The 72,089-nt window shown below is 37.8% G+C and overlaps 1 protein-coding gene and 1 long non-coding RNA gene across 3 annotated transcripts; both read right to left on the bottom strand.

The window, feature by feature from the left end:
- Positions 1–15,515: 15,515 nt before the first annotated feature.
- Positions 15,516–45,929, bottom strand: MFSD14B (major facilitator superfamily domain containing 14B). 2 transcript variants are annotated; one of them, XM_059873206.1, is made up of 12 exons: positions 45,649–45,929; positions 33,839–33,934; positions 30,651–30,713; positions 28,292–28,419; positions 27,313–27,427; positions 26,116–26,334; positions 24,973–25,086; positions 24,343–24,414; positions 21,561–21,673; positions 20,596–20,693; positions 18,646–18,803; positions 15,516–17,133 (listed from the first exon to the last, which is right to left on the bottom strand). In XM_059873206.1, exons 1-12 carry the CDS (start codon positions 45,859–45,861, stop codon positions 16,924–16,926), a joined length of 1,599 nt encoding a protein of 532 aa, XP_059729189.1. In that variant the 5' UTR covers positions 45,862–45,929; the 3' UTR covers positions 15,516–16,923. The 2 variants fall into 2 exon arrangements, with proteins under 2 accessions (XP_059729189.1, XP_059729190.1); XM_059873207.1 differs by lacking the exon at positions 45,649–45,929 and adding an exon at positions 45,311–45,451.
- Positions 45,930–64,847: 18,918 nt separating this feature from the next.
- On the bottom strand, positions 64,848–67,771 carry LOC132341774 (uncharacterized). The gene is made up of 2 exons (XR_009490304.1): positions 67,540–67,771; positions 64,848–66,954 (listed from the first exon to the last, which is right to left on the bottom strand). It is a non-coding gene; the product is annotated as an uncharacterized LOC132341774 (long non-coding RNA).
- Between the last annotated feature and the right edge of the window lie 4,318 nt (positions 67,772–72,089).

The raw sequence follows: 72,089 nt of genomic DNA, 5'->3' as shown, positions 1-72,089 counted from the left end.
GAAAATTTATCCAGCACAGAAAGACATGTACTGACTTAACAGTTTCCTCATTTCCTTATTCCTAAACATTTCATTAACCTTTCTAAAGGGAACAGTTTCTCCTCAGAGAGAAGGCATGTTTCAGATGAAAGATAAAATGACAGAGGGAGTCCGTGATTGAAGAAAGAGTTTTCATATTAAAGACTGGTTAGCAGTATCAATAGCATGAAAACCCAAGAAATATAGAAGTAATTAAATACCAAAACCTCAGCCTTCTTGCTAGCATCCCAATTGTAGCCAAACCCCACTAGGCAAATCACTGGCTAAAAGTCACTTTTTATTTTCAGACAAAAGCTTGCTACGTCTAATGTACAGTTGTACTTTTCACATATCTATTCCCTCTAAAGTTAGCAATTTTCTCAAAGCAGGGGAATATTTCTGTGTAGAGGAGTTGTTTAGTAGCTGACTTCAGTACTGTGGACCAGATTTCCCCTCTATTAAGAGGGTGCTGGGCCACCACTTTGGACTAGCAAAGAATTGCACTCTATGAACTGATTGGCTCTTTATGCTGAACTTATTCCATGCTGAAGCTGTCTTCAAGACATCCTTCTTTTGCACTTCTGCCTTCTAAATGCCTCTGTTTAAATGATTCTCTTTTTTTTTTCCTTTTAACAGTTTTGTCTTCACCAGGGCCTTGTTCCTTACTTATTTCTGAAGTTACCAAATGGCAGCATTGACTAGAGTAAGAAAAGCAAATACAAGGCCTGCACAAGACTATTTGCTAATTGAACAAATGGCACACAATATGTTTCCAAAAATCTTACAGATATAAAAATCTCAAAACTCTTCACGCAATAAATGTACATGAAATAATTTCTGACATGAGCATGATTTCTCTTCCGTAATCTTCTCAGAATTGAAAGCAGGGATTTATGTCACCTTTCTGTTCCCCAGTCTGGCTTTTTCTAGGATAAAATATATGACTTTACAGCACAAAATACTAAGACCATTTTTGTTTGTTTGTTTGTAAATTCATTTGTCTAAGTGCTTCATTCACTTACATTTTTTTCATATTAGGAAATATTAGATTCTGACCACTGTGTTTCATACACGTGTGAGACCCCACCTACTTGCAAGAAAGAGATCAGGCAGCAATAAAAGAGTACGGTAAATAATGACAGTGCGTATATCTGGTGCGTGAGCATAGAAATGTAGTCAGCTTGTCCTGCCCTTGGTAGCCATCCTCAGCACCCTAAATTTTTGAGTTGTTTTTCTCCCTTGATTAATAGTCAAAGGAGACATGAAATTATGCCTTAGGAAGCAAAGGATAGTGGATAGGCAGGAAATAATACAGTTTTAAGACATTTGAATGCGAAGGAAAGGCACTTGAAATAAGTGCAATGAAGGACACTACACTGGAGTTTCAAAGAGCTGACAGCACTGTCCAGGATATTTGCAGATCATTATATAAGCTTCATTTTCAACACCCTGGATGGTCTGAGGTAAGTGAAAGACGTTTAAAATCAAAATTAAAACTAAAAACACTGAATCAGAGAAACAAAAGAAATCCTATAACCAAAGGTTATTCCTTTAGAAACTATTTCTGTCCACTGCCCTTCCTATTTTCTTGCTAATCTGCACTGGAGCCTGAGCGGTGAAATATTCAGAAGTGCCCAGTCCCACAGAAATCCAATTTCTTTTTCTATTTTTAAAATTAAAGGTCTTGAGTCAAACCATGATGTATTATGCAATGAATCTGTAACAGGAAAAGCTGTATAACATTGCCAGCTAGTGGTCACTTGACTTCAGAGCACAATAACTCAATTCTAGCACAGTTTAAATATTTTTGAAATGTAATAAAGCCTTTTAGAGTTGTAGCTTAAGGAGATGACAAATAAATTGCAAACATATTTCAGTACCTTATCCATCAGGCCATAAAATTCTGCATGAAGGTAACATTTAGTTCATGAATATGCTAGTTCTTCATTTATGTTTGTTTTCTAGTAGAAAATTAGATGAAAATTTTAAGTTCATACCAGCACTGATTCCAATGGTGCAGGAAAATATATCATATTTTCATTAATGTAGTTTAACTTTACAATGTCATCTCTGAGCTGTATCTTCTAACACCTGGATAATAATACGGTTTTGGGGTTTTTTTACAATTGTTGCTGCTAAAGACTGTTTATTCATTAGAAGTGAACTCTCAGAAAGGCACAGACATCAGCAAAACAAACATGTAATGGATGCAAAAGAGACTAAGAAAATTCAGAACCCTGCATTTATAACAAGGCATGCATTTATAATAATTATACTTAAAATATTAATGATACATTTTTCTGAATTATCTGTGTAATCTAAGGTTTATATTCAAACAAGCTGGCTTTATGAAGATATAAAGGTACATGAATACCAAGTAATGTATAGTACACAGCAAGAGAGAAAAGGAGGAAAGAACTGATCCTAATATAAATGTTATGTCCTGCAAAACATATAAGCTGAAATGTTTCTATAGATAGCTTCACTAGCCACAGTACATTTGCAAAAATTAAGTCAGTTGACATTTGTGTGTCAGTATATAAAGGTCATAGAGCAGAATATACATTCTGGAAGCCGACATTTCCTTCAGACTAACATAAGAACAAATGGAAATTTTCGGGAATTGTAAAAGAAATTAAAGTCAAGTCTATGATGGTGTAAACAGTTATCACCAAAGAGTTCTTATTAAGCCATTGTTGGTCCTAATGTGTTAAAGGTTTTATCTATGTCATCATTTGCAGCTAGTTCTAAAATTGCACTGTTCATACTTGGATCAGAATTGGAAGCAATCATCCCCTTGCAACAAATTTGTGTTAATTCATCCTGCCCTGCAGAGAGATCTATTGTGTGGATTTCATTTCAGAGCTGGCTGTGGTTATGGGACCCACACAGTTCAGAGTGAGAACACATCATGCTCATATTGGCAGTATGCACCAGCAGGACCAATCTGGTTTTACCTGTAAAGGACTGGGCAAACATATCCTAAAATCAATCTATTTAAGGACCTTCCAGCCTCAGGACATCATTCTGCGAAGATTTACATGCCCATTTAATTTTATTCTGACTTCAGCAAGACTAGTCATAGATAAGTACAAGCATAGCAGGCAGCTTTGCAAATGACTCTGAGAGTCAGGATAATTCTGAGGTGTGACCTGAGATACTGAGTCTGAGGGCCAAGTCCTCAGTAGTCTGAAAAATTGTACTGCCATTAAAATTCATGTGAGGACTATCCCTAGAGGAACAGATCTGTCCACAAAGGCAGAGGGCTACCAAAGAGGCCTTACTCAGAATCCTTTAAAATTATCCAGTACTTATGATGGAAGACCTAATTTAGAAGATGTTTTTAAAAAGAGGAGAGAAGGCAAATTTCACCTTTAATCTGAAAGAGGGGTTTAAAAAGGCAAAAGAAAATTTGTTCCCTTTAGGCTAAATCCACACCAGTTATTTCAGAGCAGTTTTGAAGCCCTTCCCTTAACTCACTCTACAGAACATTTTACTTACACAGGATGGTTTTCCTGTACACTGGACAAATGCCTTGGGCATTGTAATTAGTCTCTCTTTCACAACAAAGTCTAGTCAGCCTTTAAACATTTCATCTTTACCTATCTCCAAACTACCTGTGTGGTGGAGACTTTTGGCATAGGGGATCAAGCTAGACGTAACTCAGAGTAAATCCCCTGAACAATAAGTGTAAATAAAAACAGAATTCCAGAACAAGCTTCCGAATACCAATCCCTTTCTGATGGGCCCTATGATCTCCTAATGAAGATATAAAAATAGGTATTGGGTAAACAAAACCAAGGTCTTGTTACGTTGTTAGTCACAATTAACAGAATGTAGGTCTTCAAACACACAGGCATAATTTGTTAACAAATTATTTAATCAGCCTCAGGAGTGCCAGATACTGCACATCCCAAGTTTCTGACTGCACAAGCAGACTTCCTGTCCAAGCACTGAAGTTAATAACTCTAGATGGGCTATAGTCATCCCCACAAGGGTAGAGGGATTACTTAGACTTTCCTAGCCATCACAGTGCACTGCAGAGCTCATCTCATTTGAGTTCTTAGATTCTCCTTCAATACTTGCAAAAGTACCAACCTGCTGGGAAATACCTATTTCCACATTATATTTTTAGGCTCATGTATCAGTGACTGACTCATATTGTCCTCCAGCCAAAGGATGCTCTGCAGTTCCAGCTTCCCATGAGTCAGACTTGCCAACCTTGGTCTTGCTGTGATCTAGCTCTATACATCATGTTTTCTTCCCCCATTTCCATTGCAAGGAAGTTTGGTTGGTTTTTTTCCTTGGTGAAAAGCTATTGGCAACACTTTTCCAACTAGCTTGATAGTTACTAACTTGTGCAGCTACAAGCAGCTTGTGTGAGAGGGCTTCAAGGCTGACAGTCTTACAGTTCCAATGCTGTCCGTGACTGCAGAAGCACATTTGTCACCTCTTGGATCATTCCATGCTGTGCCACCACTAGGCAGTTTTTACAATATTTTATATAATCCCCTCCACAGCCTCCAATTCTTTACATTACAAAAACTTTCACTAGCCAAAGGTTCATTGATCTTAATTTCCCCTTTTCACACTCTGTCCCACATTAACCACTACCTGATCAGGTACTCATTCTCCTCCTTCCAGAAATTACTACCATCAATACACATACATATGCTTTATTATTTTTTTAATATATACTTAGAAATTTATTGATGTATGCTTCACTTTTGTACAGAAAGCAGCATTCCTGAATCTTCCGTAATGCAGTTGCACAGCTAGATCATCTGCCTGAGATAAAGGGAGGACACTAAACCCAAACTGTATCAGAACTAGCATTGCCAGCAATGCAAGAAATGATCCTCTGACAGACTTCCTTCTTGGTAGCACCACTTGCCTTTGACAACACAAAGCAAAGTGCTCTGTGATCATCCACTCTGCTAAAATGCCAACAGTCATGGCAAGGCTCTTAACTAACTCCTATATTTGTGGGAAGTTAGTGTAGCAAAACTCAATGTTACAGAAGAGGGAGGTGATTTCATTAAAGAAAATTATCTCAAATACACTGTGCATGCAGTTGCACTCTGCGAAGTACCAAGGTATGGTTTCTCTTTTTCTTTTACAGGCTGGAGGATGAACAGATGGAGAGCAGCCTGCCCTGAAGGACTTGGGGGTGCTGCTGGGTGAGAGGCTGGACATGACCCAGCCATGGGCACTCCCAGCCCAGAAAGCCAAACGTGTCCTGGGCTGCACCCAGAGCAGCGTGGGCAGCAGGGCCAGGGAGGGGATTCTGCCCCTCTGCTCTGCTCTGGTCAGAGCCTACCTGGAACCCTGCATCCAGCTCTGGGGTCCCACAGGAGAGGACAGGTCTCACAGGAAGGACACGGACCTATTGGAGTAAGTTCTGCAGCTCTACGACACCTAAGCAGCCTGGCGAGAATCCCTTGGGCTCACCATGGAGGACCAACACTGCTGTCTGTGCAACCTTCATTCATCTTGATTTCTTTTGGATTTACTCCAGCATACTGACTGGGGCATGTACTAAACATAATCCTTTAATGTAGACAATGCTGGAGCAAATGCCCAAGACTTGTGGTTCTTTTCATTTCCTCTAGGAACATTTTGTGGCACCAGATCTCTCAATTTGTCAGCAATAATATTACAAGTTTTCCCTTGCTTAACTTGTTGGGTTTGTATGGCCTGCTTTTTTGGTAGCAGGGGGGGCCACAGAGGTGGCTTCTTTGAGAAGCTGCTGGAATGTCCAACAAAGCCAGTCCCTGGTGGCTCCAAAGATGGGTATGCTTTTGGCCACGGCTGAGCCAGTTGTAAATGGTAGTAAGGCCTCTGTGATAACATATTTAAGAAGAAACCAAAACAAAACTGGTGGCCCATTTTTAGTTCCAGCCAAAGAAGAGCAGAGTGAGAACATATGAGAGGAACAACTCTACAGACACTGAGGTCAGTGAAGAAGGAGCAGGAGGTGCTCCAGGCACAGAGCTGGGATTCCCCTGCAGCCCCTGCTGCAGCCCAGTGAAGCAGCTGTGCCCCTGCAGCCCATGGAGGTCCATGGGGATGCTGAGATCCACCCACAGCCTGCAGAGGAGCTCCACACTATGGGAGGGGGATGCCTGAAGGGAGGCTGTGGCTCTGTCAGAGATCTGTGGAGCCTCCTTGAAGGACTGCACGCCATGGAAGCGTGATCACGCTGCAGCAGTTTTGGGAGGACTGTGTGTCCATGGGAGGGACTCACACTGCAGCAGGTCACAGAGAGCTGCTGTTCCTGAGAGGGACTCACATCAGAGAAGTTAATGGAGAACTGTCTCCCATGGGAGGGACCCCACGGTGCAGCTGGGGAATGACTCCTCCCCTGAGCAGGATAAACCATGGCTGATGGTTTATCATTCCCATTCCCTGTCCACTTGCACCACTGGGGCAGGGAGGTAGAGCTTGGGAAGGAGGAAGCAGTGAGGGGAAGGTGTTTTCAAGAGCTTTTTTTACTTCTCATTATTCTGCTCTGACTGCGTTAGTAATAAATTCACTTTATGTCTAATTTGAGCCTGTTCTGCCCTGATGATATTTGATGAGTGATTTCTCCTGGTTCTTATGTCAATTCATGAACCCTTTTTTACATTTCTCTCCACTGTTCAGCCACAGAGGGGAGTGAGCAAGCAACTTTTGTGGGTGCCTGGCATCCAGCCAATGCCAACACATGACACTATCAAGGAATATGAATGAAAAAAACCTATATACAGCATTCTGTAGCAATTAACACATACCATACCCTTGCTTGGCTGTTTCTAAGGCTTTAATACACTCTTCTGATAACACTTCAGTTACACCAGTCATAATACTTTTGGTATAAACATCTATACATTCTCCAAGTTAATTATCTTTGTTCCTATTTATTTTTCAATAATTTAGCCATCTAACCTCACAGAGGCATGACTCCTCCTGTCTGACTACTTTCAATTGCAAGTATATTTAACACAACAGCTGACTCTTGCCAAAGGAATTCTGGTATTTACAACATTTAATTATAAAACAGAAGTGCGTTCTACTTGCCATCACCTGTTTCAGCAAACACATTTCTACTGCACAGAGGGTGATTACTTTTGGAAATTATTTAATAAAATTTTTTTCCAAGTTAATGAAACCCAGGTTAATCTGTACACAAATGGAAGACAACTGTTCAAGCTTACTAGAATTTTTGCAAGACTTGAATAACAAAGACTATACAAGATTGTGCATTAATAGGTGAGGAGGTTTTAGTCTATCCACAGGATGCATTAATGAAACTGATCTGAGATTTCACAACTGGTACTTTCAAAGAGACAAAAAGGACTTTTCACTTCTTCAGCATATCTGTCCTGGGGGTTGTCTTACTTAGCATTAGAACCAGTTTGCTTCCAGTTGGTAAAGCTTTTTGTGGTCCTTGGAGTTTAAGGGTGATGACAGATATAATTTTATCAGATAGTTCAGTAGCTTTTTGATATAACACTGGTGTATCGTCTAAAAGAGCTGACAAGGTCTCAGACTAACATCGAAGAAGCATGTATGATGTTTTACCCAAGTATTTGAAGCTAAGTGCCTTAAGGCACTTTCTAACTCCAATACCACTCTGGGGTTTGTGGATGGATGTACTACTTCCTCAGCTAAGATTTTCTTCTATGACTAATTTCTCTTAGGAATAAAGTGGTACTATCTTTTTACAATGACACCTGCACCTTACAGTACTGTTGAGACCATGACAGTGAAAGAAGACACTGTGAAAACAAAAGCCAAGTTTTATTGGCTTTTGGTATATTTTTCTGCTAACAGTAGGCTTTCTAGACGTCTGCAACTAGCAGTGACAGACACTTTCAGTCCCTTCTGCCAATGGGATTATCACCACAACCTTAGGCAGTAAAGAGACAATGCAGTCAAGTTTTAAGTGATCAGCACATTCAACGCTCTAAATAGGACTGCTTTGTCAGCCCTCCCTCAGACTTTTTGGTCTTTTTTTATGCAGGACAAAAGCTACACAAGACATCATCAAACCAACACTCCTTTGATAACAAACAAGCATGTGAACACTCCAATTAAAGCATGGGTATTTGCTGCTGAATACCCATTTACGCTGTCATGTACCAAATGCTACAAACCTCAAAAGTTGTATGGGCAGAAAATAGTCATCTAAGGGTGAAAATAATATTGCATCATGAACAAATAAATAAAAGACATTTTTGAAACACTGTAGTTAAGAACTGTATCCTACTGGAATCAGTTGCAAAATGGACACCTGAGACTTGCTGCAGTTGGAGCCTTCCATCTTAAAGAACAAGTTATCTGAAGGTGTAAGTTTTTCTCTGTTTCCTGTAAGTTTGTGGCACACAGGGTACTAGAGGAAAATAGATATGTGAGATGGGGTTTAATTCTCTTTGAAGGCCATTTCTCAGTTTTCAGAGATCAAGTTTGCTGTGCAGATTTTCTTATTAGGTTTTGATTCATAGGTTTAAATTCACAAATCCAGGTATATTTCAGATATAACCTTCACCAAAACCATTGATCAGTGTCATGTCAAAAATATTTCCATTCAAAGCTAGGTCTGCAAGGAAAACACCTTTTATCAAAATGATATTAACAAAATTTTCTGCAACCAATGTTAATCTTTCATGTAACTTTATACAGATAAACCTTGCTTACCTCATGAGGTTTTTTATCAGGATTGAAAATTCAGTTGCTTAGAAAGTCATGCAGTCTTCTTTCCTTCTCTTTCTTCAGTAACACCATGCTTTCTCAAACGCACTTTTAATACACTAAATTACCCTATCAGCACTCTGCTCTAGGTAGCTCGGCATTTCTGGTAATCATGCAAAAAATACAGTAACATAAACTGAAACTCTTACGTTGAGTCTGGAGCCTTTGCAATTAGAGAAAAAATTTAAAACAGAATTTAAAAAATTGACCTCTAAAGGTACACATCTTCACTGTTCTGTTTTTATTGCTCTTTCTCCAAATATGACTATGTTTAACATTGAACAAAACCAAATAAATTCAAATATATTTACCATGGGGTTCTTCCATAAACTTAGAGATAAGCTTTTACTTCTGTGATTTTGTAATAAAGTAAAAGACCTCAACCAACTGCTGGAGGCAACTGTGCAGAACTTTTTAATATGATTGCTACATGGTAGCTTGATGTATTTTTCCCCCTAGAGATGGAAGAAATAGGGCAAATGAGTTGTTTTTACTACCTTCAGTTATTACCTGGAGTCATGAGTTGTTTTTTCTTTTGACAGACGCTGTAATGTCAAGGTGGAACCAGCCCACCCTTGGCGAGGCTCTATCCTAGGAAAGTGTTTCACTCATAATAGGCTGCCTGACAGTCTGACCTTTATCACATTTTTCTTTCCTGTCACCTTCAGGAAGGGCAGCTGTGGTGCTGTTGATTTATTTCATACACAAACCAATAATTTCAGAATTATTCTAAAACACTAAAAATTAAGTTCTTCTCTTGATCTTGCAATCTTCTGGTTTTTGCAATTTGTACTAAAAATAAAAAGAAAAAGCCTGAATTTATTTTTGATTACTTGGTTACAGGATCATTAAGAGTTTCTCGTGCTCTGAATTTCCCAAGGTACTTTCCCAAACATGCCTTCATGTCTGAAAAATGAAAGCTAACTCATTGGTAGGGAGAGCTTACTTCTTGAGGAAAAATGGAAATCTATGGTCCGAGAAGATTAAATCCTTAACCACTCAGTTAAAGTCACAAATTATCAGCTCTGCAAACAGCTTTTTCCTCTAAGGAAAAAGGCCTGCAACATCTCTCCAAGGTCAAAATGTGCGCCTGACAAGTATATGCAGAATGCAATTTGCTTTAAGTGACATAGTCTAGTCAATATTTATATTTCTCAAGCTTCCTCTTCTGTTTTATTTTTCTTTCAGTGTTAAAAAAATATACCATGTACACCTTTTGAATGTATCTTTAAATATTGTACTTAAAATACACTACTATTCTTCTTAAATACATATTTCAAACTTTCTGGAACCACTAGATGCACTGAATTAACACTCCCAATGCATTTAAGCATGAGCACAAAGCATACTAGGACTAGGAAGCTGGGCAAGATTGATGTTTCAGCTATTTATAAGCCAGTTACAGATGATGCCAATGATGAAAAAACACATTTTGTTTATTATGCAGGCATAAAGAAGTGAGACAGAAAGAAAAAGCTACTTTTGGGCTTTAAGCAACAAGGAAGGATGCTTAGACCTGCATGTTTAACTTTTTTCTTCAGAGCTTAACACTTCAGTCTGTTACTAAAACAATTTTGTCATGTTTTGGTTTTTTCCCCCTTCACTGCTTTTCAGAGGATGTTTGAACCACTACACTGAGAAACAACATTAAGCTATCAAAAATGGTACCTGTATATGATAAAGCAGGCACCCCCATATATGATTAAGTTTCTCTTAAAGAGAACTCATCAGGACTTTCAGAAAAGACTGCAGCAAAAGACTACACTTTGACTTGCTACAAAGTGTAAAATATGCTTTAAAATACTCTTCATCAAAAATAGGAGGAGGAGAAAGGAAAAAAATAATTGCCTATAAAACTTCCTTCAAAACAGATTTTCTGGACAAAACAATACAACCACTGCAAAGCTTTCAAGACCAACACTTTCCACATGTTTAGAAAAGTAATTTGTCATGAATAATGTTACCTGCTTGTTATTCACCAATAGTTTTTTCTTGCATCATCATCAAATAAGGTCCTGATGAGCACATTTTTGCCTACATTCAGATGAGCAGAGTTAGCAGAGCTAGCAGCACAGTTTTCTTTACAGCCTGTTTCTTACACAATTATATTGACATATAAGCATTAAGGTGTACATCAGGCATCAGTTAAGGGACACTTCAGATACAAGCAATTTTCTGAGATCCATAAGCCTAAGCTCTCACTGGTGTATGCAATCAGAAGTGGCCATTTTTTCACGTCAACAGAATGAAGGACTATAAAAAATATTGACTTCCAAACTGCTAGCACGCAATGCAGTCAATTGCACTTAACACAACTCTGTACTTCTCAGAGATTCAGCTGGTGATGCAGCATTTACTTTCAAATTAAGGAAGGATTTTAACACACTTGCTTTAAGGTGCTAGTGCTGAAAATGCAATATATAAAGGCACTTTTACAGCAACAGAAAATTGACTGCAAGGGTAGCAGAGTAGCAATGCTAGGCCTGTACCCTAGGACTGTACCCTGAACCATGCCCAACATCTTCTATAGTCTTATTGCAATGTACAGAGCAAGACGACTCTCTTTAGACAATGGGAGAAGGCAAACAGCACCTTCTTTTCTGTTCAACTTGTTCAAGAAAAGTTGTCTAGGAAATAAAAAACTGATTTAATTTAGTTCTTTGCACATGCTGCATTCAAGATTTTACTCTTTGATCAATCTCACACTAAGCTCCTGAAATGGAACCCATGAGACAGCAGGCCACTAAACAGAGGACTAGAAATCATGCTCAGTTTCCTCAGTCACATAAAAAATAGGCTGTTCTGCAGATCTACTCATCCTGGTTCACCGACTTTTTCAGGTTGACCAGGAAGTGTCTCAGGTTAGCCAACGGAGCTTGGAAGAACCTTTGAGTGAAGGCTTTTGGACCACAACAGAAAAGTATCACCAAAAAATTTAAACTATTTTAAAAATCTCCTTTGTGTTAGGAGACATAATGATGCTAGTATATATATAACAGATTGCTTAACATGCCTGTTAAAACAATCTAAGTAATAAGTTATCACAAGTTTTATTATGATCTTCTAGTATATTATAATCAAAATACAGTAGCATCATATTTTCACAATAAATGCATGTACACAACAGAGCAAAATCTCTGAGGATAGAGGAAAAGGAAAGAAGTGTAGTTTTCCAGATCTTTGTACTATTAATTCATAATGTCATTCCCTGCTTTTTTGTTTTTGTTTTTCTTTTTCTTTTTTTTGGGGGAGGGTGGGAACTATATTTGATTTCTTCTGGAAAAAAAAAATTAAAAAAAAGAAAAAAGAAGAAAACAAGAAAGCTAAATTTTATCAGAACAACTAGAACTTTGTTTCTCTGGATCAGAAGCACAGCTCTACACAGAGCATACAGAGATCAGCAGCTGCCCCAAAGAAACACGCCCATTACACACACTGAGGAAGTGAAGCACTGTCTTACTCTTACTCCATGTTGTTATATTGCAATAAAACATGCTCTGGAGCAATGGTCTCCTACATGGAGGTTAAGCACACTTCAGGGGTACAAGGAAGAAAGCTTTAGTTATTGTTAATCCTAAAATAAAAGTATTTTATTTGCCACCTAAAAGTATTAAGAAAGAATTACAACTTTACTAATACATAACATGTCTCGACACTGCACTTTCATCTGGTGTGTATGCCAGACAGTCACACTTCAGGTAGCCAGAACACAAGGATCCCTTGAAAAAGGCTGGGTGCTTCATAATGCAGAAGGGAGTTGACAGTGATTCCCTCACTCCTTTCATTTTCAGCGTATTGACATTTACATGTGCCTATTTAAGCACATCTGTGGACTGTATTACCTGTTTGCAACTAAACTAACCCTCACAAAATGACACAGTCTCTCAAAAACAGTCTGGAAAAAAACCCAATGCAGATCGAAGGTAGCACAAATGATACAAGCACAAACAGACAAGTTCCAGAGGTGATACTTCTGCTCCTAGAGCAAGTCCTTCATCAACCACTTCGCATGGTAATATCACTGACAATGTAGTCGATTTGAGAAAAAGTTGGCCAAAAAATCAAAGTAAGTATTTGAAATACAAATTTACTATTGTTATTTCTAACAATGAACCACTATTTGAGTGTATATTGTACCTTTAGGCATCAGCTAACAATCATATGGAGCCACAAGGATTAACAGGGCATTTATAAATTAGCCATCCAGGACATGAAGAACAACCTTTGTAAGCTTTTCCAGCAATGTTTGAAGTCCTGTGATATTCAATCCACTATTTCAGGAATTTCACAGAAAACACTCTAAAGTTTGAAGAAGAATGCTGAAGGCTTGAAGAAACAAATATTAGAACAAGTTATGGGTTGTGGGAGATTGAAACTACAAGTGTTCCTAACCTGTCTCAGTTTAAGGTATTTGCTAGATTTTTTTACATGATTAAATACATAAAGAACAACTCTTTAGTCAATCCCTGATAAAAAGTTGTAATAGAAACAGCAGATGCTCAACAGTAAATCATTCCTTTATTTACAGTTCTGTTTTGTGAAAAAACTGTACAACTGTAACTGCTGATGAAGTGGCTTCTTTGAATAGAATCCCTTAGAAAAAAGGGATCTAAGGATAAGGTTACAGCAAGAGTGAAATTTATTCACTGGATTTACTCATGGCAAGCTAGTGTGGCAAATAACCTGGAGACAAAAGCACACAAAGTCCTACACTGTCATCAATATGGTAATTGTATAAAAATAAGACCTTTCAATATTAGAATCTTTACAATACTTTGGAAACAGATGGGGAGTTACCATGAAAGGCATTTATACTACAGGGGTTCACTGGTTATCCCCTGTCAAACTTACATTTTTCTTCACTGAAAGAAAAGCAGCTGTTCCACATCTCCTGACCTTTCCTGTGACAAAAAGGGCCTGCCAGTACTATGACAATATTTTTGAAAAATAAAAACATTCAATCTGTCTCTTCAAGATAAAGATGTTGTTCTAGAAATAAGCAAGTAAAATTTCCTTTTTAAAATAAAGTTATTTTATGGAAGGAGCATTTTGAAAATAGAATCTTGAAAATGTTTCCATCATCATGCAATTTCATTGCAAAAAGAAGTGCAGAAGTCTCAGCCATAAAAACCTTTACTATCTGTACACTTCCACAGGGAAGGAACTTTCTAACCCATTTAAAAAATCTTCCAGAGGGAAGTTTTTTAATCAATTTGTTAACAACACAAAAATTCAAGACCCCTCAATTAATTTGCAAATCCATCTGACTGACATTAGGGAAAAGAGAAACCTCCTAGTTGAGTATTAACCTGAATAATAATATACATTTGCATAAGTAGTGGGCAGGACTGAAAAACAAGGATCATGATTTAGTAAGTACAGCCTTCAATACACTTTCCATTTGGAGCAGTATCTTTGTGAGGTATCTTTTTCAGTAATGACAGATACTAGAAACAGATATTAAATATATATTGAAGTTTAAAATCAAGATAAATTGAACTTAGATCCAAATCTTAGAATCTCTATACCACTGTGTTGAACAAAAATTCCTAAAAATAAGGAGGCATCAGGTATTTCTGAGCATCATTTACTAATTTTCTCCTGGGAACAGAAAAATACTTTACACTACTTATAAAAATATTGGAAAACTGTTTATCTAATCTATAGCTTACCTTTTTACAATTTTATTGTGTACTTAATTAGCAGAGTAGTACATATAATAATTTATATTGAGTAAGGATGTATACTTAAAATATTTTTTTTGCATCCAGCTCTGGATTCCCCAGCACAGGAGACCATAGACCTGTTGGAGTGAGGAGGCCACAAACATGACTGAAGGACTGGAGCACCTCTCCTGCAAAGACATGCTGAGAGCTGGGGTTGTTCAGGCAGCAGAAAAGAAGGATCTGGGGTGAGACCTTCAATATATAAAAAAAGAGTTTTAGGATAGGAGATGGCATTTCACCAAAGTACGTAGTGACAGGACAAAGAGTAAGAGTCTTAAAATGAAAAGAGTAAAGTTTAGGTTGAACAAGGGAAGAAAACCTCTACAATAAGGGTGGTGAAGCACTGTCACAGGTTGCCCACAGAAGCTGTGGATTACCCATCCCTGGAAGTCCTGGATATGTTCAAGGTCAGGTTGGACAGGGTGGCTCTGAGTAATGTGCTCTAGCGAAAGATGTCACTGTCCCATGACATTTAAAGATTCCTTCCAACCATTCTGTGATTTTGAGATTCAACTTAAAAAATGTTATCCATTGCTGGGATACTATAAGCAGTAATAAATTTGACAACTGCTACTTTTAACACTAATATATCTGTATTTTATTCCATATATCAAGTTTAAGACATTCTAAGCTGGGATCACACCAAACCTACCCAACTGCAGTCTGGCCTGCAGCAAAAAAAGGTTATCCAGCATAAAAGCCCAGAGTTGAATTACAAGAAATTCAAAGAAAAAGAGCTATGCAAGCCTCCTCAGAAAAATCATATTAATTCTGCAGTAGTGTTCAGATCAAAAATTATTATCGGGGTTTTTTGGTACTTTCATTCTCCACTTCTCCACCCCAGTGGATAACATGTCAGACACCCAAGGAATTTCTAAGCAAAGCATACTTTTCACCACTCTTGATAAGAACAGGAATCCTGTTCCGTTCTCTTAACAGAACAGGAATTCAGGTACTGTCATCCAACACTAGGATAAACCCAGTTCTGCTCTGAAGCAGCAAAGGCACAACAGTGAACTTGGAAAAACAGACAAAACCTAGAAAGCTTGACATTTATATTTATTATGCATTAGGAAGCCTATTAACGTAAAAACCAACCTGCATAGTACAAAAGGTTTTTTATCTGTGCTCAATGTAGAACAAGTTTCAAAATATGTATTTTTAAAATTTGTTCAGTCAATACATAATCCTTTTAAAAAAGTGTATAACTGTCTGTACCCTCATTACATTTATAAATACATGATTTACACAGCACCCCATCTGGAAAAATTAAAACTCCTTACAAATATCTACATATATTGTATACATATAAAACATTCATAGGAGTACTTCACCAAAGTTGGGTTTAACAGTCCATTTACACTGCAGCAAAATACATATAAATCTCTGTCTTCTTCATAAAATGTCTCTGAAAATTAGCACATTTGTTATAATTCATAACTCCTTTGAAGCATCTTTAAAAAAAAAAAAAGATATTAATATATCCATGATATTCAGCAGGTAAGACAGTGATATGAAGGCTGAATATGATTAATAACTGAACACTAAGAAGCAGTTAAGGCAGAGGTGAAAGGAATTAATAGGAAAAATTAGTTTATATGGCAGATAAAGTGACAAAATGTAGCACATACATTTATATTTTGATGCAAAGTACTCTGGCACCCACTCAGAATTGTCTATTTCTGACACTGCTCATTTTAATATTAAAATTTTATTTTTTATAAGCAAAACATTAATGGGACCTGGCTCTTAGGTGCCATCTGGATTGCTTTAACTGCACACAACTGATTATTCCAGAATGTGGGTTTAGGGTTTCTGTACGACCTTCATTTATGGATAAGTACTATCCTGTGTGATCACACACATTCACAATTCTGCCATCTCAGTTTCATCACTGCTTTCTCGTAACTATTTGATTTATTGCTAGTAAATCATACTTGAGAATTTCATTGATAACCACTATTTCAGGTACCAAAACCATACAGAGATCAGTGCCTCACATACTATGAAGACTACATGTGGCATAGATGAAGACAAAAAGGCATAAAAAATGTAAAACAACCTACTATAGTGATGGTCGAAATTGTTCTGACTCAAACCTGTTTATTTCACATTAACTTGAAATTTTGGGAACTAAACAGTCAAACTTAAAAAAAAAAAAAACCTGTTGCTGTATTCAGGTTTCTACCCAATATCAGAACTTGACACAGCACTTGCAGTCCAATACTGGCTGGAATCACAGCCAGTGATTTAGAACAGCTTGTGATCCGCTGTTCTAAAAAACCACTCCTGCATGCATGACATCAACCTCAAGTAGCATACAGCAAGTGACCTCCTGTCACAGCTGCCCCTACTCAAAGGCAAGATACTCTGTACCTCCCACCAAGCTTCCAGAGCCACAATTCAGTGCATGAATTTGTTCCATCGGCTCCTCAGATTTTGGCCTTCACACACTGCTATCTTGCAGCAATGGTTCAACATCCTCTTCATTACTTTGGTCTAGGTTGGTACTCAGACTACTGCTGATGCTGCTGCTGTGTTTTTTGGTTCTACTATTGCTGGCTTTTCTGTTCTCAGGAATAAATAAGGCGACTAGAAAAGCCAGAAGAACAATGCACGCTCCAACCAGGAAGGCAGGACCAGGAACGATCGCTCTCTACAGGAAAAGAAACATAATAAAGAATTCATGTTTCAGACATTGACTTCTGCATTATGAACTACACCACTAAGACAGGAGATTATAAGAGACATATTTATGGGGACTATAAACAGGTTCATAAGTGCACTGTAAAGTGAATTTTCTACATCTAAAATCTCCACAAATTCCTCACTTGATCTCCACACTGATGTAAAAACTAAAAACACATAAAATTTTCAATTCAAAGTATGACTGCCTAGATAATGAAACAGATGCTGACTTGATGCTTTTTTTGTAATTTTTTCGCTTTAGGCAACATGCCTGTTAAATCAACAAGACTCCTCTGAACACTAACAGAATAAGATTTCAACATCCAGAAGCGCAAGTACTCAATAACCTTAGCTTCACTTTTCCATGGCTGAGATATCTAGAATCAAGTTAGCCAAATAAAAAAGCATCCCAAAAAAAAATCAATATATGGGTGAGCAAAACAGTGAGACCATTCTCGTTGCAGAGACATGTTATTCATGTATGATAACTTAGCATTTGGAGTTATTGTCTCTGGCTTCTAAGCAGTTTATTTTAAAATTCAAAAACAAAACTTACCCACATTTCACAGCCCCAACTAAAAACAAACACCAGAAAGGTTTTAAGATAAATTTTAAATCAGTCAGGTTTGATGGCAAACCTCTACAAAAGAATAATGTCAGCAATCCAGCTTTTTTTTAATCTTTAACAACTTTTCTGTATCTGTGTAAACTAAAACTAGATAAAACAGAAGGTGAAACTTGTCAATCCAGTGTACTTTTATTCTAGCAAATGAAATGTAGGGAAGTTATTCTCAAATAAAGTAGGAAAATACCTGAACATAAGTATACAGCAACCAGCTATATCTCTTGCCTCAATTCTTATTACAATCAGAGGCCTAAATTTTCAGCTGATGATCTGTACATATAAAGAATATAAACATATCAAAAATATATTTTGATGATATTAAACCTTCAAGAGGTGCTATATACAAATACTCAAAGAAGAAATTAACTTCCACAAATTAATACACTCTCATTTGCAGTATAACAGCTAATTCATCTGAGCAGTTTTTGAGTATTAACTACATAATTGTGGTTTCACTGAGAGGAGTAAAAATCTTTCAGAAGCTGCCCTTTATCATTCTATTGCCAAGTGTTATTATTACTCTCCAACACAGCCTACAACTTCTCTGTTTGCTGTAAGAGTTTCCTGTGGATAATCATAATCATGCAACCTCACTTAAACTTTAGTTACAGTAAATTTACATCTAAAGAAGTTACCTGGTACTGTTACAATACTGAAACCAATGCTGCTACTACTGTAAATCTAAGTATTTACTATTCCATTAAATTATCAGCTATCCTAATTATTTAATAAAACCGAAAAGCAAGAATTAAGTCGTTAAAGAACAAGATATGATGATTTTAAATCAACCAAAAAGACAGATTTCTGGCACTATGAGTTCTACACAGCAAATTCCACATCAAATTTTGAACTAACCTTATAACTGGGATTCTGCTTTGTTTTTATTTCAGAAGTGTTACCAGGAAGAAATTCACTGAGTTCCACGTGGAAGAGAAAGAAAATAAAGCCATACAGTGCTGGTCCCAGGCCATTGCACAGTCCTCTTACTCCAGTTATTATTCCTTGGACAACACCTAATGAGGAAAAAAAAAGTAGGATTTTATTTTTAAGCAAGGATGAAATGCTCAGAGCCAAGAGCTCTGAGTTTATTCTAATACTTGTTCCAAAACAGAGCACATCATAATTGTTTCTACATTTTAAGATGTAAGAAGTATATTGAAGACAAATCTGTTGGATTAAAATAATACTCTGCACACCATAGTTCTGTCAGTATACTTGCAGATTACTGGAAGAATTATTATTTGTATTATTGGATAATATTTCATTATTATGATAAAGAAATTTATGAGCAGATTTAATTTTTAATATTAGAGTTCTTCCACTCTCACCCAAAGCCTGCAATGAAGATAGCAAAGATAGCAGAGTTTAAATGTGGTTTCCATTCAATTTATTTTCAAGCAAAATTTAGAGTAATGCACCTAAGTGTTAAGAACTGTGATTGGGAAAATATGCACAAACTGTGACCAGTATTTATTTAAATACCAAGTAATTTACTCAGGGCAGTAAATTAAGTATACAGCAGTAAATTCACAATACTTGACTGACTGCAGTTTTACAATGGATTCTTTTTAAAGCTTGATTAATCAAGCTATAGGTATATGTTATAGGTATATTTCTGTTTTGACATCATTAAGTAATTGTAACAACAGTGCAAAAAGTGTTTTGATGATATTAACTTCACATAATAAGAGACTAAAAATACTACTTTACAATACTAATAATCTGCTTCATTCTTAAGGCAGTAACTTGTAAATTGGGAGGAAAAGAAAACATGCAAAAAAAGTTTTTACTTCATAGGTTGAGGATATGAAAGTTAAAAATCTTCATGCCACTAGGTGGCAAAACCTCAGTCTTGAAAGCCTTAGCTATTAACACCAGTTTCCTCTATGTAAAATCAAAGTTCAGTGGCTTCTGTCAGCTTAACTAAACTAGTTATTTCCTGATGTAAACAGAAAACAAGTCTTTAAAAATCTTTAAGATGTCTTGAAAAAAAATGGGGGAGACAGGATTAATTACAAAAACCTATGTAAAATACTATCTTATGCGTCTTTCAACAGAAATCCACCTCCTGGAACAGCATCTCCTTGATACTTCTCAGATTATCTGCATTTACCTAACTTCATGTTGTACAATGCTGAAGTATAACTGACACTTAAAATTCATATGTACAGCATTTTTTTAAAGAGAATACTGAACTCAAGTTCAATTCGAGAACAATACTATGTCTTTTTACTAGTGTTTTACTTTGTGATGACTTCTCATTTCACTTTAAAGGAGGAGTAAATATCTGACTGTACACTGCTTTTCACATCGAAACCAGTAAATTCTGTGTTTTCTCAGATTATCTGGTTAATCTGGCATTCTTTTCTATTCCTTGAAAATCTGAAGTATTGTATCAAATAGGGCCAACTTTTCTACAAAAAAAAAAAGGCTTCTTTCCTACATTTATTTCAATATGGTAAACTTTGTAATTAAAAAGGTAATATTGTTATATCAATCATCTCTGTCTACTTAGAGAATACTGCGTATAATAAAAGCAAGAGAAAAAAAGAATGTTTTTGTTGCTTTTGTAGTACCTCTACAGAAAGAAAGACAAGAAGTGGCTAATCAGAAATTATGTATTTTACAATGCAAATATGATAAATTAGTGCACTTCCTTCCTCTCTACATAGACTAGCAGACTTCCACAGGTAATACCAAGTGAAAACACACAAAGATAACTTGAAAAGTACACCTAGATAACTCTTCTGCTTTCTAGACAAAAAAGCAGTCTGATGCATAAACAGCAATTTATCCAACACTCACCTTGTTGATCTGCCTCTGCATTTCGTGAAACCAGAGCACTAATTGCTGGGAATGTAATGCTTGACATCGCTGCTACAGCTCCTGCTGCCCACATCATCCTGTGTTAAATACATAATTCGAATTAAAAACGTGACTGCCCTTATAATTACTCCCCACACTCCCACAAGAGCCACAAGGGCAACCCTTATTTAACACTTCATTCCCTTTCAAAATATTCTTATTAAAATACCTAAGGAACTGGAAAATATCTGGTTATCTTCCTGCTCCCTTCCCATATATTATTCTGAATTTGTTGGAACAGAAGCACATTTGATTTGATTCTATTCTAGCAGAGAAAAAAAATGGGAACAAGAGTGAAGTGGGCTTTCCTCTCCAAACACTGTACAAAGGAACAATTTCCCAAGGTGTCCCAGTGACACAATTCTCTAGCTTCTACAAATGACTAGGAAGTACTCTGATAAACGACAAGCATTCATCCCTCACAGCAGGACACACTTTGTAAAGAATAAGTTTTTCTAGCTTATGGTTCCAATTGTCTCTACTTAAAGACAGAAGAAACTCTAGATAGTTTCTAAGACTGATGGTAGTTGGATTAAGACAATACATTACAAAAACAAGTATAGGTCCAATACCTAACGGGTAAAACAGATGCAGTGGAATTATTAGAGAGAACATGCTACTTATTAGCTTGTGAGTTTACGAAAAGGTTTAAACCACATTCATAGACTTAATACTCAGACGTTGCAAAGACTCCCTTTTCAAAAGGGCCATAAGTATACAAAATTCTATCATTCCTACATATGCAAAATACAGACCAAATTTTGGTAGTGCAATGAAAATGGGAATACTTAATTCACAGAACACTCAAATACCCATGACAACAGAATTAATAGTAGAATTTCTTGGGGAAAAAAAAAACCTTTCAGTTCCTTAACAAGGGTGTATACAGTAAAATGTACGCTTACCAAGACTGAGATCCAAAACCATACCAAGCCAGCTGAAAGATCTGAAAGCCAAGACCAAGGAGAACTGTGTTTTTGTTCCCAATAGATCTCATCATGATACTGAGAAACAAAGTCTGCAAGAGAAATTAGTTCAACCAAAAGTTGTTTTAAAAACTCATACTTGGTAAAGTAATTTCTCTCATGCAAAGTAATTCAGAAGACCTTTCAAATGATGAGGAAATTCATACCATTTGTCCTCTTCTCCTCCTGTATTAAGCCCAAAATACAGGTAAGTAATTTCAACATTTAACATCAGATATTCTTAACACTTAACGGGTTACTACTTTGGGACATCCAGAAGCATATGTATTACCCTCTCTATGTATATTAGATGACAGTGGCTATTTGCAATGCAAACAGGCTTTCATTTTCACCTCTACAAGCCTATTGTATTACAGAATAGAGCACTCCACAAAATAAAAGCTGTTACCAAGCAAAGACAGTGCGGGCTGCACACAACTTGAATTTACCAGTATCCACAGATACTAGAGAAAAAAATACTGCTAGCTCAGAAGAAAGTAAACTCCTTAGGTCAGCTATTATTTTGCAAATTTACATTTAAACTTACAAGTAAATCCTGCTGCTTTGTCACCTTCATCACATACACTGAAATTTGGCCAATTCCTAGGCACCACTAATCACATTTTCTACTGACTCTTTACACTACTGATATGACCTTTTCATTTGGTTGGGATTAGCATGGAAGCTAATCCTAACCAAAGATCAGTATTTCCATTTTTTAGAAGTGTTACTACTGCTGAGTGAGAAGGAGATCCCAATTCAGATACAAGACACTCAAGAAGCAGATACTTCCTAGTAAAAGCAAAGTCCACATGGACAACTTGATTCAGTTAATGGACCACACACTTTAACAGGAGAAACTCAGCAATGCTTCAGGAAAAATACAGAGAAAAGGAACCAGGACTGCAGAGCAGAACACACTTCACAGAATCATGGAATCACACAGAATTTCTAGGTTGGAAGAGACCTTTAAGATCATCGAGTCCAACCCACGCTCCAACACCTCAACTAGAACACGGCACCAAGTACCACATCCAGTCTTTTTTTAAACACATCAAGGGACGGTGACTCCACCACTTTCCTGTCTTCTCTTGTCTCTCTTCCTGACTGTATTGAGTCTGGCTGAGATGGAGCTACTTTTCCCACAGCAGCTCTCACTGGTCTGTGGGTAGCTGGAAAGGTGTTGTTAATACACCAGTGGTTTGGCTACTGCTGACTAGGGCTGGCAGAGCATCAGCACTGTCTCTCAACGTTCCCCCCACATCAGTAGACCTGGAATGGGTAAGATCCTGGGAGGGGACAAAACTTGGCCAGCTGGCCCAAATGACCCAAGGCATAACTCATCCCATATGGTATCAGCTCAGATATAAAAGCTAAGGAAAGGAGGAGGAATAGGGCATTTGTTATTTATGATGTTTGCCTTTCAGAGTGACTGCTAAATGTGTGGAAGTCCTGCTTCCCAGGAAGTGGCTCAACACTGCTAGCTCATGGGAAGCAGAAAATAAACCTTCTTTTCTTCCCTTGTTTGTGCACACCTAAACTTTTGCTTTTGCTTTAACAAACTGCCTTATCTCCACCTAAGAGTTGGTTTTTATCTTAATTTTTCTTCCCTGTCTGGCTAGGAAGGGGAATGCTGGAGCAGCTTGGTGGGCACTTGTCATCCAGCCAAGGACAACTGCTCGCCCCAGTTTTCTTGTTTCTCGTTTCTAGTTTGACTGCAACATAGAAAAAAATACAGTAATTCTACCCTCATGTGTCCAGTTCTTTTTTACCCAACATGCCAACACAAATCAGTATTTATGAAGCAAAGATTATGTCAATAAGCCTAGATTACTTCCATAAGCTGTACTCTAAAGCTCAAAAATCAAAAGATTTTCCTCATTTTAACACTGAAAATTATAAAACAGAAGGAAAGCCATCTTAGAGATTTTTAGCAAAAAATACTGGTCTGCATAAAGTATGACTGGCAGATGTGAGTGCACACAATAGCCTCAGAACAAACCACAACACAAAGATTAAAATAATTTCTTGAATTGCTAATGAAGGCCACAACGGACACCAGTAAAACTGGTAAACATTGATGAATGTGTTGTTTACATCAAAACAGTAAGACCTTCATTCTGCTAAGAATGGCAGCGAGGATATAACATACTCTATATGCCATTCCTCCTCGTGCATCAGAACAGGAAGAGAAACTGTATCCATAAAGATACCAAAGATCACATCATAAAAACTCAGATTTACAAAAGACATAAAGGATTTGTTGAAAAATCAGCTCACTGTTGCCAATTAAAAAATAAGACAAGAAGATACCAAGGCCTCACAGCTCCTCAGCCTCCAAGCTGAACCTAAGTAACCCTGGAAAGACTGCCTGTATGCAAGTTTGATAGCACAAGCCAACTGAACAGGTACAAGTAACATGACTTTTATTTTAAATAAGGCATTTCCCTTTCAGAATGCCTTGCATTTAGTAACAAATTTCCTGTACTGTTTTAATGATTTTAAGTCAGAGTTCCAATGAATTTACTGATCCAAGTTTAGCAAATTTTATCTTTTTGATGTCCAGATCCAGTATCACTAAGGAAAACTTATACAAAGTAAGAAACCTACACGGACTGTATCACGAATACAACATTTAGTGAATGCAAGATACACTGACATATTAGAGCATGTAAAAAGTTTTTAGATAAGCTTAAATGAAGCATTAAGAAACAAAGCTTACCTGAGCTATTATGGACAGAATGCCCACCACAGCTATAAATGCCGCAATGCTAGTAGATCCAAAGCCTATAACCTGTAGAGAAGCAGATATTGTGTGAAATAAATTGCAAACGCAATCCAGGACAATTACTAGCAGTAAATATCTTCTCAATGAAAACACTCATCCCTGCTTATACTCTAGATTTATATAGGATCCATTCAGGAAGTGTCCACTTTCAAGAATAATCCCTAACTTGACTCTTTGCCAAGGAAAGTATAAAGGGGAAAAAAAAACCTTAAAAAGAGGAGACAGAAGAAGTCATGGATCTGGAAACTGAAGTTCTCTATCCCTCACCCAAACATAACAGGCCTTTGACAGGCAAGATCCCATTTCAAGGCAGACTCAAAAACTGCTGTACTGAACAAGAACAAAGGCCTGCTTAAGGCAAACACGTGCTTAAGATATTGCAGAGTTTATGCATCAGGAGTCAAGTGTTACTCAGTTCTTGGCTTAGCAAATCACCCCGCCTTTAATTTTAAGGCTTTACTTTGTCAGAAAGCAGGCCTCTAAGCAAAGTCTGTAACAACAAAGAGGTCATATGGAATACTTATTTAAACATCCTTAGTAAGATGCAAAGTGAAGAACACTTACCTGTCTCAAGTACAGAAAGAAACTAGAATACTGGCCAGCCTCAGGAAGATATGAGAACAACACTGTAATGCAGATCGGAAGAACTGTAGGATCTTTTCTAACCTTCCTCAGGGACTATAAAACAAAAGAACAAGGCAGGTATATTGAAACATTTGTAAAAAGTCTAATGAAAGCATGAAGAAAGAAGGTAGATTCCCTTTTTTGCATGCATACACATCAAAACAATTACACATGGATACTGTTATGCTGAGTCTTAAGTCACAAACAATCCCTATAGACAGTTTGGGCGGCCCAATTTTTTAGTAAAGTTTCCATCAAGATTTTTGAAGCTACTGTTCAGTACCAAGTCAAAACTATTCCCTAAAAACAGCATTATATAATTGTAATACCTAATGTCTTCTAATGGACCTCCATACTAAGTATTTGTTTTCAAAGATACTAGCAAATACTATACATTTCTTACACTTGTTCACCAATTATATTAATTACTTTAAAGAATAAATAAATTGTGGAAAACAAATTCTGTAACTGCAGTCTTCCAAGAATGCCATTCATCTCTCAATATTCACAACCAGTTCCCAGCAAGACAGATCTTGTGAAGAAAAATCACTTCTTCCTTTCTTAAGATACCAAGGTATAAATGAAAACATAAAATTACTGAATAAGTGTGAGTGAACAAATTACTACAAAGACTGCATGGTATCTTTCAGCCTTCCTATATATGTCTATAAAAAAATCAGGCTTTATAGATCCATTCTCTAGTAGAAATAAATAATAAAGTGAGTAAAGTCATAAAGTGAGTACGTAAAACCTTAAAATATTGGCTTTTGAGGCATAAGAATTCACCATTTCTGTCTGCAATAAAATAGAGCACCTAAGTTAGAAAATTAAAGTATTGTATCTTTGGATTTCACACTAAACATTATTTTCAAGGAATTATCTAATCCACAAAGTTTGGTTTGATTTTGTTTTTTAAATGTATTTAGATCTTTATGGGCAACAGCAGAGAACAGAGACTACAGAATACCCAACAGTCAAGCTACCAGTAAAGCTGAAGACTTCTCAAGCTTACAAACTACAACAAATAATTATTACTTATTAATCACCACATATTTAATAAATATTTATTGAAGTGCATCTTACCGCAAAAGGATCTGCCTTTTCCCACGATATAGAAGATCCCCATGAAGCAGGTCTTATTTTTTCTGGCAGAGATTCCGGTACAGCAAGCAGGATGAAGCAGATGTCCGTAATAGCCACCAGCGTGGCCACCATTACAACCAGACTATCCCCATAGGTGGCAGACAGGTATGCTCCAATGGCAGGACTAGTTACCAAACTTGCTGCAAAGGTGGCAGATACCTGTGCACAACAACAGTTTACAAACCCATCTAAGTGGTTATTCTCCCATTACAGAAAAAGGAAGTAACTTGCTCACCACCCCTCCCTAGAAGTGTAATTTAAAAAACACCCCAGTAAAAATTCAAGTAAAAGACCCAAACAAAACAAAAAAGTAAATAAACCACATACCATTTACAACAGTAAGTATGGGTCCCAAATACAGTTTCTACAGCCTTCTCAACAGCACACCATACTAGACAGGATTTGTACTCCAAGATCAGGTTTGGCTCAAAGGAAAATGGCTGTTACTTTCAAATAGAATAAAATCTTCATTTTGTTTTCTAATTATGAATTTGAAGTGATGTCACTGAAAAAGTTGCCAGTACATTTAAATACCTGCCTAAAAGAAGTTTAAAAGCTAAGGATGTCTACCAATAGACCTCCAAAACTTAAAATAATATAGATAGTAGGAAAGCAAATTAAGCAGGAATTACATCACCTCAGAATGGACTTTGTTTGTACTAACTTAGTTTGTACTAAGTTATTTTCCTCATCTTTTGATCAATAAGAAAGATCATGTCTAAGTTATTAAAAATACTGTTTTATCTATTTTCATCCTTACTTACCAGTCTGACATTAGAAAAGGACATTTTATACCAAAAAGATGTCATACGAACTAGATGTGCAACTTAGAGGTGATGGAAAACTATTGCTAGATTATATTACTTCCATTGACTTTAACATTTAATGTTCTGTTTGCAAAACTTAAAGACATTCTTTCCTACACATGCCCTCTATGCAAGTTGTCAAATATTAATTCTGCTCCCACGAGCACACAGCATTCCCTTCACTGTGTGAACTTTAACACAGTGTCTTGGGCCATGGTACACTTCTTTATCAAACTCTTTACATTAATCAGGAAACAATCTGTACATCAAAACACAAGTTCAATATGAAGGTCATAATCTGACCTTTTTCCCCAAATTGAGCATTTCTTACCAGTCCGTAGGCTGTAGTTCTTTCATGTTCTTGTGTTACATCAGCTACATAGGCAAATATTACAGAAAAGGTAACAGAAAAGATTCCACATACTGAAATCATAGCGAAGTACCACCTAATAATTTAAAAGCAACGATTAGAAAATTTGAACTAAGATCTCTTGCTTTTTATCTTACTAATAAGCAAGTTTGTGTTTAAGCCTAGGAGGAGGGCTCCTTGAGAACTAACACAGAACTTTACTGAAGATGAATGAATGACTATATAGTCTCACTCAAATATCGGAAAACAGCATTTAAATTCTTTTATATTCTTCTGTTTACTATACATCAGCCTAAAAGAAGAAGTGGTCCTTTGAGGACATGGTACCCATAGATTTTTACACTCTGTAGTTCAAGTTATGAAAAATTAAATCTTAGAAGTTATTTCATCAGCCAGTTAAGGAATAAACTATCATACATATAATGCTGTGGAACCTGAACTCTGAATGCATTCAGAGTGTACACAAAATTCTTTTGTAATTCTTCCAAGTTTCACAATTAATGTAAATGCAACTGAAGTCTTAACTGAGCAGTACTGACTTGGTTTTGAAGTCCTAATCAAAGAGGTAAAAGATCTCACTTGCAACAATTATATTTTTCTTTCGCAAATAAGGTTCATTTAGCTTTAAAAACAAATTTATTACTGCTAGTCATTAAGGGAAAAAATTAACAGCTGATCTTAAAATAGAGTTAGACGGGACTGTCAAATCCCTACAACAACTGCTTTACTTGAAAGAATATAGTTCACATTCCATTATTTCTACTTTTAGGACACAGAGTTTGAATACATCTTGAACAAAAAACCTCCAGAATAATGCAATCATGTCATGAAAGAAAAGTTGCTTTCCTCTTGTCTTATTGTCCCTCTCCTATTTCCCCAAGCATTTCCTCTGAATATCTGTTCTCCCAACAAGATTGCTACTGCAGTTTGTAGCACTTACCATGGGCTTATTCGCATTAATGGAATTGGGACACAGGTGAAGAAAACTGTAATAAGAAGAAAATATTTTCTTCCCCAAGCATCTGAGAGAGCACCAATTAGTGGAGCACTGAGAAATGACAAAATACCCTGTGACAGACGAAAAACAATTAGTGTGTCTGCAGCTACATTTCCAAGGCTCACTTTAACTACAATATAAGAAAAGAATAAAATAGATAACTGAAAAACCACACTATTTGTTCTACACTCCAGTTTTCTGTGATTCTGATGCATTATGTTTCAAATCAATTAAACCTCAGTGAATTTAAAAAAAAAAAGAGCATACATTTTTTCAAGTTCCATTTGATTCAATATAGAAGCAACACAGATTGCAAAATCTTTAAAATCTCCAAAATACAGTCTAGTTCCACAAAAGACATTATCTCAGTCTCTATCAAGAGACTCAGTGCTAAATTTCAAACCCAAGTTGCCCTCTAATTTGGACTGTCCTAGGACAGATCTTTGGGTAACGTAACTGCTCTCTGAAACAAATTTAACAGTTTAAATTATATTAAACACTTACTGTTTTACACTACATATTCATCCTGTACAGTACATCTGTAAAGAGCAAAAACTATCAAGATCATTTGAGCGGGCCTGGCAACTTGAGATCATGGGACACCATAATGAGATTCCTGTGGCAAAGGTCAGACTCACATACACAGTAAAACCAGAAAAAATTAACTAAGCATCAAATACTAGATTTTTACAGAATTTCACGAAGTCCTAGAATCTAGGCCTCATATCCATTTTATTACACAGGAGAATTAAAATAAGGAAAGGATTTCACAGGTTTGTTAACTGGGGAACAGTTCCTTCTAATTAGTACACCCTTCATTTATCAATCCAATTGTGCCATAAGTCCAAACATTAGTAAATGCATGGTTCTGTAAGAATCTTAATACCCTGGAAGCCCACTCTGGCTAATTTTACCTTACCTCTCTTATTCAAATGTAGTCACAAGTTTAACATATGCATACAGACTTGCTGTACTAAATAACTGTTCTGCCAAATCCTTACAAAAAAAAACTGATTTACAACATTTTCAGTAAGCAGATTGAGAGCAAAAGCTGTAAAGCCAAACTATCAGATCCTCAGAAAGTTAGATGTCTTACTCAGTTGAAATTACTGTTGCTGTTCCTTAGAATCAGATTTCAGTGCCACATGAACTAACATGTTTTGCTGTCAAAAACAATGACACACAATGTTCCACAAACAAAATTTTAAAGAAAAAAAGACACGGAAGTACAAGCTCTCTCTAGTCTTTGTTCCCCAGTTTATTAGACCTGTTAGAGCAATCCAAGTATTTATTACATTACTGCACCTTTCTACAGGCATGCTCTGTACAAAACCTATGGGGAACCCTCTATTTACTACTTTTAATACACAGTTACATTGCAGTGTGAGAGAAAAACTTGAAACAGGAAGAGGAACATGAACTTTGTTTTTCTATGAGAACAATGAGAAGATAACTTCCTCTTTCAGTCTTAGGCAAACATCCCAAGTGCACTGTGTTCTGCCAGTTCACCATGAAAGACAGCAAGACAGCAAGCTGATCCTAAAGATGTTAGGTTCTTACAGCTAAAAGCAGTGCTTTAGATTTGTTACGCGACACAAAGAAAAATAATTTCTGAGTGCTATAAATTACCTTAGTCATAAGTTTCAGCAAGGGCTTTGCAGGCCCTCAGCACAAGAGTTACCAAAGAAAAGACTTTATCTTAGTATGCTATAAAACTCTTGCAAGCTGTTTTGTGGCCACAACTCAGCATAACCACTGTGTGAATGCAGTAGTCTAAGCAAGCAATAAATTGCCCTGAATATCTTGAATATCACAGAATGTTCAAGAGCTGATTAAAAAAATAGGACCAGGAAATAAAGCAAACCTGATGAAAATTAGCTGTTATGCCACATTTTAAGACAAAATTACAGTGATTAAATGCTTCATTTTCTATCTCAATGGTATCATCATGATTGCATTAATTTCGCTCTAATATAAATCATTTAATGTTAGGAAGCAGACAACAAAAACCTAGCTTTATTCTCAGACAGATTCTTATCAAAATTACAAATAGCTACAAGTGGAACCTATTCAAATGAGAGGAATTTAAACTTCTAAGAAACATTCCACTTGTCTCAAGATACTGCCACTTCCGCAGTAAAACTTGAATTCAGCCCAAGAAACAACCGCTACAGTAAAAAAATGGTTTAAGAATTAATTACATTCTCAGGGTTTCGCATGTTCTTATGGAAAATGTAGTTGAGACAAGTCAAAATATTAAAACACACAGAATTTTAGGTCAGAGGTTTAAAAAACATCTTACCTTAACACCTTGAATAAGACCATTCATTAAAAATGTATGACGGGGAAATGTTTCATGTAAGACCTGAAGCAGGGGGGGAAAAAAAAGCACTATTTTAATAATGAGAGACAGGATAGAGTTGATTCCAAGTCTAAATTTGACTTGTAAAACAGGATAGCTCTATGAGAACTTGTTAGAAGAAAAGGATCCTATCCCAAAATAAAAACTGAAAGAAAAAAAAAACCCAAAACCAAAAACCCTGGAACAACGAGAATAAAAATATCTTCTACCTCTTTTTTGTTATCACAAGAAAACATAAACATTTATGCCAATAAATAGATTTAATACGTATTTATTGGCATAAATTCCTATGCTGGCAAAGACTGTAATGCAGAAATAGTTGGTTTGGGATACTGCTCAAAAAGAGGATCAATGTAAGCAAAAACCATCTCAGGGCAGTATAAATTACAAAATATTTATGTAGCTACTTCCTTAAAAAGGTTGACTCAAACACTGTCAATATTTAAGTGTGACAATGCGATTCCACTAAATTACACTGACAAAGAAAAAATAGTGCTATATTCACAACTGAACACATAGCATCTATTAAATAGTCATACAGTTAGAAACACTTCCAATTAGTAAGTAGATGCTTATAAATACCAGCAAGAGTTCTGAGTGTTTAAATACAGCTACGAATTCATGTAAGGTGCTTTACCAGCAGTCCTAATTCAAGGGCAAGAATGTTAATCTATGCTAAACAGATTTACCATAAATATGCGGGAGAGTTAAGGGCCTCACAGGTGCTATCATGTTGACTAAAAAAAACTTATTGTGATGTTCAAAACATATACGTGCAAAAATTCACGTTCAAACAAAGCTCAAACTAATATGCACCTGATATTTATAGATAAGTGACACCAATTACAAAAATTACTTATATATATACTGAGAAAGTGCCACTGAAAAGTATCAGCTTTGTTTTTATAGGAAGACTAAGATTCTCAAATCACAGGTTTAATCAAAGTGGTGGTTCTCTTACTAATTTCTGGTCAGATAATTCTCCTTATTTACATCACTTTTCCCTCCTGTATCATCCTTTGATTAGGTATTTAAAACAATTTTTCACCTGTTAGAACACTGATCTTATGAATGGAGAAAAATAAAAAGATCAGAATTCAAATTACAGATCTAAAAGCAGATGTCTTCTAAGCTAAAGAAAAACAAAACAAAACAAATAAAAATAAGAAACTCAGAGAGTCAAATCTAATTACCTGTGAGCTGTTTTCTAGTATTTTTTCCTGAGAGGCAACCACTGCTGATATTAAGTTCAAGTTTTTTGATATTAAAATTTCTTACTTTATAGACAAGGAAATGCAAGTTGACAAACTGGTAGAGGGAACTGCTTTACTCAAGTTCAACCAATAGATACATATTCAAAAAAAAAAAAAAAAAAAAAATATATATATATATATATATATACATTGAAGAGAGAACATGTCATTAAGTAATTAATATTGCTTATGGCAACTTACTAACATTGGTTACAAGTCCATAAATAAAAAAAATGTCCATAACCTCTGGGCAGTCTTAGACTAGAATAGCCTTGGTGTGCTTTATAAACATTTTTAATCTTTCCTTCTCCAAGTATAGTGTCATGTAACAAAGAGTACAGCTTTGCTGACAGATGTCAAAAGAAGTGGAAAAGCAATTTAAAAATTTAAGGTTAAGTAATCTCAGCCATCAAACAATTTATTTTCATAGTATGCACCATTTTAATTAGACTGAAAGTGGACAATGACCTACAGAATCATGAAAAAACCCAAAAAAATTGAGTAACCATGAGCTTTGATCAACAGGCCAGATATTTTCATTTCTGCCCTTCCTACCTGACAAACCTGCTTGAGCAGATGTAGGCAGCTGGCAGATCAAAGGCTGAACCTTGCTGATAACACATGACATCTAGTACTGCTAGCTCATAAGCAGGCCAATGTAAGCTATCACAGGTACATCACAAAACAGGTGCAAAGTATCAAGCCAGACTTGAAATTATATAAACCACACAGCAGCCACTCAGTGTTTACAAAGCTGATTACAAGTAAAGATGATCACCCTCAACTATGGACCTATTCCAATTAGAGTATACTACTGGGCAACTATTGAAGAACCCACCTAATACACAGTTTTATTACAACTGGTGGGGGCTTACAGATCTGTAAGAATTATGATTTGCACATTTATCCCTTTAAATGAGAAGCGTCAAACTTGGGCAAGTTGAAAGTGAGCAATTTGGTTAAGCAAAAAAAGCAAAGAAAAAGAAAATATAAGAAAGACCCCTCAGTAAGCTTCCCTGTATTTTGACACCAGCAAGACAGGATGAGAGGACACTCATTTTGTGAGACAACTGCTTCATGGAAATGTGTCAACTGTTTACGTGAACTTCTTTATTACTAAGTTATGTTAAGAAGTTCAGCAACTGTCTTTAGAAAAGTTAGGCAAACACATTCCAAGAGTTATGTACATTATCTTACATAGAGTTTGGAGAAGGAAAAAAATTAACGCCTTCAATCAAACAAAACTTTGCTTCCCATGTATTCAAAGTGGTCTCAAGTATAAGGCAATGAAAACCTGGACTAGTAGACCTCCTGCGACTGCTCACAGGCAGGCCCCACTAAAATGAACAAGATCCATGCCTTCAAATGAAGTGCTTCATATCCTATTACCAAACACTCAAATTATCTGTTCATCAGGAAAATAACCAGAACATAATAAACACTTATTAAATCCATTTCTTACATGAACGCCTTTGCACTTTAAGCTACATGCTGACAAAACAGTCAGTCCATGGGAGTATACATAGTTAATGAAGGGTTGCATAGTTTATTCAATTGTTACAACGGGAAGATTAATTGAACTCTTGAAGATTAATGAAGTCTTGAAAAAGCCAGAATTTCTAGAGATACTTTAATTGATAGACTAAACTGGTGCTAGCCTAAAAAGCAAATAAGAGTTAAAGATAGTACAGCAGAATTAATTTATTTTTCTTTATCTTCTAGTTCTTTCAGCAGTCCAGATCTCAGCTGCTTAGACTTCTGGAATTGAGACATTGAGATATGCATTAATATAAAGCAAATTAAACCCCAAATCCCTAGAAATTAGCAAATTAACATTTATCAATACCAAGACAACAGCTGATGAATGATACTTACCGTTAGCATTGGAGTTGTCAAGAGCCCCCAGGCAAAGAATTCCAGAAATACGACCACCACTGCATGGTATACACTCGGCTGACCAATACCTTGTTGCTAAGAAAGAAAAACAAATGCAGTGGTTACACATATCCACTTCATTACATGTGGAAATATCGCTTACAAACATGTTTTGAGCATAACCACTTTTCAGCATGACCTACTAAACAAGCCCTTGGGAACAAGAATAAGCCAAACAAGGGAGGAGAAATGGTTTTATATTACAAAACAATTAAAGATCTCTAGGGAACTTCAAGTTTGTTCCCTTGAACACCTGCTGACTGAAGAGAATTATTGGCCCTATTCCTGACATTGTCCTGTACTGCTCTCACCCCCAGCATGCCTTTAGGCTTTCTCACACTCGAGCATTATTCACAACCCTTCCACGACAAGGTGAAAAATAATATACCTCTCTCTGCTTTCTCCACAAGTGACAAGACACATCCACTTCATTAAGATCACAGCACTGCTTCGAAAAAAACCATGACAATGTACATAATTAGAAGAGCAACATTTTTTGTATTTGAGAATGCCAAAGTATGAGAAAATAAGGAGCTGCTTATGTCATCTGTACAACAGTTTTCTATTGATTGCTGACTGACTGACTCTATGCTTGCGTCTGCAAATACAGACTGCAGACTGAGGAACTATTCTACTGGTCAACAAGTAATTCCAGAAAGAACTAGCAAACTATCAAAGTACTCATGATTCTGTGAAACTGCTGCCATTCAAGATCAAAGGACTTGATCCCAGATGAGATTAATTAAATCCTTTTATTTAGATTAAATGGGCAGAACCCTTGGGAAAGGCACATTTATTCAGAACTGTTGCTTGCTTGCTTGTTTGTTTGCTTTCCAAAAGATTTAAGCAGAGGTGCTGAACAATCTAGTGGGCTTCACTGCAGAGACAGCAATTGTTGACAAGACTGACAGACGTCATTTAGCTAGACTTCTGTAAAGCCTTCAACACAGCTCTATATGACACCCTTACCTCCAAACAGGAGACACATGGATTTGAAGTGTGAACTATTTGGTGGATAAGGAACTGTCTGGATGGATGTAGGAAGAGAGTGGTGGCTCTGTGTTCAGGTGGAGGCTGGTGACAAGCAGTGTCCCTCAGGGCTCTAATGTGGGACCAGTGGTCTTCAATATCTTCACTCATGACACAGACAGTGGGATAGAGTGCAGCTTCAGTAAGACTGCAGATGACACAAAGCTGTGCAGTGCAGCTGACACAATGTGCCATTCACAGAGAGTGGAACGAACTTGAGAACTGAGCCCACAAGAATCTCATGAGGTATAACAGGCTAGGTGCAAAGTTCTGCACGTGGGTCAGGGCAATCCCAGACATGAACACAGACTGGGAGAAGAATGAGAGAGCAGCCCTGAGGAGGACTTGGGGGCTCTTGTGAATGAGAAGTTGGACATAAGCCAGCAATATACACTCACAGCCTAGAAGGCCAACCACATCCTGGGCTGCATTAAAACAGGAGTAGCCAGCAAGTGAAGGGAGAGGATTTTTGACCCTCTACTCTGCCCTCATGAGACCCCACCTGTAACACTGTGTCCAGCTCTGAAACCATCAATACAGGAAGGACATGGATCTGTTACAGTGGGTCCAGAGGAGGCCACAAAATTATCAGAAGGCTGGAGCATCTCTCCTATGAAGACAGGCTGGGAGTGCTGGGGTTGCTCAGCCTCCAAGAAGAGAAGAGAAGGTTCTATTGAGATCTCTGTGGTCTCTCATGGCTGGAAGGGGTCTTTTGAAAAAGACTGACTTTTAAAAAAGGAACAGTGACTTTTTACTTGAGGAGAATGTGATAGGAGAAGGGGGATGGTTTTAAATGAAAAAAGAAGAGATTTAGATTAGGTATGCAGAAGAAATTCTTCGCTCAACAAACAGTGAAGCAGTGCATCAAGTTCTGGACATTTCTTGGAAGTGTTAAAGACTAGCTGGATGGGGCCCTGAGCAACTTTTCTAGTGGATGGAATCTTTTCCACTGGTGGAGGGTTGGAATTAAATGATCTTCGAGGTTCCTTCCAGTCAAAAACATTCCATCATGTTTTAATTTCTGACTACCCCTTGGTATAGTAACTGTTTTACATAGTTTTTGTGTTCCAAAATGACACTTTGCCTTTCTCCTAGCAACTGTCCTGCAGAAGACTGTTTTTCAGTCTTTCCAGCCAATCCAAGGCCATTTCACTCCAACAGAAGAGTGCAATTTAAATATGCAGAATTAAATTAAAGGGACACTACCCAGTGATAAATATCAACCTGACTCATTTCAGCCAGTGGACACCAGGGCGAGCATGAAACTCAGATCTCCCACTGAAGACAAGAAAAAGTCAAGACAACCTATGATGAAGGCAGATTATGGATACCTTTGGTATTTCTCCCTGCTCAAAAACTTTTGCCCAAATTTGTAGAAATCACATGTTTTGAAAATGCTTGTATTACAAAATTCATTTAACCTGTTTATAGTAAAAACTGTGAAGACGTTCCTACTGTTTAAACAGTATATGCATAGATCTATAACAATTTTTAGATCCATCAGTTTATTAAAACCTGCAGCAGCAGTGTATTCTAGCTAATAAGATTCAACTTATTTTCTACATTGCAGCTTGCTTCCAAGCATGACAAATTGAAGAAAACAATTCTCTGTCTCCTGGGAAAAGATATAATAGATCAAAGATTATCTCTGGAAGGCTAATGACTTTCAAAGATTATTAACATGCAATTTTAAATTTCTAAATAGCAAAGATTCCAAAGGCTATGGGGGCAAAAAAAAAAAAATATCCTCCTCATATAAGAAGTCTGTAAGTACTTCTGTAATTATATAAGGTAATAGGATAACAATTTTATTAATATTTTTTGACAAATGTCTGTTAGTCAGACTAGCACTTAACACTAATTATACTGAAGTCTGAAGATCCCTTCCACAGCAGTTTCCTCTGAAAAAAGCAAATTTTACAGCAGAATAGGTAAGGGACTCCCCAGACATTCCCCTACCTCTACTTTACTTCCCTCACAACTTTATACCACTAGGTATGTTGCTGCATCATTAACATCTGGTCTGCATTTCGCAAACATTTCTAACGCCATGAAAAATGAAGTTTTGGAGTGTTTGGAGTTTTTTTATAGTGTTTTTATTACACACAAATTTGATCTGAGACTTATATAGTTTAGCAGAAAGATGATGTACATACACACTCAAAGACAAGCATGGAGAATAAAACAGTTTGCAAATCATTTCTGGCAGTATCATGCAGCTTACAGTTAGCCGCACTGACCTACTAAAAAAACCAGAAACCATCACAGCCTTTTGGATTCAAGCCATGACCTGGAATACTAAAATTTAGATCTTGAAAGAAACATGTACCTGTTAAAAATAAGACAAGCATTCTATGCCAAATATACCAGCACTACCAATATATGATCCACTTTGACTATAGCTGATTATTTTCTTTCCGTTTTCTTTACAGTGTCCTAATCCATAGATTAATTAAAAATCTTGTTCTAAGGCCTGCATTGGAAAACTAAGATCATGAAACCAGGAAAGTTTACTGACATTATCAAATGGACTGATGAAGACAATTACTTCAGAATGTTCATCTTTACCGTAGCTCCCACAAACTCTAGCACAGACGCTTCCAATTTTTAATCAAGTATCAACTTTTTTTTAAGAAACCAAAATAGTTTATGATTGATCATGTACATAGCTTGGTCCATAGATTTAAAATAAAATCAACAAAAACTCTTTACTCAGTTCAAAATCAGAGAGTTTTCTAAAAACACTTCACAGTTGCCTTTTTTATAAAGCTGTATCAGAACTACTGAGTGAAGTTCATTACTGCATTGAGAAAACATCCTGCAACAAAACTCCATGCAATTTACACAAAGAACTTTGAGTATGCAAAAAATGGTTATAAACCTTGAAGCACAAGGACCTTCAGACTTCTTGAATAAACAGTACTGGAACAACCTACTGAATTCCTTATGATTAAAAAGATTTTTAAAGGATTTAAGAAATAGTGTAGATATGGTCAATATAGAAGTTGCATGTCTCATTCACTGCCCTCAAAATTGACAGTGTTTTAAGTGTCCTCAGAAAAGCTTTAAAATTGTTAAGGGCTTACATTCAACTCACAAGGATCATCTTAAAATGACAGAACTGTGTGTGGGCTGTGAAACTATGTAAGAACATTGTAACAGCCTTCAAATGCAGCTGTTTGTCAAGGTTTTATACTTGCACAATCATTACTGAGCAAAACATTACTTAATCTCAAATGCTTAACAATACAAGTTTTAGGCCATCCTTGTAAATCTGAAGTCCTAAAAGTTCTAACAAAACATCTGTTATTTCTCTCCAGTTTTACATTTTGCTCCTTCAATGCTCCTTTTGCCCCTTTTCACTGCCCAATTCTAAAAAAAACCCAATTTTTTGTTCTGCCTTTCTTGGAGTCAGAGTAAATCCAAAACTTAATTTGAAGGAAGCTGGATAACTACTGGGAGGCAGTACAATCTTTTTTCAAAGCAAAACAGCTGTTGAACATTAATAAATCCAAGAAAAAATGTCAAAATGATAAATCCAGCTGGTAATAATTGCTTGTAAAAAAGGAGGAGGGAAATGCAATCTAGTATTAGTAACAATACATTATCTAAGACATTCTGAAGAACAGCTAATACAATTCACCCTAAAATACTCTGCAGCAAAATGCAAGCTTATAGCCAGCCCAGATCTGCAGAGCAAAGTAAGAACAGGCAGTATTCACATAGTTTTTAGGTAACTACTTATCTGTTAATTCATACCTATAATGTATGATTAATACATATAATAATTAAAATTTTTGAATGCCTGCAAAAGCACTTTAACATCAATTTCAAGAACACCTGTTAATTTCTCCGAAGAAATATGCTTTTTTGAGAACAAAATCACTTCTCACTCTTCAAATCCTGAAGTCTACCAGAGCACCTTTTCAAAATTTTTTTATGTTGATGAGGGCCACACAGTCCTGCTAGGCAAATTCAGCAAAAGATTCAACTGGATAAATAGGCTTTTTTTCCTCCCATAAGGGTGAAGCAGCAGAGCTGGACATGAAGTGTTTGTTTCAATCTATACACCTGGAAAAGCCCTGGGCAACCTGCTCATGCCTCACAGCTGATCCTGTCCTGTAGAGGAAGGTATCTCCCTAAAGTACCTTTCCACTGACATAATCCTATTATCTTTCAGGCAGATAACAACCAAACTCAAACTGAACTTCTGAACTGACAACCACAGGAACTTGCTTTTGTCCCCCTACACCATCCTCTGGGAAATTCCTTCCCACCAAGCGCTAGGGTCCCTCAGGAGAGTCTGCCAGTTGCTTGTTCTACTTGCAGTACAGACACACCTTTGCAAAGAGCACTCACTGTCCTACAATATGAAAAACAACATTCAAATTAATTAGTATGAGTTTAATTAATTTTTTTTTCTGAGCACCTACAGAAACATTTTCCATTACAAAAATTAACTGATTCAATTAGTCATTTTTTATACTGCCACCTGCACTGGAGTCCACTATGTCAATTCTGATATTTTCAAGAAAAAAAAAAGAACTGAACTAACACAATCAGTAAAACACTCCAAGAAACTTGCTTTTATGTATGAATCATTCAGATTCTGAAGTTCATGACAAATTATAAAATTCATTCCCTTTACACACTTATCTTCACTACTATTTTGTTAGTTTCCCCCAAAATACAAATCCCCCAAAATAAAACCACTTCAAATACAAACTTCTCCTGGTATGTCTCGCTACAAGACTATTTAATCATTTTAGCTTATTCTTGCACAAGTATTATGCCACCAATCCATCTCACTTCACAACGGATTCTCTTTCTTCCACACATATTACCCAGGTAGTTTTCTGAGGATACTGCATATTTGTCTCTTTCTAGTGACTATTTTCTTTAATTTTCAAACAGAAGCATTTTGGATCCACCTTAATTCCAGATGTTCACCACAAATGCTCTACTTGCTGGAACTGGCAAAAATTCAGTACAAAAATACATAAAACACAAATGAGAGGGCTTTCAATCCAGTACAGCATTTTAGGTATGTCTTGTGAGCTGCAATATAAATCATAACTAATTCAATTATACACCATCCAGACTTGTATTTCAGTTGCAAAACAAACACCTTAAGCAGATCTGTATCTGGACTGGAAGATCATAACAGACTTTCTCAATAGAAAGCTAGGCTAAATCATATTGCATAGGTCTAGAGTATCAGAACTACTCTTCATTCAAAATGGAAAAGCGTGTGAAGATTTTGCCAAGAGAAATTGTGCCTTAACTGTTCCTAGAGCTCTCAAAAGCACATGTACAGATAAGGCAGATGACATCAATAAGCTTTCCAAAAATCCAGTAAACATACTCAGAGATGCCCACTAAAGGCTCTTAAAGCAAGCAAACTTTTCACAGGAGTTGAAAAGAAAAGAAAAGCAAACAAACACACACACACACACACACACACAGGGAAAACAAACAAAAAACAAACCCCCAAACCACAAAACACGTACAAAAAAAACCCCAGGACCACTGAAAAGAAAAATAAACCTACTGCAATCTTTTCATACAGCACAGCAACACTACCAGGTGACTCCTACTGCCCTGTCCTAGTGCCTATGTTGTTGAACACATTCAGAAGTGAGCTGTAAAAAAGGATGAACATGTAGTGACGAAGTTCATTGATGACAAAAGCAATTCACTTTGGAAGAGTTATAGGGCAATGGTAAAAAACAACAAAAGTTTGTGGAATACATAAAATAAATTAAATGGCAGATTGAAATTCATGTATATTAATTTAACCAATGCAAAGAGGAAGACATAATTTTAATTCCACATATAAGATGATTACAACACAGGAATGTGATCCTGGAAAAAAAGAGTTCAATGAAAGAAATGAGTCTAGCATTCAGCAGTGGCTTATTAACACATGTCCAAAAGAACTTTCCCTGTTAGGAAAAATATTATCACTATATTACTGCATTAGCATGTGATGTGCCTGCCTAGCTAATGCTCTTCTGATGTTCTGACCATTTTTATTAGCTCTACATAAAGATCCTTCTCTTATCCCATGACTGTTTTGTTCAGAAGCTTTAAGCAATATTCATTGTTGAATATTCTATTTTACAGAAGCACAAGAAGCCCACAGAAAGAAAAAGAACGCTATCAAAGATATGAAGGAATGCTGAAGCAGCTTCCCCCAAACTGCAATAAAAACATTTGCAGAAAGGTACAAATAGGATTCATTGAACTGGAAGTGACATGACACGAAGGGTGTTAAAAAAATTTGCCACCACCTCCTTACACTAAAATACAAGAAAATAAGTGGTACTTTACACAATCTATTCTTAAGACCTAAAATGTCTGGCCATACTGTATTTCCTGCTGGGAAGACATTCCTGTTTCAGTTTAGACTGGACAAGTTTAGAAGCAGGAAGCTTCTAAGGCACATAAAGCATGAAGATCATTTCTGGTTCAGTCTTCATGGCTGAAGCCGCTGAGGTAGGAAGACTACCCAAGAAAACAAATGCCATACATCCTCCCACATTCTGAGAGCTCCGCTCTAGATAGTACCTCATTGCTTAATTAAAATACTTCATACAGAAATAACATATAACCAGCATATTACACTACAGAAAGTTGGAAGCCAATTTATCTGTCTCAAGTTTTCTTAGAAAAACTTAGAAATACATACAACACTGAGAAATTCCTCTAAAAAGGAACACACGTGCTTCTCCATCGTGCAGATAGTTACTGAAACTCCTTGTCCAGAAGGCTAGGTTAGGATCTTCATAACTAATTATGTAACTATGACTTGATAATTTAAGTTTTTACTGATCTAGCCTACAGTGCTTCTCTTGGAATGTAACAACATCCACACAGATAGAGCATCAGTAACAGCAGACTTGTAACAGCAGGAATGCCCTCTCAGCAAAAAATATAAACCAGAGTGATTTTTTTTAAACAGAATAGCTAAACATTCCTAGTAACAGTTCAGACCTAATGTCAATCTAACAGGATGGGAAGATTCAGAATGACATTGGCAGTCTTGAGAATGTAATATTGTTCATCTCTAATTATTCAGATTTAACAGTAAAAATAACAAGTGTGGGAGAAAACAGTGCTCCACAAAGGAACGTAACAACAGAACTGACAAACGAACTATGTTTTTACCACCAGCAATACAATTTAAATTCTACAAGAAACTTAAGAAAGCAGCTTACTGAATTCAGACCTGTTTCAGTAAAGTCTCATAACATTGAATCATGCTGCCTTAATTTTACTGTGCTGCATTTTTTATGAAGTATAAAAAAGAAAAATGCTAACAGTAAGGGCAAGAACATGTAATTCTTTGGGTACACACAGCTGTGCTTTGCTGTGTAAACCAATATAAAATTTAAATAATAAAGGCTGGCAAAATTTGGAGATGTACAGTTCAGAATGTTTATATCATCTTTCCAAAATATATAATGTCTTGGGCTTCATAATAGCTGCGGCATTTTGCAGTGTCCAAGAACATGAAACTAACATCTGATTAATTCTCAAAGAGGTACATATGCGTGACTTTTTATTTCATACTCTATTTAGGATTACTCCCACAAAAGCATTTTATTTAGACAGTATGACACTATTTTGCTGAAAAGTTTCCTTAGTGTGACATTTTATTGACAACAGGTTGCCCAGAAATGAAGTGCATAGTACAAATATTCTGAATGTCATGCTAAGCTTTATACAACCAGCATTCATAATTCAGATGTAACAAGATTGCACAAGAGCTAGCAAAATGTCCCACAGCGTCATTTACTTAAATTTCTCAGGCTCACTTAAGTCATGGTAATGCAGCCAAGAAAAATTATTTAATTAGTTGGAATTTAGTTAAACACACTGTTGTTCTTATTAATTTTGAGGTAGTAACTCGATTCATAACAAGTCGTTTGTTCAGCATTTGTGTTTCAGCTCTTCAATTCAGTAAGGCCAATGCATTCAGCAAGGTGAAGTTAGCTACAGTTACATCCAAAAACAGAAGCTTCTCACACCCAAGCTGGAGGGGTAAAAGTAGAAAGCCTTGCACAACCTGACAGAGTTGGTCATACTCTTCCACTTTGTCTTACTGATCTGATGCCAATAAAGAGTAAAACTAAAAAGGAAAAATTAAGACATTCTTCAAAGCCCAAAGAAGCAGCTCACAAAAATTTCACTTCTGCATTTATCTCTTCAGCAGCAGTCCAAGCAGCAAGCTTCGTCTTCCAAATGCCAGGGATGCACTCCCACTGAAATCAAACAGATCTCTGCAAATACATCTAAAGCCACGAACCAGTCCCTCATATGTTATTGTGAATATGCTCTTTCAATAAAGTCTAGGCAGAGAGAATTGTAGCAATATGACAACCATGTGAGAATCACAGGGAGGTGCAGGAACTGCAATTACAAAACAGACTGTTCAGTCAGGAACAGATGCAGACCCTAACATGATATAACTGCACTACTGTGATAAGGCTAGAGCCCCATGCAGTCTGTCTTGTATGATGAGATGCTTTAGAGGATCACAAAGTCCTCCAAGGGCACAACTAAGAGGGATGGGACAAAAAATACACTCAGAAAACTAAACCTCAGATCATTTTACAAAATTACAAATTAATGTCATTTTGCAGCTAAATTTTCAAACTTACAGAAGAGCATATATTAAGTACACAAAAGCATTTCTTTAACACTTAATCAAACTTTATCACTTTATCAGACATTCCATGCATTAATAAAAAAATGGGTTAGCACCTTTATCAGTTATTAGTTATGTGTTATTTGAGTTTTACTTTTCAAAATTAGAGAAAGAAATCAGTTCTTCGATTTCTTTTGAAACTTCCCTACATGTACCTTTCATTTCCTAGCCTCTGTTCATACATCAAAAAATTAAACTATTTTTCTTCTATATAGTTGGGAGATCAATCCTCTGTTTCTTTCACCACATCTTCTGAGCAGATAAAACTAAAACCTGTTTCTCAACTAAAACATTAACTTTTCAAAATTCTTTCAGAGATATTTGTGTAGTCTGACTTCAGACTGCATTACTGCATTCCATATACACTAGACTCTTTAATGGGAGATACTGTACACAAACCTGAACAGCAATTCTACCATACAGCAGATTATCAGCTGCACTTCTTGAAGAGTCCAACCTGCTTTTTGAAGGGGATAACCATTTCTAAAAGACAACTGAAAGACCTAGATAGAGAAGTGATACACTATAAGATGTGTGAAGCAGTCATTTTGGAATTAACTTACATTAAAGAAATTACTTTACTAATGAATTCCACAGAACTACATTTTTCTTCATCTTCGCTGCACTAATCATCTACTAAAAGTACCTTAAGATCTTAATCAAATGTAAGTAAGGCAGAAAGAATGTATGCGCAAACAGATGATTTCAAGATTTTTTTTTTAATATTCCTCAGCTCTAGCCATGATATCACATTAATGCTACATTGTTAACATACTAAATATAACAGCTAAAAATACTTCTTCACCTTCACATAAAACAGCCCACTGTCTTCTCTCTGATAACACAGAGGCTTATCTGTGGGACAACAGGTAACACACAAAGGAGATGCTGACTCCTGTCACAAACCTAGCACTGTTTTATAACTTTTGGCATATGGCAAGCTTTCAGCATACCCAACTTTGTGAGCAAATTACTAATACTAAATTATTCAGGTACACATGAACATAAACAAACCTCAAGAAAAGTTATTAACAGCTTGCAATTCAGATGCAAAAAAAAAATGTATGTGATTTCAATTTGCTGAAAAGATTCGGCATGGTAAGGTACTGCCATGTTTTGCACCTGTACCCCTTCAGAAACTGCTAGTACCAAAATCACCTGTTTTATTATTTTGTGCCTTCCCCTGGGTTCTTCTACTCCATCTTGACGTCTGGGTTAACTCCAATAAAACAGGATGAGTTATATCGCCTCAGCCAGTACCATCCTGCCTGAAACAAGTCACCTGTCATCTACAGCAGAAAGCTCAAGGGAGGTGATCTCTGATCTGGTTTTAAGGCATCTTGTGAGCATACTGACGTACTGACAGAAAGGCTTAAGTCTTTTTCTTCAGAAAGAAATTAGGCACGGCTACCACATTTACAAACGCAACTTTGCAGCGAGGGCAGGGATCACGCACTCCCTTCCAGCTCCTCTTTTTGCACCACAAGATCTCAGCGCTTGGTGGGAAGAGACGAAACAGAAAGCACAGCCACTTTGAAAAACTGCATACCGTAACCCCGTGGGATAGGTTCAACACGGAGCACCTCCAAGAGCTCCTACGGAAAACTTAAGTTTCACCTTCCTGGCATCTCGGATTCATACATTTTAAAAGAAAACTTATTTACAGCCACCTGCTCAGAGATGCTGTTACTCAGGTCTCTCCGCCCGGGACAAATTTGTAAAGAATGTAGTGGGGCTGTCAGAGTCGGGCAGGTCAATGCAGGGCAGGGCCGACGCGAAGAACTCGCCGCACCTCAACTTCCATAAGGCATCCAGGGGCAGGACGCTCCAGGAAACATCTCGGCAGGCAGCTAAGGAGGAGCTACCCCTCTCGTCCGGGCCGGGCGCTGATACCCACGGGCCGCCCGGCCCAGCCCGCAACGCACGGCCGCCCCCAGGGCCGGCAGGAACCGCACGCAGCCGCCGCCGCCGCCACCTCCGCGGAGCCCCGCTCCCACCCCGCACTCACCGCGCCACAGCCGTACGGCGCCAGGCGGACCCTCTTTCCCAGCATGATGCAGCCGCCCCACCTGGCGCGGTCGCCCCCCTCCCACGAAGATGTCGGTGGTGGTGGTGGTGGTGGTGGTGGCGGCGGCGACGGTGGCGGCGGCTCCTCCTCCTCCTCTGCCGCCCGGTCCCGGGCTGGCGGCGGCGGCGGCTCCGGCTCCGGCTCGGGGCTCATGTCGCTCAAACCATGCTCCGTCCCGGAGCGGCCGGGCTGGGCCGGCGGCGGCTGCAGCGGCCGCCTCCGCCGGGCTCACGTGAGCGCGCGAGCCCGTCCCCCTCGCGCCGAACGGCCCCCGCCCCTGAGGCGGATTCGAAGGAAGGCGCGCGCGGCAGCCGGCTTCCCTCCGGGAATCGGCGTCAGTGAGGTTGGAAGGGGCTTCGGAGGTCATCGAGTCCAAGCTACCACCGAACACCACCTTGCCACCTAGACCATGGGAGTGAGAGCCACATCTAGTCTACCCTTAAGCCCCTTCAGGTCCATGACTCCGCCACTTCCCTGGGCAGCCCATTCTAATGTCCAGTCACCCGTTTCTGTGAATTCTTCCTAATGTAGTATATGATAGAGATAATTCATGCTTTGTAACTGTATAAAAATTATAAAGATCCAACCATGCCTCTGACCCCCATGGCCAGAAGCAGGGCTTTCCTTTCTATTCAAAAGATCTCCTGGACTCGCCCAGATAAAATCATGGCCATTAAGGAATGAATGAGTCCTTCCTGGGCGATCATCCACCGTTTCCCAGGAATGTCCAGAACATTCACAGAACGCACCTGGAAGAGAATACATGGAAGAATGGGCGACGTCCGGGCTACAACTGAAAAGAAGACTATCTCGAGGAGCCCAGACAGCCATCCAAACCTATGGCCTGACTTTTGTTCGGGACTGCATCTGTATAGTTCCTGTTACACGTATGTAGGAACTTACAGAAATCTTAGGTCATTTCTGCTCCAGGCAGAATAAACTGTATATAAGCTGGCTACCTGGAGCAGTGGATGTGACACTCTGGGGAGACGCTGACACTACGTCGGTCTGTCCCAAGTTCACTCAGCATCAAAGTCCGGGGTTGATGCTGTCTTGGCTGTGGCGGTTTTATAATATTCTATTTTTTTGGTTGACAATCTAATAAATTTATAAAATTTTTTTATAAATTTGGATGGCGATTTGATCACTTACAACACTAATGTCCAATCTAAACGTGTCCCAGTACAGCTTAAACCTATGCCCTTTGGACCTGTCACTGGTTGCCTGGGAAAGAAGCCAACCTCCACCTGGCTACACCCTCTTTCCAGGTGGCTGTGAGCGTGATCGGGTCACCCTTAAGCCTCCTTTTCTCCAGGCTAAACACCCCAGCTCACTCAGCCAGTAACAAGTTACTGTGAACTAAATGGATGCACGAAATTATTTTTCTTATACAGGGATTAGTAAATCAACACACTTTCTTTACATTTCCTTGCCAGCCCAAGCCAATTGCATGTAGAATTTCATGCTTGCTTTCCACTTTTTTTTTCTAGTAGCCTAGAAGCTCTTAAAAAACATATCATTTCTTCATAGTCATCATCAAAATAGTCATCATGAAATATAGTAATATTTTTGCTCTTTTTAAGACTCAACCATTTTTCTACTGACTTGAAAGGCAAGGGATTTTTTCCTGCACAGTTTTCAGTGTTGGTTTTTGTTGTTGGTTTGTTTTGGTTTTTTTGAATTGAGGCTTCCAAGGGATGAGAACTTTTTAAATTCAAACAGATTCCTCAGTCAGAAAGGCATGAATTTATAAGCTTGATGTATCAGGAAGAAACCTGTCTGCCACCTGAGGTTCATGTAAAATATATTACTTAAATTCATCATTGTATTTTAAAATTTTCACCATTAAAATAGTTACATGTATCAGTGACTTAATCCACTTCATATACAAACCACTATCAAATGATCAGCTGATTTGGGCTCAACAGATCCGTCAACTACTTTATGTCCTTGCTGCATACAGAATTTAAAGTTAGAACAGTTTTGTTCACATGCTGAGCTACATATATAATCCTTATTAGGAGCTGGTTATCCAAATAAGTGGAAACAAGGCAAAGGAATAAATACTGAGTTTATGAAGAGATGTTACTAGCACAGTTTCTCCCAGTTCTATGCTCTACACTTTTTAGAGTATTCTTAGCAATATTTTTAAGCTGTCTGGAGGGGTCATTAATAACAAAGATACAGAGTATATTAGAGAAAGCTATTCAGCTTAATCAAAACTATAAAGAGTTGTAAAAATACAATGAACTTGAATGACTGTTGAGATGTCAGCTGAAACTATTGGTTAGTGAAGATAGGTAATCCTGGGGAAAAGAATTCTGATTAGTCATTGGATTTGTAGACTTCTAAGTTAGTTAGTCCATTTCTACTTTAAAAAGATACTAGAAACTGCCTAGATAGTTTTCTGAGATAATTCTTATATCTGGCAGTAGCTAGTCACCTGCTAAGAGATAATAAAAAATATTCTCTGAAATTTAAAACTGTACTTTATCTCAGCGTAGGTACCTGCAAGTTTTTTTTTGTATTTTTATCCATTTTTTGTAGTTAATAGAGTTAAATTGCCTGTTTTATTGAAGAAAAAAGTGTAAAATGCTGACAAACTATTCATGGAAAAAATATGAACCAGATCTAATGGTTTTTTTCACATAGTTTAGTGAGGTTTTGTGAAGTGTGAACCACCTGCAACACTGTTTGAACAAGGTATTTCTAAGCTAAAGAATGAAGTCCTGGATTAACAAAATTTTCTGAAGATGAATCATAAGTTGATCTCAATAAATCATGGCCAAGAGTATCCCAAGGAAAATGCTTTTGGGATGGCTGGATGCCTGAGGTGCTGTCCCTACATTCACCTATGCCATGCTGCCCTCTGCTGCTGTCTCAGACTGACACTGCTGGGGCTCGGAGCAGTCATCTCCAAGCTCTGGCACAGTGCTGGCAGCCAGGCACTGCTGCTCTCATGGACCTCAGGTGCCAACAAACACCCTGCACACAGTCCCGAGTGCCCTCCTGGACAGGGAGCATTGCTGCTGTCGTCGCAGAGGGTTAATGCCGAGGGGCTGGATGGCACTGAGGGCTCTCCCCAAGGAGTGGCAGATCTGGTGTATGGCCAGCGTGCATGATGCTGCTGGCCCGAGCTGGATGCTGCTCTGTGGGACAGCTGGGCCAGGCCTGCCCTTGCTGGGGCAATGCTCAACCCTTGGATGTGGCTGGGTCATCCTTTGTGTCCTTGTGACCACCCACAGCAGGGATATGCTCTGAGGGCTTTTACTGCCTCTCTGTGGGAGACCAAACTTAATTGAGGCCACTGGATAATGACTCAAAACATTCCCCATTTGTGGAAACCAGGGAGCTTTGTTGAAGCCCAGCTTAAAGATGGAAGAGTTGAGTTTCTGACTGTGTAGTAGCAAACCTTTGATGTGATAAAACAGAGAGTGACTGATGGGCTGGAGTGAGATAGGAAATAATCCTGTCAGGGATGGGGCCTCTTGTCATGCTAAGTTGCCCTCCCTTGCAAACCAAGGGAGGACAAACCACCATCCTCCCCCATGTCCCCTGCCTCCCCCCTTACTTTCCCCTCCCCTCCTTCCTCTCTCACCACCTCACTGACACTTCCCCAAGTACCTGGGGCATTTATTTGTGACCTGAGGGTCATATGGCTGATGGGCCATAATGCTCAACTGCCCTGGCAGGGCAAGGTGTTGTCTTGGACCCCTGTTGTCTTGGGCAGCTGTATTTTCTCCTAAGGTGTCAAGGGCACCCAAAGTGTCCAGTAATCCACAAAATGACATGGAGCTTCTTGCTCAGGAGGAAGGCACCTGGGCACCTGGACATTTCCACCTGACTATAAACCAAGTAGATTTTGTGTTCAGCAGATTTTCCTGGAGATTTTTCCCCACTGTTTTTTTTTTTTTTTTTTTACTTCTCCCAGCACCCAACAGATCAGTTCTGCAACCACCACCTTGACTGAGATTGCTCAGCAACCAAGTCCTGGTGAAGGGCGTATGGATGGTGAGAGCTTCACACTATTATGCTGTCCAGTTTTGGTTTTTTTTGTTTTGTTTTGTTCTTCACACTCTTGTGCTTTCTCTTTCTTTTCCCTTCTGCATGTCCTTGGGTGATGTCACATTTTCATATTGCAATGCTTCCTTGTTGTTATATTGCTAGAGATAATACTAACCAAAACTGCTACATACCTGTTTCCCTTTGCAAGCAAATTGCTCTATGTTATAAATGTGATGGTTCACTTTCACAATTAAGAGATTAATATTATGTGTATGTTAAAAAAAGTTTTACAGATGTATAGTTACATTATTTGTGTATGTTCTCCCCATAGTCCTCTTTCCCTTCCCACCTTCTATTGTCGTCTCTAGTCAAGGCATTCAGAGGAGGGACAGCTTGTTACTAGGACACGCGCCATGGCCTCCAATCAAATTGTAAGAAGGGATCTCCACCAATGGACAGCAGAGAAAGAATTGACTGACAAGACTTTGGGAGGGCCAAGGATAGAAAAAGCAGAGCATCCCTCTTGTAGCTGAGCATGTAGCTGCTGGTCACTGCTGTTAATGTTTAATAAACCCTTAAAATTTTAAAAGTGAGCATTGTTTCACACATTCTATAGTAAACCCTACATGTGTATATTTACAAATATACACACAAAGGATCTTCTAACAAGAACTTGGGTTGCCCTTGCCTTCTGCAGCACTTTTAATTCTCTCCTAATACTTCTGTGCCCTCATCATCTTTAGGTTGAAACAGGTCTTGGCCACTGTGGTCTTCCAACATATATCAGGACACCTGGCTTTTGCTGTAGTCTTTCCACCTCTTCAAGGGCACTGGACATTTTTTGGTTCTCTTCAGACCTTTCATAGGACAGCTCTTTGTCAATATTGCATTCCGAATCCTCCTCCTCAGCCAAGGTCCCTGGCTCACTAGAGATATGGGCTTCACCATGCTCCAGCACCTTCTGCATGCTCTGGATGGTCTCTGTCCTCTCCAGGCCTTTCAGCTCTAGCTGCCTAAGGTTGAGAAATGTATTCGCCTGGTAGAAGAGAATCGAAAGAGGGAGGAATTCTTGAAGAGTTCTTACATTGAGGCTGGAAGAGCACTTGGAACAGGCTGCCCAGAGAGGTCATAGAGTCTTCCTCTCAGGAGACATTCCAAATCCACCTGTATGCATTCCTCTGTAACCTCTAGGTGACCTTGCCTTTGCAGGGCAGTTGGACTAGTTGACCTCCAGAGGTCATTTCCAACTATTCTGTGATTCCATGATTTGTGTGGTTTGCCTAGCTACCACCAGCAAATGCCTGCTGGGGACCTGGCAGTGGTGGCTGCTGGGACAGCAGATGATGGGACGGCAGCCATGTGGCACTACAGCTGGCCCCAGGAATTGAAAGGCTCATTCCCCTTTCCCATCTATCCCATCCTGTCGTCGGCACTCACCTGACTGGGTCTGTCATTGAGCTGCCAAGACTGTGTCAGGGAGCCAAGCTGTCCTCACGCTCCTGCTGCAGGAGCTTCTTCTCCAGACTGTCCTGCTGCCACTGCAGGGTAACTTTGCTCCACTGAGCCCTCTGCCTGGGCCACCTGCTCCTCTGCAGAGCCTTCATCTGCAGGATGGGCAGTCTTCTGGGAACCTGGAAACTGGTGTTCTCTTCTCCAAAAGGATCTCCATTGATGTCTTTGGCATCTGCTGCCACAGACCTGCCAGGGAAGATGCTGTCTCCTGAAGGAACTGCTCTCCCGAGAGTGAGCATCCAAGGGCTCTGCATTCCTTCAATGCCCTCGCAAGCCAGGTCAAGGCCCTGTGCATCACAGTGGTCTCTGGGCATTACAGAGCCCTGGCAACTGACCCCAGCAGGCACTCCCAGTGCAGGTGCTCAGTGGCACTAAATCCATACACGGTGTCTGATAACAGTTGCCACAGAACCCAATCCATCAAAACCACCAAAGTTCCATATTTGTCATTTTCACAGTATGGGAGATAATGCCATCTCGAATAGGAACTCATGCTGCCAGCTACTTTTAGAAGTACAGAGGATCAAGATGAGCGGGACCTTTTGCAGTGGAGTACAGCAGCTGAGCAGATTGGCTGCTGGGAAACTTGACTGCTGCCATCTTATTTTATGCAGGGGTTTTACCAACTTTATTTGGAGCACTTTTTAAAAAGGCTGGCGTTTTTGTAATGAAATCCTCCATTCTTACATATATCAATCATAAAGAACATTAGTTTTAGGCATTGAATGGATATGTAGCTGCACAAGTGAGCAGACAAGACATAGAAATTTACAGACCTTGCACTCTTTGAAGAAGGACGGGAAAGCTGATTTACCTGTTATGGATGGAAATTAGAGCCCATGTAAAATAAGCCTTGCTCTCTCAAAGATTTTCATGCTTGTTTGAGGTACACAATGCAGCTGTGGTCATAGCCAAGTTGAAGATACTGAGTATGGCCTGTATCTAAGCATGTCCAGTTCTTTAAGAATTTAGTGAGAGCTGTGTGCTAAAGTTGCACTGTGATTGGATTCACTGCAATTGTTTCAATGAGTTTAAAAGGGTTTCGGATCAAATATTCTCCACTTGAAAGTAGTATTTTTTGGAAGTAGAAATTGGTAACTGTCGTGTAGAGCACAATGCTTTATATGTAAAGATAAATATGATTTTTTTTTATTATTTCAATGACATGTTTCTAAAACTTTGTTGGTGTTCTGTCATGTATAATATTCATGGAAGAGTTTACAGAGTTTAACACCTCTATTTGGACACTTGTTGTTGTCATGCATCTTTCCTCTTATTTTAATACAAAAAAGAGAGAGAAATCTCCCTTATAATTCAGTTTTTACATTTACTTAGGAAACTGCTTGCAATATCTTAGTCTTCTGCTTTCAGAGATCTTATGGTGTTACACAGGGATCAAAGTAAAGTTGTTGCCTTCAACCTGTGAAATGTCCAAGCAGGGACAGAGAGAGTAAAGCAAGGGCAGCACAAGCACCAGGTCAGATTGACCTCTCTCCTCCTGATGAGGACACTAGAACCACATTTTACTCACTCAGTAAGAATAGTAGAACAGTACAACCTCTACTTTTATCAAGGACTCCAGAACACAACTGCTTAGCCTTTTGGAGAAATAAATAAACTATGTAACATAGGGAAAGCTTACAGCTCAGCTCTGAAAGTCTGACAAAGCAGAAGTTATGCAAAACAAAGCATGTGCTTAAAAGCAGGGGTAGACAAACAGCCACTGGATGTTGAAGACAGATCCCAGAGAATCTTATAAGAACGTCCAATAACTGGTATGACTATGTCAAATAAAGTCAAGGAAGTGGGGATAGCTAATGAATATGTAATCAGCATGTATGATAAAATCTCTGCTCATTCAACACTTCAGTGAAGGAAAGCTCCCCCAGGTGAGCAACATGCCGCAATAAAGAATTCTTGCTTTCTAGTACTCAAAACTGTATTGAAAAATTTCTATCTGATTTCAGCATCACTGGGAAACTCCTTGTGGGTAGGTGAGACAAAGCCTCTATGGCAGCTGGGTGAGCTGTGCTGCTTCAGAGCTGCTGATTCATCCCATCCCATCCCATCCCATCCCATCCCATCCCATCCCATCCCATCCCATCCCATCCCATCCCATCCCATCCCATCCCTTCTATACCAGGAGGCTGTGAATGGCTCTACCTGCCATTTGGGGTGTCCTGTGTAAGATGAGCTTATAGTCAGCAAGGGCACAACCACTGAACTCTTTCAGGCTGGAAGCTGACATGTCTGTGTGTGTGGTTTGCTCTTGGGTTAGATTTTTCAGGTACGGTTTGGTCGTTGATTATTTTTTTTTAATATTGCAGAGTAGTCATAAATATACCGATTTACAGCTATGTTATTAGGAACCTAAGAACTACATGGATCCACTGAGGGGAAATCATGTTTGACCAAATCTGATAGTCTTCAGTGATGACATGGCAGGTGGGTTGACGAGGGGAAGGCAGTTGATGTGGTTTGCCTTGACTTCAGCAGAGCTTTTTACAGTGTCTCCTCTAACATCCTCATAAGTAAGATCAGAAAATATGGGCTAGATGAATGGACAGTGAGGTGGATTAAGAACTGGCTTAATGGCAGAGCTTAGAAGATCATGATCAGTGGAGTACCATCCAGTTTGAGGCTTGCAGTCTCCTGGGATCAATACTGAGTCCAGTCTTGCTGCAGCACTGGAGTGGATGGCTAGCTCAATCCTCACTACAACGAGTGGGTATCCCAAGGAGTTCATTTCCTCCTAGAGACAGCTTTAGAGCAGCTGCTCTATGGGGCTTGGGTGCAGTTAAGAAGAGACAAAGAGGCAAGGGACACCTTCTGTATGAGTTCTAGAGAGCCTTTAATGTCTTGAGAATCTAGGGACAGAATACCCCAAATACAGCTGTGTAGCAGCCTATAAATTGCTTTCAGTTTATAAGGGGAGGTTCAGTGGGAGGGTACAAACAATTAACTAGTGAGGGTACTACGGGGGAGGAGGTTAAGGGAGGATTGAATAAACAAAACTCAATGAGGGGATTACAGGGGAGGGGATAATTCACATAAACCAATTAAGGAACATAGTATGGACACAGAACGTTCTAGAGGGATGGGCAGGTATGAGGAAGGTATAAAGAAGAATGGTTAGGTATGACAACTAAGGGGAGGAGAATAAAGAACTTTAGACAATAAGTGGGGTTTTTAGGGGAATTGACATTAAACTAGGAGGCAGCAACTTTAAGAATGAACCATTAGCATACTAAGAGGAGAATAAAAAGATGACACATTATGATCATCTCAGAGGGAAATAAACGTAATAAATGCACCACAACACAGTCGTACTCAACTTGTTTATCAACAACCTGGAGAAGGGGATAGAGTGTACACTCCTCTAGTTTGATGATGATACAAAACTGGGGAAGTGGCACAACTCAAGGTTAATGCTGTCATTCATCTGGACCTTAATAGATTGGAGAGTTGGGTGGAGAGATACCTGATGAAGTTCAGCAAGGCCAAGTGTAGGGTCCTGTACCTGGGGAGGAATAACCCCAAGTGCCAGCAGCTCAGCAGAAAAGGTTATCTGCAAGAAAAGGACTTGGGAGCAGCTCTGCAGAAAGGGACTTGGGAGTCTTGGTGGATCATATGTTGACTATGACCTGGCAGTGCCCTTATAGCCAGGAGGGCCAAAGATATCCTGCGGTGCATTGGGAAGAGTATGGCCAACAGTTGTTTTGATTCAATGGATGTTGAAGTCCTCTGCCCAAATTAAGATGCAAAGGAGACCAAATGTGCAACATGATCAGTTCAACAGTACAGGCTTTATTTTACAAAATTGCTTGTATAACAAAAAGAGAGAGAGAGAGAAAAGGAGAGAGATAGTGCAAATAGAAGATAGTTACCACCATGGATATGGGATCATCACATTAGTCATTCAGTGCCCTGAGCTTCTTCTGGGGCTGGGTACCCACCCCCTGGCTTATTCCCTGAGTAATTTTTATATAGTACCTTATTTGCACAAAAAGCAAATGTAGGAGTGGCTTTCAGTTCCTCCTTAGCACGAGTAATTGTCAGTTCCTCCTAAGCATGAGAGGGAGAGGAGGAATGGCTTTGGCTATCACTCATGCTCAAGCTTTAATTCAATGTTCATTGTGGTTTACTCTTGCAGTTTTGTAGCATTCTGCAGTAGAGCGTTGCAGTGAAAAGTATCAGTTTCTGTCATGCTTAGGGAAAGACAGAACAGAAACTATTTCTTTTGCTGTTTGTGCTTAGGGACCACTAATGTCTTCTGCAACAAGTTTTACAACTGAGTGTTTGTTTAAGGGATATTCTACAAATGTCATTAACTCTTTCCTTTACTGTAGACCAAGCAATCCTGCCCCTCCACCCGGCCCTTGTGAGGCCACATCTGGAGTGCTGTGTCCAGTTCTGGGCCCCTCAATACAAGAGAGAAATGGAGCTGCTGGAGAGGGTCTGGTAGAGGCCACAAAGATGATTTAGGGTCTGGAGGATGTCTGTTATGAGAAGAGACTGCAGGAACTGGGCTTGTTTATTGTACAGAAGACGAGAAGATATCTCATTAATGCATAAAATTATATCAAAGGTGAGTGTCAGGAGGATGATGCCAGACTTCTAGCAGTGTCCAGTGACAGGACACAGAACAATGGCCTTAAAAAAAACCCCTAAGAGGTGTTACCTCAACATGAGGAAGAAATTCTTTACATTGAAGCTGAGCACTTGGAACAAGCTGCCCGAAAGGTCATAGCCTCCCTCTCTGGAAACATTCCAAATCCAAGGAATACTTGGACATATTCCTCTGTAACCTCCTCTAGGTGACACTGCCTCAGGGCAGTTGGACTAGATGACCTCCAAAGATCACTTTCAACCCTAACAATTCTGTGATTCTGAATGCTCAAAAGAGTTTGAAAATGAAAACAGACCTTTTTAAAATAACAGGAATTAGCTAGATAAGAAAGAAGGTGAGAATACTACAGTATGTCATGAATCCATGAAGTCTTTTTGCTGTTGTGTCCCCATCTCAAAAAGGAAGCAATTAACAAAAGAGTCAGGGAATGTCTTTCATATATGAGAGATAACAGAGGGAAGGGAATGATACAATAGCAGTTGTAAAATCCTGACTGGCATGGAGAAAGCACTGTCATTGCTTGATATTCTGTTAGGAAGGAAAAGGAGGCATTAAATGGCATTATCAAGAAACAAGCTTAAAACCAACAGAAGCAAGTGTTTTTGTAATCAAATTGTACAGGATGTTTTGGTTAAAAAACTACAAATGGTTTAAAAGATAATTACACAAGTTGATGGAGTAAAACTCTATTAAGAGCTATTAACCAGCACAAAGTCTACCAAGCTGTTGGCTGCAGAAAGGCCAGGGAGTTTGTCAGAGTCCCTTTGCTGTTGATTGTGTTTTCCACTGTTTGCGTAAGTATACGCTGTCTCCGAACAAGGATATGTGGAAGTTTGATGTAGCTCTACAGTCTTACAGACTCAGAGCCTTTGAAACAGAAACCACAATTGCACTGTCTGACCAACTTTCCAAGTATGCAGTGGCTGGTCTGAATAAAGTATAACTGCCCATTTGATTCGCTGGATGTGCTCTTTTGAAAATTGGTGATAAACTGTATGTCAGTGCTGAAAACCATAATTACTGATCAAATGAATACCAAAGATTACAGAATCATTTGAATGCAGAAGATGATGTCGTTTGGGCCAGCAGAGTTTGTGAAAGCAATCCCTGCAGTTTTTGAGACTGCTCTGTCTTGGCAGTGTGCTGATGAAGATAGCCTTACTCAGTGAGCTGTCAATAAAACAGGAAGGCTTCTGTCAATGGCACAATAGTGTGTGCAAGAGTTGGGCCAGCTTATTCTGCAGTGCAGGCACTTGTCATGGTTTCTGCCCTGAGTCTGAGCCATATGTTTCAGTAGTGTGATAAACTGTAAGTACTAGGGACTAGAAACACCCTCCACTCTCTCCATTCTCTATACATCATTGTTCCCAGTTAGAAGACTTTAGAACCAATGAGCCATCTTACTCCTGAATTTCTTTGTGTCACTAAAGACAAGGAACAAAACCAGTGGAATAAGTTCATACTGCAATTTAGCTGTGAATGCTGCAAGAATTCATTACTATTTTGGTTGAATTCATCATATCCTAGTCCCCAACATTCACTACAGTACCATTACATTCTTTTATGCTCTTGGGTCCCCTTGTGGTTTATTAATTTCCGTGAGGGAAGACAACTTTGAAGGAAATTCATGCAGGTGAGGTACTCTGAGGACCACTGATCAACACTATTTCTACATTGTACTTTTCTACTTATAATCAAATATCTCATAAACCATGTTTTTTCCACAGCGTAGCACTAAGATTTTTTTTTAAAGCATATCCAGATAATAAAGTAGATCGCTTCCTTCCTGTGCCAACCCTTTGTGATTGATGAGGTAATCATAAAAGTAGCAAAGACAGAATCCTTAAAGGAGAAATCTTGAGTAGACAAAACTGGGAATCTCCCACTTTCATTTGATATTCATTGCTAACACAAAATACTCAGAGTAATGAAAAGATAAAATCCTATCAGCTATTAAAAAGGAGTCCCACTAGATGGGGTTATAGCTTCAGAGGAAGACTATTTTCTCAATTAGTTTGAGGAGGAGCAATTTTTTTTGTTTTTTAATTGTTCAAATTGGCAGCATAATCTTGTAAACTTAGAATATATTGTCTTTTTGTTTTCAGTTCACCGATAGATTTTTTGACCATTTCTACATTCAGCAAAAACTATAGTAGCTTTATATGAGTAAATTATTGACGTGTTTGGGGCAGTGTTGCCACTGTTCATAGATTTAGGTGGCTGAAATTTGTTTCTTTCTTTTCTGTCCTTAATACTACTTCACTACAGCAGTTACAGAAGAAAAAAAAATAGCACAGATCATCTTATTTTGGCATTAGTAATGTCATTGCTGCCATAATCTATGAACTGTTTGGAACAGAGATGTGTCTATTTATTAATTTTTGTGAAAGAAAACTGGTTATCACAGGGATGCTGGGTATAACTGGATTCTAATTCTCCTGAAGTCAATACTAAATAATTACATTGAATACAACTAGTTATTATTCTAATAATTATTCTTAGATCCTTGTTACTACCAGTTTTAAAAGAAGTTTCTCAAATGAGTATTCATCAAATATAGTAATAACCAAAAGAAAAAGTGCATGCACGAAAATTCAGTGAAAACAAATTGAGAGTAAAAGATAAAATTAAATTTTGACATTGTCTGGTTTGTGATTATTTCAAAACTTGCATTAATATTCTTGTACCATATGTTTGTTGTTGTTATGCTTAGAACACTTTAATTCCTACATCCGTTCAATTAATATTTATAGGAATGCCTTGCATTTTACACTTTAAGAATGATGATAGGAATGTCAAGGGTCATCCTTGTTCTCATGTATTTAATTGAATTAGAGTAGTACTAAATCACTTCTAGCTACAATTTTTGATACAAAAGATGACAAATGAAATTTATCTTTTAAAACCACTGGAAAGGGAAAAAAAGGGGGAAATGGGCAAGGACAAATGCAGGGAAATTAAGAGCAACCTATTGCTAATATCAAATGTTGAGAATTCCAGTAAGGGGCATTGAAAAATCAAGCATCTTTAAAAATTACCTAAAGCTTACCAAAACTATTTTTGGAAGTGATGTAACATCTCCCTTCCTTAGCCATAATATGAGTTTTAATTTAGTTCAAATTCTGAGAATGGAATTTCTGACTTTATATTGAACCCATAGTCAGTGATTACAACAGGCATGTAAACAACAGGTGTGACAAATGAGAAGACTATAGGATGAAAAAAGAAGAAATAGCAGTGTGTGAGGTTTTTTAATTCACTTTTGCCTTACTAACTCTCAATATTTGAACCCTGTCTTTTTTCCAGCAAAAGAGATTTCCAGCTTGGTAGCTGGCAGGAGTCATTTACTGTATGAAACCAAAAAAAGCATAGGGAATATACAGCGACAGTTTGCTTTCTCCCAAGTTCTTTAGGTGAAATAATTAAGTCCATTAATATAATTCTGAATATTCTTGCCGAACTTAAGATTCTTTTTTCCCCAGGATATTCAAAGATGGCATTGGTAAGTGGAAACTGTATTACGGGCTATTAGAGATTGTTGAATGCTGAGATACATTATGTTAATTTGTACGGTGCTTGCCACATATCTTCCAATTTCATGTATGCATTACACCATAATTCAGCTCTGATGAAACTTTCATTTGTGTTGCTAATTTATTCAACCTGTGAATAAGAAATTCAGCTTTTGCTTGTTTGTTACATTTTTTTTCTTCTCTGTGATTAATCTCGGAATTAATTAGAAGTCCCTTTTGCAGGTTTGGTTTTTTTTTTTAGATCATGCATTTAGTACAGTTATGGCACAATTAAGGAGTTTAGCATTGTGGTTTGTTCAAAACCTTGCTTTGTATCCAAAAATTTACCTGCTCTTACCATTACTCAATTTCACTTGCATCATGAAATGTGTATATATATAGATCCAGAATAAATGTATAAGGTGTTTGTATGGTGGTTTCTGTCTTTTTTGAATGAAGAATCCCATAGCCACATACTATTTTACTTTATTGGTTGCAGCAGAATAGATTTACTAGACTTCAGGGAAACTAGGTTCAGGAAAAATAGCTTACTGAGTCATAAAATTTGTGTTTAAAAACTTTTTTCACTCTTTGAAAGAAAAAGAATGTGGGGGCTAGAGAGTTTCTTCTGTCCACAGCTCTGGGGAACTTCCAGCTGCTTGTAGGACCATCATGCCATCTATCGCAGGATATTAGATAAGATGTAGAGGGACGGGAGAGGATGTTTCTTTATGTTTAGGTAAATATCTCTGCAAAAAGTTGCAACACTCCTTGACTGACTGGCAAACGAAGAAGAGGGCAGAAGATGTGCTCGTGTTTCTGTGCAGGGCTTCAGCTGTCAGAGACAGGAGAGCCACTAAATGAAACAACCATCCTCTGATGCTGCCAGCAGCACCTGCCACTGTGCCCACAGCTCTTGCAGCCACCCACCAAAGCTGTGCATTACATGCTTCCAAGATGAGATGACCAAGAGACACCTCTGGATGGCATCTCCTTCCTCAGGAGTAGCAACTGCACCCCTCAGCTCAGTATCATCTGCAAATTTGCTGAGTGTGTACTTGATCCTCCTTTCTCTGTCACTGATGGAGACATTATCCAATTAAAACATTAATAATTCCAAACACCATTGTATTGATTTAAAATAGCAGTTAATTTCTGCAAAGTCACAAATAATTCATTTAATAATAAAACGCAAGGATTAGCTGAATATTCCTGTTATTAATGAACTGATCAGATCAATGAATCAGATTGATTCAGATCATAGTCTACAGTCTGCCAGTGTGTGGGACAATATTGAAAATTAGCTCATTATAATAATGTCAGACTAATCAATGAAGAGGATTAAGGAACCAGTAAACATATTTCTATATCAAAATGGTATATGCTTTCAGTCTGAAGAGGGATGTTGGCATCCAGGAGAATGCATACAGTGGCTACATGGGAAATCTTACTGCCTCAGAGCAGTACTTAAAAAAAAATTGAGCCACTATTTAGAGGTTCAGAAGGTCATATAGCTGATTTCTGATGGGAAATGAGTTAGAAAAAAGTATTTCTAGGTTCTGTTTCTGTGCTTAGTCTGCAAGGGAGAAACATGTTCTGTGATGTTTCGGGCATGCAGTGAGGTTGACATTTATGCCATATTTCAAAGAGACATATATCAGTGTGCTAGAGTTTAGATCTTGAGAACAGTTGGTAGTCAAAGGACAAGAGTTGTAATGAAAATTATATTACTAAAATATGGCTTCATCAAGTGAGATACAGTTTGCAAAAAATATGGAACATTTTTAATTTTCATTGTTCTATATTTTAAAAGTATATCTACTAAATACGTATATATGTACTAAATACATATATGCCTCTCTCCTGTGTTATTTAATTATTTAATTATTAGTTATTAAATTATTTCATTATGTAATTAATTATTAAAAAATACTACCAGATTAAAATGCTGAAGAATCCCTGTCAGCAGAAAATGGCAGGTTAGTTATGGTGCCAGTGCTAAAAACTTAAATGCAAGACTTCAAACTGAAACAGAAAAGGGGGAGATGGTGTTTGACTTTATCAACATAGATCCTACTTTATTTAAGCTGAGTTAAATCATTTTAGATTAATTTACTGGCTTCATGTGGGGGCTGGAAATCAAAGCTCAACCATAACTGCAGTGGGTGTTCTTGCTTGCTTTATGTTGTAACAGTTTAACAGTTTGAAGCAGCTTGTACAACGTAAAAAATGAGCTAAAGAGAATAGGACAGTCAATTTGAAGTAAATGAAAAATGCCACAGTGGCAGAGCATATTTACTTAAGCCTGAATTTATTCAAGAAACAGAAATTGTGAATATCAAAATTCCAATGTATACAACTGCATACCAGATATTTTCTTTATTGAAATTTCAGCTGGCATTACCCTTAGCCACTTAACTAGATCTTTTGATGACACTGCTGTTCCTCTGCTTCTCTAAGTAGAAGTTTCTTCTACTTATATTAAGTAGTTGAAAAGCCATTGTTAATGTTTTGACTTGTCTATGTCCCCAGCCCTTCATATTGCATATGTCACCAATTAAATTAAGTTCTCACCTTTTATCCTTTTTACTAAAATAATGAAATATTGACTGTAACAGACATTTAGTTTCTTTTTAAAGGCCTAGAGATTGAAGCAGTTACAGCATTTCACTTAGAATGTCAGATTCATATATCCCCAGGCACTGTAGAGCAGTGTTTGGTAGCTTTCCACAAGAGGAATGGTCATAGCAGCTACTGCTGCTCATCCCTTCACTCCAAATGTCCCTTTCAGAAAATAACTGGCTCCAGTTTTCAGTTTCTAGTGCATGATCATATAAATGCATCGCAATAGTACGTCTTCACCTTTTTAATTTTTTTCAGGACTGTTAATACTATTCTTTAAATTACTGATTATTTGGAAACCGCTCTTTCACTTAGAAAGAAAATAGCTCTCAAAATACTCACCAGACAAAAATTACCACTAGCACACAGTGATTAACAAAGTAGCATTTTCAAGAATCAATGTAATTAATGAAAATTGATGGGTAAATTCACACCACACTTAGCAGGTATAGCTATATAAGTTCCAGGTACAGGGAAATTGTGAATTCCAGTGGTATAACCTATTATAGCACTTTCTGAGAAACTTAGTGGTTGAGAATATGTGTCTCCAGTACAGAGAATGTTAAGCTTTAGTGGAGTCAATTATTTCCCTTGCAGCTGTATTTACACCTATATCAGATCTCAGAATTCCCCCTTGGATGAATACTTGTTTCTCTTTCACGTTCTTTTGGAGTTTTTGGTTATTTGGAATATGCTGTCTTGGGTCTTGCCTTCTGAACTTCAGAAAGGACAAAAAGCAAAGCAGTTATAGAACTGCTTAAGTATGTGTATATTTTAGAGTCAGTTCAGAAACATTTTCACTTCTGCACAGAATTTGAGTCCTCTCTAATTTCGCACAGGCATAATGAAAGAGAAAGGAAAAGCAGATATTTTGCACATGTTCCCCTTTCCCTCTTGCAGTTCACAGAGTCATGTGATAAATGCTGCCACAGCTCAGGTTTGCTCCATGCTGCTTCCTCTTCAAATAACAAATGAATAATGGTAATGTTTTTTTTCCAGGAATAAAACTGCTGTTTCAAGGGTTTGTTTCAAAATATTCTTCTTCATAGACCTCCATAGCAAGAAAAGCAGGGGAGCAAACAAAACCAGGCATTTGTAACCATTTTCAAGCTGCAAATGAAGAAGCAGTCTATACCCGAAGTAATAGCATTTATGACTTATTTCCTTCCAAAAAAGGAAGCAAAAAGGGAACAACCTTAGAGAAGCTGCTTTCATAAATAGGATCAGGGAGTCTGGTACCCATTTGACGCAAAAAATTACAAAGGATACCCTTTCCACATGCATATTTCAAATGTGTGCTTTCTCTGATAACATGGCAGATGTTTGCTGTATATCACAATGTACAGTTTATGACACAGTAGACCTGACTTGACTCCAAGATCCCTAAGAACCCCAAGAATTGAACCTTGCATTTTGTACAAACTAATACGATTTATAGGCTGCAGCCTCAGGAATTCCCCTGAGGACACTAATTCTTTCTTTTGGTGAAAGTACAAGCCAATGTCCAGAAAACTATGGAGGCTTAGTGCTGTCAGCTGAACAACTCAATGACTGCAGGACACCAGTATGGACCTCCCTTAAGCAAACCCATATTGTTTATAATTGTCTCCTGTGCCCCCATCCCTCCAACAGGCCCAACATCCCTCTCTCCACTCCCACCTGATTCCAGATGCTATCTGTATTTTCTTTCTCTCATGCGAAGCTCATTAGTACATCTGCAGTGTTATTCATCACATTTCTATAAATCAAAGATTAATAGTAAGGCAGAAGAAGATAATCTATAAAAATATTGCAATCAGAGAAACAGCAAGTGCCCTGAAGCAAAGTTGGGAGTTAATGATTGCTGTGGGTATCCTCCTGCATCCCAGACCAACTGTCACCTTTTGTTTGTTTGTTTGTTTGTTTGTTGTAATTAAATTGTACACTTAGTTGCTCCTAATGTTGAGATAAAATGTACTTTAATACAGTAATAACTTTTTTGTTTACATGCATGACACAAAGCAGTGCTCAGGTCTCTTGCCTGCTGCATAAAAGTAGAGACACACTATGTGTATTTCAGAAAAGGTCAGGTGATCTATCAATTAAAAATGTTGAAGAACAATGGTGTAAGGAAATAAAATGTAGATGATGTGGCATGAGGTTTCAGCTATGAGGAAGTTAGAGAGAGTTGTTCTTGTACAGTCATGTTGATGTATTCCTGAGCAAATTTCTAGTGCAATGTACTGTGTAAGGTGAGGAGGAGCATTTGCTGCTGCAACTGTTTCTGAGCTAAACAAAGCTCTGCTCTCAGCATTGGCTTCTAAGGAAGTGCACATCAAGAGAACTTCATATGTCTCGATGTAGCACACAATCTCTGTGCTAAGTGGAAACACACCACAGAAAACGTCTTGCAGCAAAAGATCACATTTCTTAACAATTTTGGTATGATTTGCAAAGGTCCTTAACATTACCCTTGATTTATGCCATTGTCTTCAGTGCCTCTTGCACAGGCTTTTCCCATATGGAGGCGATTAGTCTACTGGAGAGACACACATTCTTAAAGAAAAAAATTGAAATCTTAATCTTAAGAGAAATAATAACATTTTGTCGCTTCTAAGAATATTAAAACTCTTTACCATATCAGGTTACCAAAACTTGTAGCATTCCTATGAAGTTGCTTACTATAACTTCCTTTTAAAAGAGGGGAAGAGTGAGAAACAAAACTGGTTTAGTGTTTTTGAAAGGTTATGGTTATACAAGGCCCAGAAGCTTTGACCCTTGATTCTCAGAACTCCCTTCTGGACACTGCATTTATTTGTCATTGTTAATATGTTTTCTTGTAAATAGCAGAGTTGTAGTAAAAACATAAAACTCATGACTGTTTTCTACTTTCAGAAATGTTTTATTTTTTTGCTTGGAATTGATTTCGTATTGTGCAGCCACAAAAACAAATGAAAAACATGAGAGCCAAATAGTTTCAGGGAAGGGAATCCTTAACTGTGAGAGACATACAAAAGGACTGTCAGGAGGAAAACTGACATCACTCCATTTTGAAATCATGTCATTCTGAAGCACATATTTATAATCAATATAATCACTATACCAGAGAGCCACTTGGCCTGTAGCAATAGTCTTTAAAATTCCATTCCTTGCAAAGACTTCAGATTTCTATTGGAGATAGAAAAGACATATGAGAAGACTCTTGTAGATTAAACCTTCTATTCTCAAAAGAAGTAACTACCTGGATTTTTGGTCTCTCTACTAGTATATTACTGTTTTAAAGATAGGTGCTTTAGTCGGAAAACTGTATCAAATATTAGACCTAGCATTTTTCATGTATTAATATTAGCATATTAAAATCATATATGCATTTTTTAAACAATATACCTGTATGGAAGTCTGCAATGTCTAATCAGGAAAAATGTATGCAATGCTTAGAAATGTGTAATACATAACATAGAAGAGTAGAATAAATTTCCAAAGTAAGAAAAGCTTACTGAAAGCCTCCATTAATGTACTTAAATGTATCAATTGCTCCAAAGCACCAAATATAAAATCTTGGTGCCAGCAAGATGGTGTAAAACATTCAAATAGGTATCCATTAAAAAATGAAAAATATTGAAATCAATATAAAAATCAAACTAGAACAAAATCTGGGGAAATGCAGCTAGAATTGAAATCTCCACATTAGTTATAATGAAGGGAAAATAACACAGTTGCATTTCAACAGCAGTGATCAGTTACACCTAAAGTAGCTTGCATTGATGTACCTTGCTTTTCAGGTTTTCAAGCTATACTAATTTTCTTTAAATGCACTGACAGATTTATAGTTTTTGAGATAAGAGGCACCACTTCTACTTTCCTTGATTTAGAAATGCTTTTCATTTTTTGTAGTGCTTTTTTGGAAACCTGACAAGAAAATGCACTCTGTGTCTTTCATTACAGACACTGTCATGTGTCCACTGGGGTTACACATTGCTTAAAGATGGTTCAAAACAACACTTTCTTTTCAGTTACTCAATAATGAGTTGAAATGCATTTTAGTTCGAAAAAAACCAAGCTAGATATTTCTCTGTTAAACTTCTGAAGTTTGTAAAATTATCTGAGGTCCTTTTAATACAATGAAGAGTAAACTGGAGCTTTAGATTCAAGCAATGTTAGAGTTCCATTTTTCGTCAGATTATTATGTCTGAATCCAATATATGTTCTGCATATTTGACTTACTATAAAGAACAAATCTGAAAACATGCTGGATTGTACAGATATTCTGCTCATTAACTGAGGAACTGCACCATTAATCAGTCATTCAGCTGTCCCCCTACTCAACAGGACAGATGAACAAAATACCAAGAAAAAGACCATGGGTTGACATAAGGACAGGGAGATCAGTCACCAATTACCAGCATGGCCAAAATTGAATCAACTTGCAGAAAATTAATTGAATGTATTGCCAATTAAGAGTAGTGTAACAAGAAATAAAAACAAGACTACAACCACCTTCCCCCCATGCTCCTCTTTGGTGGCTCATCTCCATTCCTTCATTCCTGGCTCCTCTACTCCTACACATGCACACACACACACACACACACACACACACACACACTCTCTCACACACACACACACACACACACACACACACACACACACATACACACACAAAAGCCATGTAGAGAATAACAGGAGCTGTGGTCTGCTTATACAATTTGTCTCTGCCACTTCTTTCTCATCCGGCTCTTTTCTTGGTACAAGAAGTGGTTTCTTCCATGGAGTACAGTTCTTCACAAATTTCCCCAAGGGGGATCAAAGACTGGGGAAAGGGATGTTCCATACCATTGAACATCATGCCCAGTACACCACCTGGGTGGAGTTGGCTGAAGACAATCAATCCTTATTTTACATTTCAGAGTAGTAGAAGAAAAGTTACATTTATTTGCAGGTTATGCAGTGAAGGATGGTAAGGGTTGTCAGGAATCCACAGCTGTGATCCTAGCAAAGAAAAGTTCAAAGTGAATAGTATTTAACAAAGGTAGTGTCAAATGGAAAGCGTGGGCCTCTTTTTTTTTTTCTTTGCAAAGATATCATTTTGTTCAGTGGAGATTTTGTAATGTAAGCTGGTGATGAAGACTGTCATCTATTCAGCTTGTCCCCTAGTAGAATTATATCCCCTATATCCTTATCACCTCCACACTCATCAAAGGTATGTTATGAATAATATAACGGTACATCTTAGAATGTCCTATATAAAATAAAATACTAAATACTTACAATGCATGTTATACTACATGGCGAAAAACAGTCTACCAATTTCCTTAGAATATCATTGCTTTACAAACAGAAAAAAATTTTTTAAATCCATTTTGGGTTTAGAAAATAGTGCACTTTTGGGAGGTTTTTTTTCATAAAATGAATGCTTTCAGGCAACTTTGCTATCAGATTTTAGACAGATCTACAGAGATAATGTGTTTCTTGGTGTTATAATTGAATGTAGATGTATATCCTAACAGCTTTCTTTACAAATGTAGCAGCTTCTTTAATTCTAGAGTTTATTTCTTAAGAAGCAGAGAGACCTACCTGGCATGCATCTTAGGAATGCCTCTTTTACCTATCTCCTTCCTTCATTCTCTGAAGGCAGCTTGACTCAGTGGTTGAGGTTCCTTGTTGTAAGCTTTATAAATGAACAAATAATTCTGTCCCAAAGTTAGTTCTTAGTGTACAGCATTTCAGGTCCCACTTCAGACTTCTTAGCTCCACAGAGGAGCATAGCTTGAAACATTGAGCAAAATGCAGGCTCAACACATTTCCTTTAGCAGTATCATTCTCAGTGGTCATATAAAAACAGGAACTTTAACAAATACACATTGAAAAGTGTGGGTGGGTACCTCCATAGCTGAGGTACCCACACACCCACTAGACTGTTTATTCACTGTTTCTCTAATTCTCTGTGTGTAAGTTTAGGACAATTACTGTAAATAGAACAACTCTGGCAGGAAAGATTAAGAGATCTATGCCAGATCTGTCCTAGAGATCTGTCTTTCTCTATGAGAAAGGCACATACAAACCAAACGCAAAACACCTGACACTTTTTTATATTTCCTGATATAGTGGGAAGCATACAGGTAAAGCAACTCTAACAGGTAAAGTGTCACTGAATTAGATAACTTCTTATCTGAAAAGATGTGCATACATTTTAGACTGCTTCATCCATGGAGCAGTTTTGGGTAAGCTCCAGCTCCCAGCAATGCTTCAGCGGCCCCCACGGGTCTGGCTTGAGACAGGAAGAGAAAGGTCACTGCAGATGGATGTTGCTGAGTGGCCAGTCACAAGACAGGCAGTGGGATGGTCACCACTGAAGAAACTGTGAAGAAAAAATGGCAAGAGAAGGGCCAGAGGGCAAAATCAGGACTGCTATATGATTGCTTTCGTAAATGAATGGGGTGAAGCATGGGAACCTTGGAACAAATCTAAGGCAAATTCCTAAAAGGACCCTTTTTCTTTGCAACTTTCCTGGTTTCTTAAAAGATGAATGACTTATTATTACACATATCAGGATAAGACTTACTAAGTCTAGGTTGCTTCCTGTTACCATGGCTATTAGAAACAGTGGATGTTTACTCCCCTGATCATGAGCAGCATTAAAATTTTCCATCTTCTCATGGCATTTATTTTATATTAGTTGAGCAATATGAGAATGCATGTTTCAGCAAAAGAACAGCATGAATGCTTAGGCTGACAGAAAACCTTTCATATACTCGCCAATTTTATAATACTGTTAATGCAACTTAGAAGCTTCTGATACTGCAGAAACGGCTGTGCAAACTTTTTTGCTCACCATGTTTGTGATTTCTAGTGGGATGAACAACCCACAGAGTGTTAGGCCAGCAACTTAATTGGGTCAGTTGGAACTCACTCCAAATTCTATTTTCTCTAATTATGAGCCAGATTAGAATTGGAGCTTCAGACTGGTGAGAGAGAATATATTGGCTCACTTTGCTTTTGGGGGAAATGAGGAGGTAGAACATGCATAAAAATTCAGGGGCTTGCATTTTTTTGTTACTACTGAAGTTATAACTGCTTTCAGGTTTTTATATCAGTCCCTGAGAGTAAGAATTTCATCAGCTTTGTTCATGCAAGGAGATATTTTGCACATTTTTGTTTATATCCCTTGCTATGTTGTTCTCGATTTTTTAAATTAATTGTTATTCTGAGACCAAACAACTTGTATTAAACCAATAACTTCCAAGAAGGTGACATAAAATTATGAGGTTAAATAAACTTGATGCATGACATGTCATTCCAGTTGTTTATTAAGATGAAATACAGGATTAAATTCATGTCTCGGTCTCTTTAGACATATGTTCAAAAATCTGCATTTCTGGACAAAGAAAGATAGGTCAGTACTCTACAATCATTTGCTGGGATCCCAAAAATGCCATTCTTTTCAAACACCATGCACTCTGCCTGGCCAGATGGAATACAGACTCATCTTTTTATTTTTAGTTTGTGTCTGATGAAATGTTTCTGTCTGATGTTTGTGTCTGATTAAATAAAAATGAATTGTAAGGACGTTTTTTTAATTAACTATGGGATTAAAAAAAAGAGTAATAGGCATATGGGAAGTCGCTGGCTTTGCTTGATACAAGCTTACAGACTGCACTGTTTAAAAGCCCTGCATGGTTTTGTAAATAGTCTCTCTTCATCTTTCTTGCAGGCTCCCTTCAGTAACCAAAAGGCCACAGTTTGGTCACTCTGAAGCCTTCTCTTTTCCAGGCTGAACAATCCCAATTTTCTCAGCCTTTCCTTACAGGAGAGATGTTCCATCTCTAATCAGTCGTCTTGGCTGCTCCTCTGGGCCCCTCCTCTGGACTCGCTCCAGCAGTTCCATGTCCTCCCCGTGCTGGGACCCCAGAGCTGGATGCAGGGTTCCAGGTGGGCTCTCACCAGAGCAGAGCAGAGGGACAGAATCCCCTCTCTGGCCCTGCTGCCCACGCTGCTCTGGATGCAGCCCAGGACACGTTTGGCTTTCTGGGCTGGGAGTGCCCATGGCAGGGTCATGTCCAGCCTCTCACCCACCAGCACCCCCAAGTCCTTCTCACTGCTCTCCATCTGTTCATCTCCCAGCCTGTGTTGACCACATGGCATTCCCAAGTACTTCTTGGCTTATTTTCTTTTATTTTTTTTTTTCCCCAACATGCCAGAAGATAAAAATGCTGTTGGCATCACACCTCAGGCACTCAAGACACAACTCAGCTCTGATAGCAAAAAGTATCTCTGTGTATCATGGTCTTAATTATGATGAAAGTGATCGCTGATGTGTATGATTTCAGTCAAGAAAAAAAGGAAAAAACTAATCCTAAACAGTCTCTGGGATTAGGAAACTTGTCTCACAAATCAAAACTATATATGAGCTTCAAAGTTTGAGCAGTTTCAGGGAAAATTATGATTAGAAAGTGGAAAGCTCTGTTTGCACATGCAGCATGGCATTGGACAAAAAATGATTAAACATTGCACTTACAAACCTTCATGCATATGATGTATAAACCTGAATTAATCAATGGGTTTCCTATTGCTTCCCCTGAGATCAGTATAATATAAGACTTAAGGACTTACATCCAACACATCATCTTTCTGCTCATATACTCTACCAAACCATATATTTATGCCCCTAAGAAAATAACCTAGCTCTAAATGTAGTGGACACTAACAGGTTACATTTAGTCAGCTGGAAATATTTTTGTTATCATGAAGTATAAAAAGACGAGTTACACAGCTGAAAAACTTTAGGCATATTTTTTGGTCTTGAGAAAATAAGGGATTATATTGTATATTGCTTTCTTAAGGCTGCTAAAGTAATGAATATCTTTTGGGTCTTTTAAGACCCTTTCTCTACTGTAATATAGAGTTCTCATTCTTCAGTACAATTTATAACTCCTGCAGAGGGTATGAGTTATGATCAATTACCCTGATGTTACTATGACTTCAAGTTTAAAATTCCACACTGTATGTCACAATCTTTTAATTAGACCCCTGCTAAAACCACTAGTTCAGCACATGATAGCAGAATAATGATGAATTTTTTTTAAGACTACCATAGTTGAGAATCAAGAATTATTTGACTCAAAGGTTTGAAGTAAAGTGAGCTCATGAATACAGGATTTACCAACGAATTTCAGCTTCGAGTTGAAATTCAAGCCCTGAGCAGCCTGTATATTTCTATACTATTCTATACTTTATCAAAGTTGTCCCTGGAAAATGTATTTTTTTTAACATATGGGCACCCAGAAACAATGCATTCTTATTTTTAGACTGAGACACGGTACTGCAAGATGCACAATTGAGAAGCACTTCTTTGGAAACAAGTAGGATACAACTCTGCTATTAAAATGGTTTTCTTTTGAAAACTCAGTTAACTGTCTTGAGGAGTTTATATTCCAGACAATAAGATGAAGCAAACTGAAGACAAAACAGCAATTTCTTTGAGAGAACTATTACACTGGTGCATAAGACCTAAAATAAAGAAAATGATCTTCTGCAAGTATTTATTCAAGGAACAGAAAATATTCAATTGTCCTCAAAAAAAAAAAAAAAAAAAAAAAAAAAAAGGAATGTTGAAGTCAGAACTCTGAAGGAATAAATTTTCAGTGCTGCTTCAAATGTAAATCTGTGCTGCCTCCATAAGTATGTTCATACATATTATTTTGGAATGCTGCAAATTTTTTTATTCTCATAGAATAAGATACAGTATTTTTAATATTAACATTCTGCAATGCACATTTTAGCAAAAGAAATATGTTCATGTCAAATGTGCAGACAGTGTAACAACCATCAACCATTAAAAGTGACAGTACAACAAAACACAAAATGACACATTAAAGGTTACTGTATATGGTGTTTCAAAAGGTAAAAATCTTCATTCATTTCTCAAAGAGCATCATTGTAAGTTTACTTTCAGAGTGAGGCTTTTATACAATTTAAAATTAAAACTAAATGCTGTTAAGCATGTCAAAAATATGTACAATTTAATGCTGCTCACCCTGCAATTCAGTTTGTGAAATGCTGGAAAAACTATCTTTTATCACCTACTGCCATGGGAAAATGTTTGAAGAGCAGAACAAGACTCTTCA

Source organism: Haemorhous mexicanus, chromosome Z, assembly GCF_027477595.1.
Source record: "Haemorhous mexicanus isolate bHaeMex1 chromosome Z, bHaeMex1.pri, whole genome shotgun sequence".
Lineage (NCBI taxonomy): Eukaryota > Metazoa > Chordata > Aves > Passeriformes > Fringillidae > Haemorhous > Haemorhous mexicanus.
This window is presented reverse-complemented; position numbering and strand designations above follow the sequence as displayed.

Bases quoted from the DNA above. Each gene is read 5' to 3' on its own strand.
- MFSD14B (XM_059873206.1), bottom strand. From the start codon at position 45,861: ATGAGCCCCGAGCCGGAGCCGGAGCCGCCGCCGCCGCCAGCCCGGGAC. The intron at 30,714-33,838 runs GTAAGTATCATT...CCCCTGCTTCAG, and splicing joins TGACAACTCCAATGCTAACG to GTCTTACATGAAACATTTCC. The intron at 20,694-21,560 runs GTAAGCGTACAT...TATTTAACACAG, and splicing joins GGTTTTGGATCTCAGTCTTG to GATGATGTGGGCAGCAGGAG.